General features: G+C 49.0%; 2 protein-coding genes across 17 annotated transcripts in view; one reads left to right on the plus strand and one right to left on the minus strand.

Moving 5' to 3' along the window:
• Positions 1 to 19,651: 19,651 nt before the first annotated feature.
• SH3TC2 (SH3 domain and tetratricopeptide repeats 2) lies at positions 19,652 to 47,993 on the minus strand. Of its 5 annotated transcripts, none has more exons than XM_034779057.1 (18): positions 47,542 to 47,993; positions 42,695 to 42,814; positions 41,096 to 41,200; positions 40,141 to 40,286; positions 38,972 to 39,077; positions 38,195 to 38,338; positions 37,858 to 38,059; positions 37,002 to 37,075; positions 35,860 to 36,055; positions 32,241 to 32,377; positions 30,699 to 30,740; positions 28,887 to 30,596; positions 28,576 to 28,756; positions 25,859 to 26,009; positions 23,579 to 23,701; positions 22,610 to 22,760; positions 21,699 to 21,895; positions 19,652 to 21,469 (listed from the first exon to the last, which is right to left on the minus strand). In XM_034779057.1, exons 2-18 carry the CDS (start codon positions 42,702 to 42,704, stop codon positions 21,278 to 21,280), a joined length of 3,867 nt encoding a protein of 1,288 aa, XP_034634948.1. In that variant the 5' UTR covers positions 42,705 to 42,814; positions 47,542 to 47,993; the 3' UTR covers positions 19,652 to 21,277. The 5 variants fall into 5 exon arrangements, with proteins under 5 accessions (XP_034634948.1, XP_034634946.1, XP_034634945.1 ...); XM_034779055.1 differs by lacking the exon at positions 47,542 to 47,993 and adding an exon at positions 44,016 to 44,822 and having other exon boundaries at positions 40,141 to 40,268; XM_034779054.1 differs by lacking the exon at positions 47,542 to 47,993 and adding an exon at positions 44,016 to 44,822 and having other exon boundaries at positions 21,699 to 21,892.
• A 16,881-nt stretch (positions 47,994 to 64,874) lies between these two features.
• The window catches only part of ABLIM3 (actin binding LIM protein family member 3), a 110,479-nt gene continuing 104,451 nt past the window's right edge, over positions 64,875 to 70,902 (plus strand). For 2 of the 12 annotated variants that reach the window (XR_004646790.1, XR_004646793.1), the window contains exon 1: positions 65,076 to 65,592. Coding sequence is in view for 5 of the 12 variants with exons in the window: in XM_034778709.1 (XP_034634600.1) it covers positions 65,580 to 65,592 (13 nt within the window). In the remaining 7 variants the exon portion in view is untranslated. Of the gene's footprint in view, positions 65,029 to 65,075; positions 65,593 to 70,902 lie in introns of those variants that run through there. The other 10 variants (XR_004646789.1, XM_034778709.1, XR_004646791.1 and 7 more) reach the window with 8 other exon arrangements.

Here is a 70,902-nt window from a genome sequence, read left to right on the forward strand (position 1 = left end):
AAAATGTTCACCAAAAAACATGAATCATAGAATATCAGGGTTGGAAGGGACCTCAGGAGGTCATCTAGTCCAACCCCCTGCTCAAAACAGGACCAATCCCCAACTAAATCATCCCAGCCAGGGGATGAGCGCAAGAGCTATCCAAGAATAGATGATAGCCTGATTCAGAGCAGGGACTTAAACCTGCATCTTGGCATTTTCAGACCAAAAAAAAAAAAGTTTCACTGAAAAATTCCCAACCAGCTGTAATCCTCAATTCAATCCCCAGTGGCCGCTGTTGCAATAATAACTGTCAGATCCATAACGAATGCAACATCAGGCCTATACCAACATTAGCTGAAGTATATACAGTCCGTGGAAATGCTTTCACTGCACATCACAAAATCCTTGACTGATACTGAGGCCCCTCGGCTCCCTTTAAAATCAATGGGAATTGGCCCTCTGTCTCTCACAGGATCAGGCCCTGGAGAGGCAGGTTTCTGCAGCACTGGGAAGTATTTTACTCTTACATTTTGTGGTTGGTTCATTTTGATTCAGGATTGGCCTCTACTGAGGCTGCCAATCAGTGCCGGCTATGGTGATGCTTATTGTGAGGCTGGCGCCTGTCATCTTGTGGCATCTAAAGACTGCCTATTGGCAGCATGGCTAATGACGAGCAATTCTTCAAGGGGAATAAAGAACCCAAATGGATGGTTTATTGGCTCTATGGAAACTTAAGAGATTTCCAAACAGTTCCTGACTAGTCTCTTGAAACCGAGGAGGATGATTTAAGTGTTTACACAAGCTCTGAGTCCTTCAGAATCTGATAACAATTATCACCCTCTAACTAAATGAGAAGAAATATTTACTATGTGTAAACATTTACCCATAACATGTCTTCACTTGAGATGTCCCCAGGCCTGCTGCAGCTAAATCTAGCTTAATTAAAGCTTCTAAAAAAAAAAAAAAAAAAGAGAGAGAGATGAATGCATAGACTCTGTGTGCCAAGTTCCCAAATGAGTTAAATATTAGCTCATCTCTCTATTTATAGGCTAATCTGCAGAGAACTGTGTGTGTTGCTTTTATACATATATATATAAATAAATAAATGGAGATATCCCATCTCCTAGAACTGGAAGGGACCTTGAAAGGTCATTGAGTCCAGCCCCCTGCCTTCACTAGCAGGGCCAAGTACTGATTTTGCCCCAGATCCCTAAGTGACCCCCTCAAGGATTGAACTCACAACCCTGGGTTTAGCAGGCCAATGCTCAAACCACTGAGCTATCCCTCCCCCCAAATTCAGAACAATTTAATGAGCCAACTGCTGGTGAGGTGGTCAAAGACCCATGACGAAAGCATTTCATCACATGGCCCTGCACTTTGTCACACAACTATCACAACAGCAGCCTGGGGACATATGTCTGCGTGCACATCTCTCATCCTGAATACAGGAACATATACACAGGCAATTTAAGGCGCTCATGTAAGGCATTTTGGAAATAGCTTGTAATGTATCGCCCACCTAGAATCCAGATCTAGAACCAACACACACGGTTAGCGGGGACCCTGGGAGGTGAAAGTGTGTCCAGTGACCAGATTGTTACAGTTAAGGGCTACTGCACCTGTATTCCCCCTCTGTGGTGCAGCGTGGGCACTCACTTTTAAACTCCGGGCTCCTCAATCGTCACCTCTCTTGGGCAGAGAGACCCATATCTTTCTCCCTCCCGATCAGGGTATTTCCTGGATGCACAGTTCTCTGCCTGCACCATGAATTCTCCCACAAGTCAGACTGTTTAACCAGGCCTGCTTAACCACAGGCTGTAAGCAGCATAATTGCCCCCAGTTATAAGGTGCCACACAGCTTTTCCAAGGCAAGCACATTTATTCTTAAGGTGAAAGCATTACAGAAAAAACATTTAAAAAATAAAGGAACCTACACATATGCTAATAAGGTTACCAGCTAAAGGGCTGTAGTAGGAGTCAGTTCTTCAAATCCCACCTCGGGCATTTTCTGTGGTTACAGGTTCACAGCACCTTTTGCTCAGAACAAGAGCACAAATGCATAGGTTAGCCTTTCCCTTGTACAGCCTGGATCTTTGCGCTGCAGAGACCATGAACAGGTAAACAGCCCATCAACTGGTTCTCTTCTCAGGGCGCAACTTCAAAAGATTGGGTCTGGAGGTGGGAATTTGCATTCCCCTCCCCTCCAGATGTTTCCTATGAAATCCACTTAACTTTGTTCATCCAAAAAGTGTTTTCTAATCTGGCACATTGTTTAAAATAGTCCTTTGAAGTTCCCAACACTTCCCAGGGTTTTCATTGGCCATGACTCCCCTCGAGAGAAGTTACACACAATCCCACAATGATACATAAATTTTGCATTCATAATACAATGGACTCCCAAGTTATTTAAACTTAAGTCACTAAGATCTCCCAGAGGTACTGCAGGAAATTGCCACCTCTGTCACACAGTTGAGGGACCCCTCACTGTCTCACTCACTCCAGAGAAGGGCTCCAATCAAGCCTTCCAGCTGTCCTCTGAAGATTTCTCCACTCCAGATACCTTCAGCCTTTTCCTTCGGGACCTGCTTCTTCCGCCCCCTCAGTTAAAAGCTGTCATATCTTTTAATTAACTTGGTTCTCAGTCCCAGGAGAACCCTGGAGCATGGGTGTCTTGGCAAGAACAGGAAGAGCCGACATGCCCAGTCAAAAAAATTGTTAAAACAGGAGATTAACCCTTTCCTTTGTGGGGGACTCTCCCGAGTCTCAGCTATAGTGCTGTAGCCCTCAAGGTGTTATTGGCTCTGAGCATCTTGGGCCTGAGATGCTCACAGGTGAATTGGTATTATGCTTCCCCTTTTACAGAGAATGTAAGTGGACCTGGTTGCAGTCACTCAGTGTGTTTTCTTAATCATTGAGCTTGGTCTTGGTCACTGAGACTTCACCTTCCTCTGAGGTGGGAACACTGGCCTGCATGGAGTTAGCCCAGAGTGGAGAAGCTACCACAGGGCTGCAGGTAATCAATAGTGACCGAGACCCGTGTTGTCTTTTGTCCAACTGTTTGTGTGCCCACACAGATTGCTGTGTAATGGTGTGTGTGAGTGAGAGAGAGAGAGAGAGAAATATCGCCCCAATGGCTAGTCCACAGAAATGATAAAAGAACTTCTACTAGTGCCAATTAAAGGTGTCCTCCCTCCGCGCTAGGGTCTAATACAGTCCTGAGTTTATGGAACTGATGGGCCACGCATCTAGTCTCCAGTTCTACACCCTAGCTCCCTCCACTCAAGGGAACTCAAGGTAGCACACCTTTACTTGATTTTCACACCAGCACCTCCATCTTGTTCACTAGAGGCTATTTCGTCCTGCCCTAAACACCCTGCTGCTTAGAAAGTGAAGGAAGGAGGAGGAGAGAGATCTGCTCCATTTCCATTGCAAACTAACTATAGCCCCTCTGTTATGTCTCCAGGGGAGCTCACGTCCACCTGGGAGGGTCATCATCCCATTGATAGGGATACACATGTACTGACTTTCCAAGGAAGAGAGGGAGCTGGGGTAAATTCCTTTTCCTTGCTGATTTGGAATGGCAGTAGGTGAATGAAATGAAGCACCACCACCCTTGCTCTGAACCACCAGAACATTAGAAGTGAAACAAGTAGCCAGTTCCTCCACCATCCCCCCGATACTTCCTCCCCCGCTCTCCTCCCCAAACCCACCCTCTTCCACTTCCTTTGAGGTGCTTGCATAGTTTACTAGGGAGGATTTGCACATCTCTCTGGTCCAGGGCACATGTTTCTCTGAAAAGTGTACCAAAAACAACCAAGTCCTCATGCTAAGCCAAACCCTAAGACAGCAGCCTTGCTGTCAGGGGCAGAAGGGGAACCACCAGGAATGTTCAAGGCCTGGGGGAGGGGAAGGAAAGACACTGTTTGTAATAGTATCTGGCTCTGGGACTCGCTTTTGTCCTGACCGTGGTTCACATTTATTTTCATATCACCCAAGGCCTCTCACCCCTGTTGAAGGCGGGGAAGGAAAGGGCTCGTTTCCCCCAATCACACAGAAACGGCAGCTGCGGTTTGGCAGAGGGAGCGTTTCAGGATGCTTGCGAGAGCCAGAGCTGTGTCTGTGTGACCGCCCAACATGAGAGACGCTAGCCTGTGTGTCAGGAAATACTAACGAGCTGCTAATCATTTCTGAGATTCTCACGCATGCACTGGGGGGCTGCTGTCAGGAACTGGGACATCAGAAATGGCACCTTTCTCTTTGTCTGTCTGACCACAGGGGCCTTTGGGGAATGGAGACAATGGCAAACAGACACCCTCCATCTAGAGACTCACACCTCATTGTCATAAAGGCGATAGCAGGATCCCTCTGAATGACAGGCTCTAGCGGCAGGGAGGAGAAAGGCGGGTGGGTTTTTTAAAATAATTTTATTATCCGTTTTGAACACTGGATGTCAACAAAGGAAACACTGAGGGGGGAACAGCACTGATCATGCAGCGTCAGGGAACCAGAACAGCGGGCGTTGAGTAACTTGCATAGGAGACTTTTGTCTTCTTAGAAAGAGACGGGGAAGTCAATCTAAAATTGAATAATAAGATGAAATTGTGATTGCCTGCAAATGTGTGCTAATCCCTGAGGAGGCTAGGGGCCAAAGATGCAGCATGGACATGGTTACTTCAAAATGGTGCAGCCTTTGTATCAAAAAGTTGGTGACCAACTATCCCATCCTGAAATACAACAGTGTGAAAGAAGAGGCAACCATCCAATGTGATACCAGGGAAACACGGCTTTGGTCATCACTCCTGCGAAAGGGACAGCCAGAAGCTTTTGTAACCAAGGCACTATCAACAACAGAACAAAAATATACCCACACTGAAGAGGGGTGTATTGCAATAATGTCAACATGTGAGAAGTTGGACGAGTATGTTCAAGGATGGGAATCCATTTGAGTTAAAAAGCCTGTGCTCATGGCCCCCAAATGCCTTTAGTGCATGCTACTGAAACTCCAATGCCAGAACTGAGATGTACATTACAGGAAAGGGACTGAGATGTACTTCTTATCGAAAGCAGCATTGCAGCGGGAAAATATGGCAACTGAAGAAGAATACGAGATCTTCAACCTGATTGAAATACAAGAAAGACATAGAATGCATCAACCAGGTCAACTCTATGCCAGTTTCAAGATAGGGGTTGGAAAGAGTCTGAGAACAAACTATGCAATCGAAGATTTACAAGTGCTCATGTTGGTCATTCTGTCAGGACCGGGGGAGAAGCCCACCTGCCTCTCTCTGGAACTAATGAGATGAGATGAACATCCAAGATAGCATCATATATACAAGCTGTGATCATTGAGAACAGAAACTTACCCAAGAAAATGTAATAGCCATTCTGGAATAGAAAGCTTGGAAAGCCACAGCATCCTCAACAGACCTTGGAGTACAGAGAGAACGGACCTTTTCACCACCCAAACGACCTCATTGTACATCATTAGTCAGGTTTCTAGGAGCTAGATGAGCTGTCAGATACTACTGCAGCAACCATCATAGACAAAGCTAGGAAGCATTTCAGTAGGCATGGTATCTCATACGATGTAGTTTCAGACAAGTGATCCCAGTTTATCTGCAGTGATTTTGTGCAATTTACTTGGGAATGGGAATCCAATCACACACTACAAGGGGGGGAGGGATAGCTCAGTGGTTTGAGCATTGGCCTGCTAAACCTAGGGTTGTGAGCTCAGTCCTTGAGGGGGCCACTTAGGGATCTGGGGCAAAATCAGTACTTGGTCCTCCTAGTGAAGGCAGGGGGCTGAACGTGATGACCTTTTGGGGGGAGGGATAGCTCAATGGTTTGAGCATTGGCCTGCTAAACCCAGGGTTGTGAGTTCAATCCTTGGGGGTGCGACTTAGGGATCTGGGGCAAAAATCTGTCTGGGAATTGGTCCTGCTTTGAGCAAGGGGTTGGACTAGATGACCTCCTGAGGTCCCTTCCAACCCTGGGATTCTATGATTCTATACATCATCATCATGCCACAGCCAGTCAAATGGCAAAGCTGATTGGCAGTTAAAATTGCTAAGTCTCCGTTAAAAAAAGCTGCAAAAAGCAAAGAAAATATATGGCAAGCCATTCTTGAATGGAGAAACACTTACCAAAGACACTAATAGCAGTCCAGTACCACACTTGATGTCAAGATGAGCACATAACTTGGATGTCAAAATGAGCACATACCTCACAAGCAGTGGTGAAAGGAGTAACAGACAAAAAGGGAGAGAGAGATATGCAAAGACTATGATTGACAAGCTAAAAACCTCCTAGAACTACAGCCCAAAGATCCTGTCAGGATCATATTGTCTCCTTTGGAAGCAAGCTAGGTATGGTGAAAAAATAAATCCTTGTTCATATAGCAGTGGGTAAGCATATATTTCAACAAAGCTGCACTGTGAACACAAGACAAAAGCCACAGACAGTAAACTGTGCACTCTGTTGAGATCTGATCAGCCGGAACAGGCCAGTGAGTGACTGTAATAGTCTCTGCCGAGGTTTGGCCCTCAGCGGGGCTGTGGGGTATCCCACCGCCTCGCTCTGGTCCGCCGTCAGTCCTGGCCCAGCGGCAGTCTGGGACAGCAAACACACGGTTAGGGGCTCAGGCCCCTAAGCAGGGGCTGAGCCAATAGGTTAGAAAAAGCCCTGGGCCCTCAATCAGGGCGGGCAGCAACCACGCAGTCTGGAGCTCAGGCCCTTAAGCAGGGGCTGAGCCAATGTTTATAGCAGCCCAGGTCAGAGCGGGGCAGCAATCAGGCAGTCAGGAACCCAGGCCCTTAAGCAGGGGCTGAGTCAAGGAGCAAGAGGTCCCAGCCTCTCTAGGCCAGGAGAAAGGGGGAGTCTGCCACCCAAGGAGTGGGTGGCAGGGGGGGACGCAGGCCCTCCCACTCCACTGCATCCCAGCCCGGGGCCCTAGCAGCAGCAGAAACTCGCTGCTATCGGTGGGGATCCTGACCGCAACACACTGACGTAAGCTCTGGCAGTGCTGCAGCCAGACTGGGGTCGGCTGCCCCCGGGCTACTTCCACACTCCCCCTCGTAGGGTACCTGGGCCGTACTCGTGTCCTCGGTGCTCTCCACCAGCAACGGTTCTTCCGGGTAGGTAGCAAAGGGTATGCTCGGCTCCTCATCGAGGTAGCTGGAAAGGGGCAGGCTCGGCTCCTCCTTGGGGTAGCTGGAAAGGGGCAGGCTTGGCCAGTCCTCCTCAGGGTACTGGGAGGGGGTACTCTCAGCTGGCCTGGTGAGTCAGCAGGCCAGTCGCAGCCTGCTGCTGTCTCCCAAGTGGGAGCTCAGCCACAGACATCTGCTCTCTCCACCAGCTTGTTCTCCACTGAGCTCTGCAGGCGGGCTTTTATACTTCCGGGTCAGCACCGTGACCTCTGAGGGGCAGGCGCCAGACCCAGTGGCTCCGCCCACGTTGGTGTTAGGGGAGGTTTGGCCCTCAGCGGGACTGTGGGGTATTCCACTGCCTCGCTACAGTGACCAATACATACCAGAATAGCCTCTCAATACACCACATCACCAGAAGACCTATGTGCAAGGCTGTCTCCTGTTATCGTAAGAAAAACTTGCATTCACTCCAACATCAAACTGCCTGCAAGGTATACACAAGCAAACATCCTTGTGCATTCCTTCAGCTCACTGTCCTGCACACAGTCAGCAGCACAATGACCCAGTTTGCTCTAATGGAGAGGGCACAGGGCTGGACATCAGGAGGGCTGCATTCTACTCCCCACTTGACCATTTACCATGGTTAAGTTACTGCATCACTCCGTGACTCAGGAAACAAGGATCAGTCTTTAAGACACTTTCTGGCCCTCTGGAATTCTTGCAGAGAGTTGGTTTCACTGCAGCCTTCCACACTCCAGACATTCAGTATCTAGAAAACAGAGACAGGGCCCATGTGCATCTAGAACCGAATCCAGATTCCACACACATGTGCGAGTGCTCAGATGGGAGGTTTTGGCTTAGACCATTATAGAAATGAGAGGCCAGGATGTGCAGAGCTAGGGCTAGGGTTGGGACCATCTCTTTCATAAAGCAGTCAGGCTCTATGGACAAATACAGGAGACATTTTGCTCTTACCAATAGCTCACTAACAACCTGAGACATTTGAGCCCCTACCAGGATCCTGTCTAGTGCTCTTCCATTGACCTCATCAAGTGTTGGAACAGGCCACCAAGCAAGGAACGTTGCCCAGGACAATGAAGCTATTCTTAAACTCCTCTTGAAATGCACCTTGAGGTCTTTGCTTTCCACCAGCACAGCTCCTTGGAGATAGGCTGAGCTGAGGTTTACAGATCACATGAAGGATGATACCTCTAACACTGCACAGCTACTAGCAACTGCCCTGTAGCTTAGGTGTGTGGGTGGAATCCCCATGAACCTCTGGCCCATAGATAGATATGTATTCATCTTGGTGTAAATACTATGTGGTTTTGAACTAGAAGTTATGCTTTCTAATGAACTGCCATCAGTCCATTCAGTACAGAGGTCAGGAGCATGGAAACCTGGAAGAAGGAAGGGTCTGGTTGAGTCTGGGTGCTGGACCTGTTAATCTCTAACATAGAGCATCACACAGCCTGGAATCTGGTTTGTGGAAGAAGGTGATATACACATTGTACAGTTTGAGGCTCTTCCCACCCACCCAGCCTCACTCCTGGGAGATAACTGTAGAATCCGCCCTCTACCACTCAAAACCATCCTCCCAAAATTAAAGCAATTCCAGCCCTTTAAGAAGAGGTATGACTATGTAAAAATTCTGGGGCGTCTTGGAACACAAGGGATTCTAAGGCCACAGAAGGGCTTATAGGATGGGAATAAACTGAGAAAGTGCATGCTGGAATCTATGGCTCCTGAGCCCAGTGGACAAGGGTTTTTCTAGTACAACTGACACCTTTGAATAGTACAGTAGAACCTCAGAGTTACGAACTGACCGGTCAATCACACATCTCATTTGGAACTGGAAGTACACAATCAGGCAGCAGCAGGGCCAAAAAAAAGCAAATACAGTACAGAACTGTGTTAAACGTAAACTACTAAAAAAAATGAAGGTAGAAGTAAAAAAAAAAAAAAAGATTTGACAAGGCAAGGAAATTGTTTCTGTGCTTGTTTCATTTAAATTAAGCTAGTTAAAAAGCAGCATTTTTCTTCTGCGTAGTAAAGTTTCAAAGCTGTATTAAGTCAATTCAGTGTAAACATTTGAAAGAACACCCCTAACGTTTTGTTCAGAGTGCTGAACATTTCAGAGTTATGAACAACCTACATTCCTAAGGTGTTCGTAACTGAGGTCTGTTGTAGCATTATACTCTGCCCGAAGAGACTCATACACAGACACACGTGTTTCACAGCTGGAGACAGCCTTTGAGTGTTCCTTTATTCCTCCATTTTCATTAACATTGTGCTTTGGTTTCTTTCTTGGTTGGCTGTACTTTTGAAGGGCAGACTGGCTCTGGGGAAGAATCCCAGTGAGCGTTATCTAAGGGGGGCATGATAGCCTTCGATCAGCATCCCCCTTAGTTGGGATGGGAAGCTAATGAGGAGACTGGTAAACACCAGCTGTTCAGCCACACAGAGGTGCATGGAGTATATAAAGTGGGCAATTTAAATTAAAATTAACTTATTTTCCCAGCAGCACGGGTTTTGTTTCAACTATAATTGAGATCATAAATATTCATGGTCGGCAGCCTATAAGAGATGGATGGTAGGAGCCCCAGCAAGAGCCAAGAGGCACTAAACATAACATAACTTGCTTAAATTAAACCCGCCCTTCCCACACACTGCCTTGTATACAGTGCAGTGGGCCTCTTGACTACAACCTGTTAGTGTGCATTATTATAGTGGGGGAGAAATGCCTGGATGACTCAACACATTAAGAATGCAGTACCAACCTTTTGAATGGTAGAGCTCTGGTATGCAGTATGGCAGAGTGACTGAAGAGTTATTGTTATTTATTTGAACTGTGGTAGCACCCCTACAGGAAGGGATTGGGACCTCAGTGTGTTAGGTGCTGTGCACATGTGAAATTAAAAAGACAGCCCCTGCCTCAAAGAGTTTACAATCCAAGCATACAATGATACAACACGTGGACAAAAGCAATTCAGTGAGATGAAGGATGAGGAACATGGAAATGACAGAGCTGGGGATAGTGAATAGCTCTACCAGTGCACCTGATTTGAGTTTTAAAAAGGGACTTGAAGGAAGAAAAGGTAGTGGCTTTATGGAATTTTAGACAGAGACCCTCCCTTGCACAAGGAATGATGTAGGAGAAAATTCATCATCCCCTCAAACACTTTTGCACTAATGGGCAATGAAAGCTGGCAGTGCTGACAGAGCAGAGAAGGGAGCCAACAGCTCGATAACGTGTAAGAGCTGATAGGGAAGCTGAAGCAAAGATAAGATACAGGATAAGATAACCAGCTACCACTGAGACATGATGCTTAAAACGTTTATTTGATTAGATTAGTGGAATGAGATGTAAAGTATGAGTCAAATTGCAAAAAAGTAGTGGTGCTCTGGGGAACTCTGCCCACTTAGATGCCAAAATTAGATGCCATTCAGAATAGATTGTGCAGCTCTTCATGATACAATTGTCCTTCTCTTTTCTTCTGTGCTTTCATCACTATTGAAATAGGTAACAATGCTGACATTTAAATTATCCTGGCAAAGCTTCTGAGTTAACACCTCACTGAGATGAATGGGGCAAGTCACACTTCTCTTAGCTTTTGTTCCAGACTCTGTGCAGACTCAATCAGATGTTGCTACATCATTTACACTCATGCCATGTTTCAAAGGGTTTCTTCCCAACTGTAGGGGATAAAAACATTTTTAAAATGAGAGCTGGGATTCTGGAGCACAAGACGGCAGTTTGGTTACACTGTACCGCCAAGTATTCCTAAATTTGAGACCGGATTGATAGCAAGCACATTACCCATGCTGTAGGCACCTTTTCAAATTTGAACTACAAAGCTACAGCACACAACAATTTGTATCATAATATAATGGGTTGCCCATTCACCTTCCACAAATGGCCACCGGCAACTAATCACATCCCCCAGGCTAAAAGGTTAGGTTTCGAGTGTGCTATTTATGTCTGGCAGACCAAAGTAGGGAGTGTATGGTTTCTAGGTTACCTTTCATAGAGCCCACCGTGTGTCACACCCACAAGGGAGCCCTGGGGCATAGACAGCTCTGCCAGCATTTGAAAGCCAGACAGGGAAACAACTGGAGACGACAAATAGACACTCTCTTTCTGAAATCTATTTGGACTAGAAGAGGACAGAGTGGGGAACAGGGTAAATATTTGGTTTAAAATACAGTCCCCTCCAAATAGAGACGATTGGCAGGTAGTGTATGCCGTTGGGATGGAAACCTGCAGGAAGGTGGCAGCAACATTGTGCTATCAAATGATGACTGGATGGGAAGTATTTTAATTGCAGGCTGCTTTTCACTATCTGCCTTCCATCCTGCTACCCTGTTAATTCTTCCTCATCCTGCCTTGGCTCCAGGGAGGATGGGACGGATCATGGTGCCATGGTGGGCTGAGACTGAGATACAGGACACAGATGAAGTCCTGAGCAATCTGCCTGCCTAGTAGCTTTCCCAGCTCATGCACGACACCATGAGGTCCGGATGGCTCCTGAGCGTCCCTGAGAGGGAAGCCTGCACAGGAAAACTGGCAGCAGGCATCTCGCCTCACGTGAGCGTCTGCCACTAGCATAAGAAACAGTCCAAGTGCCATCGATTCCTGTCACGCTGCTTAATGATGTTAAACCGGACAAAAGAAAAGGCTCAAAGCTCAAATGCCATGAGGGCTGTCGTGACACAATCCAGGAATCAGAACGAAAACAAAGAAACTGGCCCCTGATCACCAGAGAGCCTTTGAAAGAGGAAGAACAAATTCTTACATAACAAGAGCACTAAGCGCCTTCCTATTAACCCCTGGCATATTGTTTTCATTTTACAATCAGCTGTAGTTATTTCTGGGATGATTTAGCTGGGAAATGGGATGATTTAGCTGGGAATTGGTCCTGCTTTGAGCAGGGGGTTGGACTAGATGACCTCTTGAGGTCCCTTCAACTCTGATATTCTATGATTCTATGATTCTATAATTAAACACAAGGCAGGTGCTCTGACACCATGGTCATGGGGCCGAATAAGAGCATATCTGCATGGTGAGTGTCCCCTGCAGTGTGTACTTCCTACCTAGCTCACCCTACCCAAACCAAATTCTGGTTGGGGCAGCTAGAACTCCTCAAATGGGCTTTCACAGCAGCACAGCCCTTCTGTACCCCTAAGCAGTGCAGGCTGAAGCGTCCAGCCACAGTGTAGTTCCAAATGTCAGCACGTTTATATGAGGAAAAAAAGGTCCCTTACACTGAGAGTGGGATTTTCTAAAGCTCCCCATTAACTTCAATGGGCATACAGTTAGGGGCCATTGAGCAGTTCTGAATATCTCACCCTTGGGAGACATCTATGCCGCAGGTTAGAACCTGAGTTCTTAACTCAGGTTATCTAATTTGGGCTAAAACAGCAGGGAAGACACGGTAAGTCGGCTTTTAACTCCGGTTAACTCAGCTTGAGTTTATCCCCACTCCCTTATAGGCTTGAAGTTGAGCTGATAACCTGAGTTAAAGCCGAGTTGCCGTGTCTTCATTGCTATTTTTAAGCCGTTAACAAACCCAAATGCAGAACACATTTGTTTGCTGTGAAGATACACCCTGAGTCTTATGATCCCTTATTACATGAAAGGGGTTTTTGTCTGGTTTTATTGTAATGGGGGGTTTCGTTGGACAATCCTGGATATTTGCATTATGTAAGTAACTTGTGTAACAATCTAGTTATAAAACAATTAAGAAATGTTGGTGCAGGGTGTTAGCAGGCCAGGGCATTCCTTTGGAAATTAGTGATTTGACACTAAAGCTTTGCTGTTCTACAGCATGTCTCATTTGGGGATCTCCAGGCACCTTCCCAAAGTGGGATAAGCTCCATTTTACAGATGAGCAAACTGAGGCCTTGGCTACACTCGGGACTTCCCAGCGCTGCCGCAGCAGTGCTGTGAAGTGCGAGTGTAGTCGCGCCACCAGCGCTGCGAGAGTATGTACTCCACCTCTCCGAGGGGAGTAGCTTGCAGCGCTACGAGCGAGCGTGCAGCGCAGCAGGCTCTGATTACACTGGCGCTGTACAGTGCTGTACTCGCTGCGCTCAGGGGGGTGTTTTTTCACACCCCTGAGCGCAGCAAGTTGCAGCGCTGTACAGCGCCAGTGTAGCCAAGGTCTGAGGGTGCCCAGTCATGCCCTGAGTCAAAGACAGAGGATAGAACAGCACTCAACACTTGCTCTCTCTCTTTCTTTCCTTCCTTTTTCATTTAGTGTGCAGACCTCGTGGCACCAGGCAGCACAATTTATATTGCAACATTTCAGAGTTATATTTTCATAATAAAACCCCGACAGTTAGTTTGTACCAACTTGATCCTTCTGTTTAATATTAAAGGATAAGACAAAAGAGCCAAGACCATGCAACATTCAGGTTTTAGGCTTTCCTCTACTAGGGTTGCCAATTTTGAGGTACAAAAAGCTGGGACATCCAGGATGATCCATAAGACTGGAAAACTGGCACTGTGTACTGAGGTACTGTGTACCTTCACAGAGCTCCCAGGACAGCTATTCAAAAAAGGGACAATCCTGGGAACACCTAGGCAGGTGGCAACCGTATCTTCCACATATCCTCTCTTATCATGCACTTCCTGAAAGTGGAGTTCTCTACATTTCCAGACAGTATCCTATCCAGAAGCATACTATCCGCTACTGGGAAGCTACCATCACAACATCCCTTCCGTCACATTTATTTGAGATAGCAAAATTAAACATGACTGCCATAACCTACTTAAATATTTAACATTCTGTTGTACTCCCTTATATTTCTATGTATGGTGATATAGACTTTAACAACACTTGACACCTTTTGGGTGGCTATCTCAACTTGCTGGGTAACTAAGCTATTTTCCTCTGAGGTTCGGAGGGCTGTTGTTTGACACCTTAGTATCGTACAAAATCTTGTAATTGTTATTATTGTTGGGCATCCATCTTCCTCAGGAAACAGGGGTAGCCATGTTAAATCAAATGAAACCAGCTAGCTTGATATTTCAGTCTTTATCTCGAGATACATTTTTCAGAGGGTTTTCTTGGCTTGGTTTTGTTGTTTTTTTGTGACTTGGGAAGCCATTTATGGGGCTCCGAAACACAAGAGCTGTTCTTTTCATGGTATTTCCACTGTCCGGGAACTGAAATCCGATCTCCCTTTCTTACAGGCCCATAAAAGGGCCCCTGAGGCATGAACAGAATATGAACACGGAGTGCCAGCTTGTGCTCTCACGCTGGTGTAAATCAGGAGTGACTGCTCAGTGGCATTAGACTGGTGCAAACTCTGCGTGAGTGAGGGCAGACTCAGACCCAACTGCGGGAAATGCATGGGCTAGAGCCCATGCTCATCTCTAGTCATTCCCATAGCAGGGAGATTTCTACCACACTCTTTGGCGGGCACAGTGACTGGGACTGTTGTTTTTAGTTGTCACAGGCAAGCACATTCCTATACACACCATTTCCCCTCTTGTGCCATTTTTAGCCTCCTTTGTTCAATTCACCTTTCAGCAATCTCCATGACCAGAGACCAAGTCCCAACTGGGTCCAGTGTATAGAATCAGACAGAGCCATGTGCTTCCCAGGGCGAGGGTCCCAGACTGGAGCAGCATAATTCGATGGCTACCTATTGTGAGAAGAGACTTGATCCAAACTTTCATTTCCTCTGCTTCTTTAACCCTTTGGGGTGAATTTAGTGTTCATGAGAAAGACGGGTGGATAGTGGTGGCTAACACCAGGTGCAGGATGGATAGATGCTTTAAATCATAGAGACTAATGTTGGAGAAAGAGCTATTAGACCTCTCAGTCTGTCCTCCTTGCCAAGGTAGGATTTTCCCTATGGTCCAGCCTTTTGTCCACGTCCTATGGGATGGGGCTTCCTCATCACAGCTCTGCCTATGCACCACAATCCTGACCTGCAGCTGCTTCTGCTATTCCAGGCCTGTGCACAAAGACACCAGCTCTGCCAATGCACCTAAGTCTTGGTTTGCAGCACGTCTTGCTTCTACATTCCTTGGTTCCCCTCCCTTGCCCAGTTCCCCCACGGACAGTAAGGGTAACAAACACACAGACGCCGCAGCATGGGAACAGACCCAGTGCACGTTCCAAAGGACAATTATTCCCAAGCACCTCTGTAGCGGGGTGGTCACCCCGCTCCTGCCCTGAGGGGGTTAAAGCAGCCCTAGAGAGGGCTGCGGTGGAGAAAAGCTAGGCTGATTGGGAAAGCAGCCACAGCTGTGGCTAGTGCAATCAGGGCCCAGCTGGCCCTTATAAGAGGGTGGTGGGCCAGAAGGACAGACTCTCTCTCTAGCTCTCTGAGAGAGAAGGACCTGGCTGTCTGGGAAGCTGAGAAGGGTACCTAAGGTGGAGCAGTGCTGGGGAAGGGCAGAGGGAGCAGGGGAGCTCCAGCCTAGCTAAGCCCCAGGCTGCAGGCCGAGTTAAGGGCCCACAAGGGTACTAGGGCTGCAGAAGGACGACCCAGGAATAGGCAGCGGCAGCTGGTCCAACCCTCCTTGCGAATGATGAGTGGTTTATAGACTGCAGTCTGCCCCAGGGAGCGGGGGCTAGATGATGACTGGCAGTAGCCACTGAGGCAAGATGGGGGTAGGGGTTGGGGGCTCCCCTGGGAGGGGAGACCCAGAGACGGAGGGATAACTACTGCTGGGGGCAGAACCCTGGTATACAAGGTCACTGGGGTCCGGGAGGGACACGGGGGCCAATGGCAAGCAAGGCATCAGCCGGCAGAGGGTGCTCCACAAGCTGAAAAAGAACTAATTCCCTGGACAACCAGCAGGAGGTGCCGTGCTGGTGAGTTGTCACCCTGCCACAACCTCGCATTAGGAGGGAGAACTTTGAGGACTCCTGGGAGGACAATAGATCTAGATTCTGTTCCTCACTCTTCCGCCAACTCGCTGTGTGGCATCGGGCATCTCACTTGTCCTATTCAAGTGGGATTTCCTGTCCTCTTCCTCGCAGTGTCTGCCTCTTCCAGGGATGTAACAGAGTCTCCTCTGAGCTGGAACATGGGCCATCTCCACCTTCCAATGCTGCGAAGTCACAAAGCATCTATTCACTTGCTCTTTGTCCATGATACAGTGTTAATGGCTGGAGGAACACCATGTCTTCACACTCCCAAATAAATCTGTTAGTCTTTAAGGTGCCACCAGACTCATTGTTTTTGTGGCTACAGACTAACACAGCTACCCTTCTGATATTTTATTTCCAAGCATTATTATTCAGTTGAATTATCCCTGGCTATCATGACCTCACATCCCACTAGGAAAGCAGCCCAGATTTGACAGGGTAGTGGGGAAGGGAACTGGTGCTACATGGGACATTCCCAAGAAGAGATTCTTTCTGTTATTTATTTTTCCCAGGCAGCACAGAATCATTTGCTGTGATTTAAAGGGGCCATGTCAGGTACAAATCATGGGCCAGATTGTCAGGTAGAGCAAATTGGCATGTCTCCATTGACTTCAGCGGAGCTACATTGATTCACACCAGCTGCTGATCTGGCCAATTTTCTCACCTATGTTAGAAATAAGACCTTAGATAATTAACACTGAAAGGAATTTTTTTTTAAAGGGGAATTTACTTTGCACCAATTATGAGGTTTATTTAATTTCTACAAGAATAAATGCAAACTAAGATAGTGAGACTGTAATCTCTGGAGCTGGAACGATGTCTGCCTGTGTTTGTGGCAGCACTTAGCAATACAGGGCCCAATGGCAGCGTCTGGGCACTACCACAATACAAATATTAATCAGTAATAATAAAAGATGCAAATAAAGACAAGCATGAGCTGATAAGTGAAAGTGCCTCAGACTAGATGACTCACGATCTGAAAGTAGCCATTGTGAACTCCGGCTGAAATCTACCATGGGCAGAGCTCTCTTGGGTCCCTCCTTTTGAGGGACATCACTCATCTTAGCCCCACCATTGTACCCACACCTGAGGCTCTCTCACTTCCATTGTTGAAAGTGGTTAAAAATCAGAAATGCAAAACTCTGACGCTGAGGCTGTAGGAAGAGTTATTGTCTCTAAAGAACGGAACCTGACAGCATTTGACGTTTCTGCATACGTGATTTTTCTATGTCCCTCATTTTGGGTCTTTATTGCACTCTGTGTCCTTTAGCCAGCTGAGAGGCATGACAGAAAGTGTCCTGGAAGAGAAGGCCCCTTTACAACTCTCTGGAAATACCAATGGGGTTTAAAGTGCTTGCAAGCTACACTACACTTACACTACCGGAGTGGTGTGAAGGGATGGCAGTTTAAATGAGAACCAGACTCTTTAATTGCATTCTTCAGGATGCTCTAACTTCCAGCCAGCCCCAAGGCTGGAATACTGGATCATCTTGAGCCCTGCATTTCCCTCCACTTTCAGCTAGAAGATCTATGAAGAACTCAACGAGGAACCAAAGCTAAAATCCAGATACCATTGTACAGATCCTCAAGTCCTATATTTTCTGTGTAACATCATGGGAAAGTTCTGGATCATTCTCTGTCATCCAAGTGATGTCGACTGCTTGAATTGTCTTACCATGAACAGAATAAAAAACCATTTTCCTCGCTCACTAGTCACATTAACCTTTGTAGTGCACCTAAGGTCACTTTTAGACATTGCCAGACTGAAGCAATACTAGTGCTTGGCCTCCCATCCCAGGGCACAGCATTCCCTTACCCTTACCGTATCCATACTCTGCGTCCCTCAGAGCCAACAAACTAAGGCAAGGTCCATGCCCCACTCAGCTGCTCTGAGCTCATGAATGAAAAAGAGAGACATCTTTAATCCCTATATTTCGGACAGCAAAAGAGGCTGGAACTCAACCTCAAATATCTCAGGAGGTTGCTGGCTCAGGCTGGGCAAACTCCACTGAAATTTGAGACAAGAGACTAAAAAGTAGCGAGAGGAGGAGAGAGGGCTGCTAATGGCTCTTCTAAGAGCCTGCAGTACTTTGGATGGGATTAGGATTTACTGTCCCCAAGCTATCCCCAGGGCAGGGTTGACAGGCTGATGGCGTTGTTGACTGGTCACACTCAGATAAACAAGCAGCAAACAATCCATTGCCATGTCGACAGATGCTCCATACAGCTCAGAGCGAGGAATGAAGTCAGTGTTTGCAAAAAGCATTAGGGCAATAAATGTCATTTGTTTAGGCATGAAAATGCTCTGACCGTGTCCTTTGATGAAGACAGGGCTGGACGTATAAGCCTCTAGTTGTCCAAACATGGAGCCCTCCACAGGTATTCCTGAAGCACTGGGCCTCAGCATCTTAAACCCCCTAAACCCTCACCCCCACCCCACACACACACACCAGTTCCTAAATCCATATCAATTAAAAATGAAAATCTTCCTTGTTTGTTTTCAATCAGGACTCAGAAGTGTCAAGCTGGAAGAACTGTGATTTATTGCCCTCTAGTGGTGAGACATGGTAAGAAGACAGCCAAGTCATCTACAGTAACTCCTCACTTAAAGTCGTCCCGGTTAACGTTGTTTCGTTGTTAGGTTGCTGATCAATTAGAGAACATGCTCGTTTAAAGTTGTGCAATGCTCCCTTATAACGTTGTTTGGCAGCTGCCTGCTTTGTCCACTGCTTGCAGAAAGAGCAGTCCATTGGAGCTAGCCGGTGGGGTCTTGGAACCAGGGTGGACCTGCAGCCCCCCATCAGCTCCTCGCTCCCCTAAGTTTCCTGTGCAGCAGCCACCCAGCAGGCTATCAGTTGCCGGCAGTTCAGCTGTCCCTCCCCCCTTCCCCCGCCATGTGCTGCTCCTGCCCTCTGCCTTGGAGCTGCTCCCGGGAGCCTCCTGCTTGCTGTGCGCGAGGGGGGAAGGGGGCGGGAAAGAGGGGGGCTAATGTCAGGATGTCCCCCTCCCCTGCTCCTGCACCCTGCTTACCCCATCTCCATAGAGCAGGGTGGGGGGAGAGGGGAACACATGGCAGGGCTCAGGACGGAGGGAGCTTGCTGACAGCAGCTGCTGTCTCAACTTGCTGATCTACTTAAAAAGGCAATATACTTAGAGTGGGGTCAGCGTACTTAAAGAGGCAATGTGCATCTCTCTCTTTCTCACACACAGGGTGTGTGTCTCTGTCTCTGTCTGCCATGCTGTCTCCCCTCCCTCCATTTGTGCTGCCTTGTAGAGTGTGAGGCTACATTAACAACAATGGGTTAACCCTTGAGGGCTCAGCCGAGTGCTAGTTCATCATTTAGCAGTAAGGCATTCCCTGGGAAATATCCCACCCTCTTCTACCCTCTGACTTCACCACCTCAACCAAGCTTCACAATTTTCATTGCTGTGTATAGTATTAAATTGTTCATTTAAAACTTATACTGTGTGTGTGTATATATATATATAAAATATAGTCTTTTGTCTGATGAAAAAAATTTCCCTGGAACCTAACCCCTTCCTCCCCCCTTTACATTAATTCTTATGGGGAAATTGGATTCACTTAAGATTGTTTCACTTAAAGTCGCATTTTTCAGGAACATAACTACAACGTTAAGCGAAGAGTTACTATATTGCCAGGTGCTAGGTGTTCAGTAGCACTGTGTGTACTTGGCACTTGCCTACCTGCTTGTTCCATTGCCGCTCTCTAAAGTGTCTTTCTACATCTCCAGCACCCAGTGCAGCTCAAAGCGTCACAGTGTGCCCTGTCCTACTGACCTAACAAAATACCGAGGGGCTAACTGTTACTGCAGGCAACAGTTACTGCTGCTGCTCCTTGTGCAATGCGACGTTGGTTACTTTTCTGCAACATCCAGGCCAAAATCTGACTGTCCCTGTGCACAGGGGCTGAGGACAGGGAGAAAGAGCTGGGCAGAGAGAAGAGCCTCTTCCACCCCCTCTTCCCAGTAGGCACCAATATTAAGACAGACGTAGTGTAGTCTCTTGGGAACTAGTCTGGGTTCCCATCTTACATATCGGTGCAGCACAGCCCCTAGGAGGCAAGGCCAATGTGGCTAAGGGGGGGGGGCCCTGGCTCATCATCCCTGTGCACCTGCTGTGGTCTGACTGGGGATGCATGTTGCAGCTTTGCACAAAGTGACAGCAAAGCTGCAGCTTAGCAATCTCCTCACCTGTGCAGGGAGAAGGCCGACGCATGGGCTCCTCCCTCTTCCCATTCATGCTGCAAAGCCAGAATCCTGTCCTACCCTTTGCCTGTGGCTTTCGGGAGGACAGTTCCTCCCTCATGCATGGGAAAATGCCACCTATTTACTGTCCCCAGATAGGGGCTGGACTAGCTGTTGGAACATACATCTTGCCTTCCTCTCACTAGAAGGAGTTGGTGGCTCTTTGTAGGAGGGATGCCTTATAATGGATCCTGTGTGCTTGTGACATCTATGTAGCTCATCTGTCCCCTCACAGGAGACAGATTGAACAGAAAATACAGAAATAAATAATACAATTGCTATCAGACACGTTAAAATACCCCTGGAATTAGAGCCAAAGTTCCCACCGATGGCCCCAAAGGCCATTTGCTCAACCCAAGTCTGTAGGGCTGCAGGTGGGAAGGGCGTATTCTCTGAGATGAATGAGCATCAGACTGATGACCATACACAACATTTTCGCACCACTGGGATCAGTTTCAGCACTCGTCCCTTCAGATCAGCTGCGTTCTTGGAGTGCCATCTAGTGGCCACTTCCATAACCTCCATCATGTGCATTCCCAAACACTGGCCTTTGGTTCCATCCTAGCTCAGGCTGATAACTGAGTTGCCACTTATACCCACGTATACTGCATGTGCTCTACCCAGGCAGTGAGTCTGGTTTGGAAGCAGGTATAAATGGTACGGTGATGGTGGTGTCTCTTACTTATGTGCTTTGTTGTTAATGCCAACTGACCAGGCTGGGATGATGATTTCGTCCGGTTTCCAGGTGACCCAAGAGCAAAGCCTGCAAGTAAGCTCAGCGGAAGGTGTCTCGTCCCAAACAGCTGGTCTTTCCATCTGACTGTTTGATGTGCGAGGATAACCTGGTTCGGGAACAGGCCAGGGCGCAGGACTATATGTGTGCCGTTTGCTGTTGCTCTGAAGGCACATGGCCGCCCTTCAGCAATGAGGTAAGAAGATAACTTGGTTTGGCTGTTTCCTGTGTTGGAGCATGTGGGTCCCATGAGGTGGCTTCTCAGACAACATGCCCTCCTTCGCTCAGCCACCTGGTCCGATATGTAGCACACCAGTCCGGGCCCTTGTGCCACAGGGGAGCATTGTATAGGAGAGCCAGCTTGGCATGAATGGTGCCTTGGAGCTTCTGGTCTCCTAGTTCAGTGGCAGCAGCCAGGGCCAACAGGAAATAGGCAGCAGCATCGTGTTCATCCTAACCACAAAGGACAAGGGAAAACATGAGGGACTGGTTTGAACTGAAGTGCCCAGTCCTGGAACTGGACCAGGGCCCAGTCCCTGGATCTCTGACTACACTGACGTGGGACCCCCCGCCCACCCCGTTCTAGCAGCTGAATTCCAGGATAGGCATAGGGATACTCTAGCAGATACTCCAGCAAGACGATTATATTCAGCACTGCACACCATGGAAAGACGCGTCTCACCTTCAGTTTGTGCAGGGTCAGGTTGCCAAGGCGGCAGTAAACCTTGGAATAGTACATGGCCTCTTCCGCACACTGCAGCACTGGAGAGCACAGGGCAAGTGTCTTCAGATAGCAGTCCTCTGCCATCTCATACATCTGCAGGAAATAGTACACCGTAGCCAGGCGGTGAAATGCAACCAGCTCTTGCAACGGATCTCCTGGAAAAAGATATAATGATACTGCAGCCAGCTATATATCATTGCCATTCCTGGACAACTGAGCATGGAGCCCACAGACCCTGAGGAATTCTGGAATGGGTGTGCTTCACAGTCAGCGGAGGCGTGGACATCTGTGAATGAGGGGATGGGTGAGAATGGACATGAAGATGGTCCAGTGGAGACATGGCCATCAACAGGATCATTGTCACCATCGGCACAGGTTAACAGGGGATTACTGCCTCTGTGTATATAATTCAATATATAATTCTCTGGGTATGCACGGGCTCTTTCAACACAGGCTGCAGCTAAGAGCTGTATATTGGCATTGGCAGAAGCAATTCTTGCCCAGGTAAGCTACTTCCATGCAGGGTGGTGAGGAGTCCCATTGGGGAAAGAAGAACCAGGGCAGTGAGGTATCATCCCATTACAACCACCCTGAATATCCCAAGCTCTGGGAAAACAACGGTCTCCCCCACGATAGCGCGGGAGAGCCGGGCATTCCATGAGACTATCAGCTGGGGCCCCAGCCATGTGCTTAAAGAAGACTTTACCCGAGACAGTAAAAGACCATCCAGAGCCTTCATTAAACTAGGAGCTTACCTTCCTGGCCAATACATTCAGACAGACTTTTCTCTCTTCCCCCCCACCCACTCACTCTGGAAAAGACATGGGGACAGGCAATTCCGTCTGATGCCTGGGGACCAAACCACTCACCTATGCTGCTGCTGAGCCTGGCTGCCAGCGTGGCAAATTCTAGGGCCTTCTCGTAGCCCTGCAGGCCAATGTGCAGCTCTGCTAGCTTATTCAACAGCCGCAGCTCTGTCCTGGTGGCCTTCAGTTTCCTGGCCAAAGGCACAGCACCTCCCTGGGGAGAGAGGGGACAATAGCCCATAGACATCTTGGACAGTTCCAGTTCAAACCCTGCACTGCACAGAGTAGCCCCAAGGTGCCAGCTAGAGAAGAAGGATGGTGCAGGGATCAGGGCATGAGCCTGGGACTATAGAAAGCCAGGTTCATTTCCCTGCTCTGCCACAGAGACCCGGTGTGACTTGGGCAAGTTGCTAAGTCTCTCTGCCTCAGCCCTTACGCACAGGAGTTAATAACACTTGCCTACCTCTCAGGGGAAAGCCCTTGCAGACGCTATAGTAGCAGGAGCTGTGTAATAACCATAAATGGCTTCTGCCCTCAGCCCAACATACTTGGCACGTTCTGTCCTTGGCTGTTTGCCCTGCCATGAAGCATCCCTACAGCCCACGCACTTTCCACCACCCAGTGCCCTGCAAGCCTCAGAACTCAGTTCTCCTGGGTACATTGTAATTCTGTGTAAAGACAACCACGGTTTCTCGGTATATCCTGTGAGTTTCCAGGGAAGCAGCAGCTCAGGCTTCCTAGGAAACCCTGTCCCGTCTTGCAGCTGAGCTCTTACTGAGGCAGAGATGTCTGGGCTTCAGAGCCAGGTTACTTGATGCATTGTGCCTCTGGCCATGCCCAACAGGGTGCAATGGCCGTCTTTGCTCTCTCATGCTCGGACACATCCCACCTCCCCACCAACACCTTCCCCTTTCAGCTTCTCTGTTGCCCTGTCTGAATGACTTCATCAAACATGCCGCTCCGTTGGAGATCTCGCTGTGGCCATTTGCACAGCAGGGTCACACTGATGCCAATGCTTTGTGGGGTAGGTACCCTGTAATATTCCACTGCTTGGTGCCTGTTTCGGTTGCCATTGAAAAAGATATCCCCAGCCTCTTCATACAGGTCCATGGCCAAGAACAACTCTCCTGGTTTCAGAGCAGTCTGTATGGCTGCCTGGAAGGAGAAGGACTCAGGGTGAGAGCCTGAAAGAGACAGCCTGTGAGAGCACCACATTCACACTCTGCGTGATTTTTTCACTATAACAATAAGAAGTCTTCAGAGCTGAGTATATGCATAATTTGCAGCAGCTATGCATGCAATTAGGAGACCAACCGGTCATTTGCATTTGGATGCACAGTTACTGCTATGCATGCACAGCTAGCCTACGTAAGTGACATGCGTGCAGTTTTGACATTAGAACCGGAATATAAATTGCCATGCAGCGGTGATGTGCCAGACAGACATCCCTGGAAACCAAAGACCTCTGAGTATTATTCCTCGGAAGTGGAACAGTGCAGCCAGTGACTGGGCAAGCTTTCCCCAGATGCTGCCCTGCCGCTGGGCTTCAGCCATGACTTGGTGGAAATACCTTGAAGGGTGCTGAGGGAATCAAAATCTAGAGGGGAAAGACCAGCTAAGCCAAATGTATGGCTGGAGAGAGCGCGTGGAGGTGTCTGGGCTACATTGACATCAGTGGGGCAGCACCCACTTGCTTCAATGATGAATTTGGCTACAAGATCCTATTTAGGTCATCTCCCAGCCAGTGCAGGATTGCTCCTTATTGTACGTTTAATATTATAAAGAAGCTTCTCTCAGACTGGGAGAGCTGCACAGTTGGGAATTGCTGCCTGATATTCAGCCTATACTTCCCCTTCCTTAATGAGAGGTCACTCTCCACTGCTCATTAAACCCGTGGCCTCCCTGCTGAAACCACCCACCAGGGCATGAATTATTACCATTGATGATGGTGCCATTGATCTGCCTGCTGTGAACACTTGACCATCAGGAAGTAGGCTGAGGCCACCCATTCGTTACACACAGGTCAATGAGCAGCCATCTGATCCTGACAACTTCCAGTCACTACTGTCTAGGTTTAGATTCATGCTGGTGACATAAAGGTGAATGTCTCTCTCCTCTGTTACCAGCACTAAGCCCCGTGCCAGCCAGTCCCACCAGTTTAAAGGGTTTCTGATGCTGTGCATCCAGGCTGTTGCTTTACTGCACATCCTAGCAGCAGATCACACCATTAGCAACCCTCTGCTCTGCTTAGTCTGGGGCTGGTGGGAGGAGCACCATCTTTAAAGGAGATTGCTTCCCACAATCAATGTTTCCACCAGAGATTATGGGCTGTTTTTCCCCTTTACTATTCAAATGCTGGAATCATAGAAATTAGAGATGGACAGAACCTACTAGATCATGCTGTCCAGTCCACCCCGTTGGCAAGATAGAGTTATTCCCTATTCCACGTGGTCTAACGCTTTGTCCTGCCTATTCTTAATCCTAAACAATGGGGCTTCCACCACTTCCCTTCGGATATTGCTCTTTAGTCTATATGGCTTTCAATGGGATTTGGGCACCTAACCCGACAATCCCTCTGAAAATCCCAGTTTCTATTCTCACATGCTGAATCCAATGCCTTTCACTCAGGAGGTCACCAAACCCCAGTGGTTGGAGGGAGAGGCTGTGCATGCAATAACTGCTATTCCATACACACCAGTGTGGTCACTTCTCCTTCAGTTGGTGGTTTGCCAGTTAACAGTGAGGTAGGGGGACCAGACAGCAAGTGTGAAAAATCGGGACAGGGGGTGGGTGGTAATAGGTTCCTATAGAACAGGGGTTGGCAACCTTTCAGAAGAGGTGTGCTGAGTCTTCATTTATTCACTCTAATTTAAGGTTTCGCGTGCCAGGAATACATTTTAACGTTTTTAGAAGGTCTCTTTCTATAAGTCTATAATATAGAACTAAACTATTGTTGTATGTAAAGTAAATAAGGTTTTTAAAATGTTTAAGAAGCTTCATTTAAAATTAAATTAAAATGCAGAGCCCCCCAGGACCCGGGCAGTGTGAGTGCCACTGAAAATCAGTGCCGAAGGCGGCACGCGTGCCATTGGTTGCCTACCCCGCTATAGAAGAAAATGCCTCCAATATCGGGACTGTCCCTATAAAATAGGGACATCTGGTCACCCTACAGTGAGGGGACCCTCTGCATGGTTGTGATCTTCTTGCCGAAGACACTCCTAGCAAATGGATGGCTGGATGACAGGTAGCCATGCCTATAGATTAATAGCAAAGAGCTGCCATGGCAAACGCTTCCAGCCACCCACACCCTACCTGGAAGTACATTTCCACCAGCTCATCCTCTTGCAGGAGATAATAGAGCCTCCCAGCCTGCAGCCAGGCCTGAGCCGCTTTGGCCGTCTCCCCCAGGTCAATGAAGATCCTTAAGCTCTGTTTGGTGCAGTCCAGAGACCATCTCAGGGACCTGTAGGGTTAACAAGTGATCAGTCATTACAGAGGGACTTGCATTCAGACTTGCATCTGAAGAAGTGAGGTTCTTACCCACGAAAGCTTATGCTCCCAATACTTCTGTTAGTCTCAAAGGTGCCACAGGACCCTCTGTTGCTTTTTACAGTCATTACAGAGAAACCGTAAAACCGCAGCTTGGCAAAACATCCTGCATTCCTTCCCCCTTTGTCACAGCCCCATGTGGACCACCTTCCTTTCGGCCCCCTTGCACTAATCCCAAAGGTTACTCCTGTGCAGAGCAAATCACTGCATGCATAGTCCAACTACACGAGCCATGAGCACTTACACACATCAGCCCTGCAGTCAGCAACATTTGGTTCCCCAAACACGTCTCTCTCCCATTCACTCCAGCTAAAGGGGAACTTCCACTAGCACCATACCAGGGCCTAGCTCCTCTTTCCAGGCCACTAGGGGGCAAACTGACAAGCACTTGAGCGTGTCATTTTTCATCCAGCAGGGGGCAGTGGTATGCAGGCATACCAGCACAGTATGGCAGCTCTGCCTCTTTGTTTATTGTCCTTGGGGCTCCAAGACTTCAGCTGTCCTTTTAGTTCAGGGAGGGAACGGTTCACAGGACAGGTGTCTGCTTCCTACATTCCTTCCCCCACAGCTCACTGTGACCTCGCATGGGCAAGTTAATATCCAAATTATTGCATGACCACATGCCTGGCCAATTAAATGTTCCACAGAGATTGGTGCTAACTCAGTGATACATGTTTGCCTTTAAAAAGCGAAATACTACAGTTGTCTGTCAAACTCTACACACCTCTCTGTCCCCTCTGGCCTCATCTGTTCAAGAGATAAAGAGGTGACTTGATTACAGAGTATAATACCTTCCTGGAGAGAAAACAGTGGGTATTAAAGGGCTCTTTAATCTAATGGATTAAACAACAAGAACCAATGTCTGGAAGCTGAAATCAGACCAATTCAAATTAGAAATAAGGTGCTAATTTTGAACAGGGAGAGTAATTCATCATTGGAACAAACTACCAAGAGAAGTGGTGGATTCTCCATTGCTTGATGTCTTCAAACGAAGACTGGATGTCTTTCTGGAAACTCTGTTTTAATCAACACCAAGTTATTGGGCTCAATCGAGGGGTAACGGTGAAATTCTCTGGCCTGTGATACACAGGAGATCAGACGGGCCCTGATCTAATGGTCCTTGACAGCCTTCAAATCTATGCCTCAAGAAATAGAACCCCTGCAGAGTCACCCAAGGAACAAGTATTTGATAATGGGCTCTTTGATCTAGCAGACTAAGTTTTAGCGCAATCTTGACAGATTCTTACTGGAAATAAGGTGTACATTTTTAACCGCTAGGGTCATTAACCACTGGAACAACTTACCAAGGGTTGTGGTGGGTTCTCCATCAATGGCAATTTTTTAAATCAACATTGGATGTTTCTCCTAAGAAATATGCTGTTGTTCATCAGGAACGATTTGGGGGAAGTTCTCTGGCCTGTGTTATACAGGAGGTCAGACTAACTGATCACAATAGGCTCTTCTGGCCTAGGAATCTATTAATCTGTCTGTGCATCGAGGGGCACTGGAAGCAAGGTATTTCCCCTAGGAGGTGTTTCCCCCTAGAATTTGGACCTTCAGTTGATCTGATAGAGCTCTGAGCCTATTGATCTCTGTGGTACCATGCAAGACCCATCATATTTTTGCTGATTTAGAGTGTCAGAGGCTGAATTCCTACTGTGGTTAGGGACAGCGACTAAGTCCTAAAAAAATAAGTGCTGGAACATACTCCCAGTACTTCTGGTACTATCACTCAGTAATGGAAGTACTGGAGCACCAAAAGAAAAAAAACAAACAAACAGTGCCAGAACAGCGTTCTGGAGTGTCCAGCACAACTCGAGCCCCTGGTTAGGGAACCCCTTTCGGCTGACATTAAGCCAAATTCCTCTCTAGCATGAGTCCACTGGAGTCAGCAGAGTTACAGAAGGGGTGGATCTGACCCAGAGCCAGTTCAGTTGGTTATAACTCACCTGTTTGTACTAAGCTCTCTTTATTGCATAAGATGCTCCTATCACAGCCTCTTAAGGAGATGCTTATTAAAATTTTCACTCTGTATCCTGTGTGCCAGGTCAGAGCAAGGCTGCCAGCTCTTACAACCTCAGGCAGTATGCAAGAGATAAGGCACTGTGTGCATTTCCATGTGCTTCAAATATCAGGAACCACTACCTGTTTTAAATCCTATTGCATAATGGTCACCATTAAAATTTCAACATTTGCCAAGTTACCATATAGTTGTATCTGTAATTAAATCATTTCCCCCTTTACTTACAATATGAGATATCGGCAGAGATGGTGTAGTAAAAGCTGGCAAATGTTTCCTTTTCCATTACTTTTGCTGATAGAGTGTGAGGCACAGTAAATGCTATGACACACATATAATTGCTCCTTCTTCTGGCCCACTGGAGACCCTGCCCTGTACATCTGAGAGGAAGCTGTTGGTCTTAAGCAGAGACTCCCAACCAGCAACCTCTGAAATGGGTATGGCCATGGGACTGACTTACTTGGGTATGTCTAGAGTCTGGTAGAGCCGGCTGAGGGTCTGCAGGACTTTCCCTTCTATCTCTCTGTCCCGAAGCTGCTGTGCCAGGGATACCCAGTGCTCATGGTAGGTAATGCAGGCCCCAAGATTTGGGGATACTTTGCTGTAGAAATGGCAGAGGGACTCAGTGATATGAAGCTGACCTGTATGGTATGGGGAGGGGGTACGATTAAATGGGGTACATTAGAGACCTAAGAAGATGCAGCAGAAAGGCATGTACCTTCTCTGTATACCCTCCTCCTCCCCCAACAAAACCCTAATTAATACACTCACTCTTCACATTGTGTGACTTCAGGGCAAACACCAGTGCCAGCTCATAACAGAGTTTGCTGTCTTCTATCCTGTGCCTGCTCACCATGGCCTGTGCCAGCCACAGCAGGACCTGCACCAGCTCTATCTCTGCATCTTCCCCACCCTGGAGTTCAATGTACAGTCGAACAGACTGGAGGAAGTAGCTCTCTGCCAGCTGGGTCGCCCTGCACGAGAGAGTCAGGTGTCCAAGGTTGGCCAGGGCAATCGCCTGGTTCCGCCTGTTGCCAGTCTCCTTAGCTTTGTTTAAGGCCCATAGGTAATTCTCTGCTGCCTTCTTCACCTGTCCTTCTTCTTTGAGGGCGATGGCCAGGAGGTTGTGAACTGCCCCATCCTGAGTAACACTGTCTGTCTCGCGCAGAGAATGCAGGAGCCGCAACATGATCTCCCTAGACTTAGCTGGCTGGCTGGCCAGAACATACATCCACCCCAAGCAGAGGGAAGATTCGAAGGCCTCTTCCTCACTCATCAGTCTGCCAAGGGCTACAGCTCTGGCCGAGTAATAAAGTGCTCCATCTAACATGCCATGCTGGAGGTACATTTTGGACAAGACAGAACACAAGGTCTTCTGCATGGACACAGCTCCACTCTCGTGGGAGAAGTTCAATGCATGCCTGAGATATAGGCAAGCAATTGCTGGGATGCTGCTCCTGCCCAACTGGCTTCCCAAGAGCTTGGAGATATTTTGGAGGACTAAGCCAGTTCTCCATATGGGTGTCGGTGCCCCCTTTATGCCACTGGGAACAAACAGCCTGGTAGAAGCCAACGTGATGTACGGCAAGTACTTCTTGTCATAGAGGTAGCTCAGGATAGGGGTGGTGTCCAAGCATGTGGCACTGGAGTCCTGGCTGGAGAAGCAGGTAGAGAGGAACTGAAGGCGCTCCACAAAGGGCAGGACCTCGTCATATTTGCCCAACTGCAGGAAAAGCTTGACAACAAGAAAGCAGGCCCGGGCCTCCAAGGGGGCATTGCCCACGACGATGGCTTCCCTCAGGACGTACTTCACAACCTCCAACTCGTTCTCGGAGCTGAAGAGGTGTCCAGGCAAGCAGGTCAGCAGGGCCACCGCTTTCCCCAGCATGGAGGAGAACTTGTGCCTCATCTTCTGCTTCAGGTAGATGGCGGCAAGGTTCACATACAGTGCAGCCAGTAGGGGCAGATCATCAAACCCCTTGTCCATGACACTCATGGCTTCTTCAAAATAAACCCGGGCCTGGGAGAACTTTACCCTCTTGATGCACATTCTGCCCAGAAGGAAACAGAGCCTGGTATGAGCCCAGCCTTGGTGAGTCCTCTTGGCACAGTTTCTGGAGGTTTCAAGGTACAAGACCAGTTTGTCCTCATCGGAGAAGCCATAAAAAGTGGAGCGGAGGAAGGAAAAGGAGAGGTCATAGAAGCTTTGGAAAGCGGCCACATAGCACCCTTGGTTAAGGAAGGTCAGTATGGGGTCAGAGACTTCAGAGTCCTCCATGTGCCCAGCGTTCAGGTCAATAAAGAACTTGGGGTCATCGAGGTCATCTGGCTCCCGCAGAAGAAATTCTTCCAGGGCAGTAGGGGGTGCTTCGCCCTCCGAGCTAGACTGCTCTGAGTCACTAGGTGTGGACAGGCCGTTTGCAGCAGCTTCCCCAAAGGTCTTGAACAGCTGGACATCCTTACACCCCTGGAGAGCAGCCTCTGAAAGGGACATATAGACCACAGAGAAATGTTTCCCCACGTGGAGATTCCTCCTCCAAATCCCGCGGAACAGAGTACATCTCCCCATTCACATGTACTCACCAGATGGCCCTCCTGGGCATGTGGCTGTGGGTTCGAAACCAGCTACACGGCCAACAGAAATAAAACATGGTCAGTGCTAGCAGCCAGAGGCAAGTGCTGTAACTGCAAAACCTGTCCTGGCAGGGTTCCGCTGCCCTCTCTCCAGGATGCTGAATCTCGGCTAAACTATGGTGTTCTGACTCAATGGAGTGGATTTATTTCTATATTCATACTCCATATTCAGCTAGAATTTCAATTCCCTGCCCCACGTCCTGAAGGGCTGGGATCAAAGCAAGAACATGGAGAACAGTTCCCAAGACCGTAGCAGGGTTTTTTTGATTGGGTATTGGCAACATCACACCCACACAGGAAACGAGAGGGTCTCATCTTTTGTGGCTCAAGATCTTATCAATGCCATCTCTCCCTGATACTGAGGCACTCCAGGGAGCAAATTGCTAGTGGAGGGGGCAGGGGCTAATGTACTTTCTGGGGATCAAGCCTGTCTTCACTCTCATTATGTGTGCAACACCCTCACCCCTAGAGGCTTGCTATTAGGGGACACACATGCTCTGCCTTTCACACTCCTTTTCGCATACTCTGGATATGGCAGGTGATGCATTTAAGGGTAATTGCCTTGTGTGTGCAGAAAAGTGTCCTTTAAAGCACAAAGCTAGAAGGCAAGAGAGTTTATAATGCTGCAGCTCTCTTGCCTCCCATCTGAAGTGCTTTACAGACATTAATGGATTAAACCTCCCAAACCGTGGTAGAGCTAAATATTCTTATCCCCATTTTTTAGATGGGGGAATTGAGGCTGCAAGGTTAGGTATCTTGCCAAAAGATCACCCAACAAGCATTGGGAATAGAACCTGGGAATCCTGGCTCCCAGCCCCCTGCTCTAGCAAGATGTCACTTCTGTTCACTTTAACCATTTAACAATCTCAGAATCCCACCGCAAGCCCAGACATGCTGTGCTAGAGAGCAGAAGTGGGGACATCTCTGCTCACATACGTTGTGTTTCCCACTTGACAAGAAAATCCTTTGAATTCTTTTTGCCTCTCAACATTAAGTCCTTTTGAAAGGGCTTCACTAATTCGTCCAATCCTGGCAAGCTAGGCCCATCTCCCGAAGGAGCTGCCTCAAACCACAAGAAGGTCATTTACTATGGGCTACGGTGCAGCATTAGCACCTACACACAGGTTACCCAAGGCCGGGACCAGTTAAGTGCAGCAACCTCTACTGGTGAGTTACAGTTTAGGGCTAGGATGACCCTGCCTGAACCAGTCCTGGAATCAGATGAGGGAAGCACTCTCCCAAGTTACAGGTTGTGTTAGCAAGGCCCAGCTCTCATAGGTCCTGAAGCAGGTAGGTCTGGATGGAGACCTCCCTATAACTTCTAGGATTTGACCAAGACACGGCCCCTCCTGCACGCACTTAGCACCTTATTTCCCCCTTGAAAGTCTGAATGTGGGTATAAGACAGGGAGCTTGCCAGAGACTGCCAGATTGGCCCCCGTGTAAGGAGAGACAGGGCTGCAGCACCAAGGAGGCATCTGGGGGCACTCACCAAGCCTGTACACAGAGGTGATGTCTGTGCGGGCCAGGTCCTCGAGAAGGCCGGCGTAGTGCTGCTCGCTGCCATTGCCCAGGAGAAGGAGAAGGGAGGATTTCTCTTCTTCACTTAGAAACACTGAACACTTTCCCCTGTGTTTGGGGCACAAAGCAGTGGGAATTAGGCAGTGCAGGTCTCCTATGCCACTCGCTTCTAATCCCCCTACCCCTCGCCACAGCTCTACCACGGGGCAGAGACAGGGCTCCCAACCCTTCCACCACCATCAGAGCTCTGTCATGGCTGGATACAGGAGCCCAGCTCCCCTCCCCCATCAGAGCGCTGCCATGGGAACACAATGGGGTTCTCAGCCTTGCTTGCCTCCCATCCCTAGGCAAATCCTGCCGGTGGAGCTTGTCCTGGAGCTGAGGCAGGGCTGCCAAGCCCACCTCCAGCAGTGCTCCACCACAAACTGGTGGCAGGGAGCCCTAGTCCTGAGCAGCATCTAGGAGAGGAGGCCAGGCTCTGAATAACCCCACCTTACTGCACCACGTCCCAGGTGAAGGCCAAGCAGCTGGAGTGGAGGTAGGGAATGCCAGTCTGGCTACTCAGCAGGACTGGGCTCACGGAAGGAGATGGGCTCCCTCTGCCCTGCCCACATCCAGGAGTGCTGTGCTGGGGTGCACAGGCAGACTCCTCCCAACCCCCAACACATACCCAAGGTGAGGGGCAAAAAGCCTTATAGAGGAAAGGAAGCTCCACTGTAAGAATGCTTTCACCAGCCAGAAGCGAGAACAGAAGCAAAGGGAAGGATCTGATTTTTAACAGGCGCGTGGCCCTTTACAGAGGAAGGAAAATCTGCCCTAAGTGAGACGAGAACCTCTGCAGAATATAAGCGATCAGCAGGCCTGGAGCGTACACCTACACTGGAGGTGTAATTTCCAGCTCAGGTGGAGGTCCGTGCGCTTGTTTGCCTGAGCTAGCATGCTAGAAACGGTAGTGGAGGTGTGGCAGGAGGGGCTAGCCACCCGCAAAGGTACCTGGGATCTCAGACAGGACAACAATGGCACCCCCTTGGCTGCACGACTGAACACAGCTGCAGAAGCCCAAGGCTATGTTTGTGCAATCTCCCTCTCTCATGTACGGGGCAACTAGGGGTATTAGGCACAGGTGTCAGACCCAGTCAGGCCAAGGGGGCTGCATGTGGAGGACAAATTCTCTGCCCGAGGCTTGCAGTTTGGAGGGGGGGGACAACACCTCCACCTGCCCTCTCCCCAATCTACACCCATGGTATGAGGCACTCCATTTAGCACTTTTATGTGTGTTTTTAATAGGGCTTTTATTATTTGCCTCCGGGAGCCACTTCTAGAGTAGAAAAAAACATGCGGTCTGGCTTCCTCACAGGACTTCCACCAACTAGGCAAAGAAAGCCACAAGGAGACAAGATCTTGAGTTATCCCACCCCCAGAAATGGCTGTCTGAGGCATCGGAAACCCTGTGAAAAACAGACCCAAATGCTAATTCTATGAACCTGCAGTCCCTGTAGCGGTATCTCTAGTTGGGGCCTACATCCGAGAGAGCCCACTGCCAAGGGCTGTACGGGGTAAGGGCGTTGCTGCCTGCCTCATCTGGTGGCTCTTGCCTTTTCCTTTTGATGGTGTTGGAGCGGGTGTTTACTGTCCTCAGCATGGAGCTGTGACAAAGTGGCTGCATTCTCCTGGAGAAAAGAACTCTCTTGAGTGCTCTCTTCTGCCTCCTTCGGGGCTCATTATGTATTGCCATAAGAGGAACCTGCAGCCTCTTTGACAACGCTACCTGGCCAATAAACATTTACAACTGATACTGAAAGGGTGGAAAGGAGCCAATTGTTGTGTGACACTAAAATGAGGAGGAGGAGCAGCACACAAGTGTAACTAGGGTTACCATTCGTCCGGATTTACCCGGACATGTCCTCCTTTTTGTACTAAAAATAGCGTCCGGGAGGAATTTGTAAAGCACTCACAATGTCCGGGATTTCCCCCCTCCCCGGCAGAGCAGAGCGAGCGGCTGGGAGGGCTGCAGGAAAGTCCCGGGCTGGACTCCGGAGCAGCTGGAGAGGACCTCCGCCTCCCCCCTTCCCTGCATTCTGAGCAAGTGTCTCAGCACAAAGTGCAGCCCTCCCCTTTTGCAACTGGGAGCGGTTTCTGCCATGCAGCGTAGCAAAACGGGAGCGAGAGCACTTTGTGCTGATACAAGGGCAGCTCTCCCCTGCAGCCCGGTCCTGACCAGGGACCGGGTTTTGTTGTGCAGGGCCAGGGACCGGGTTTTGTTGTGCTGGGGAGCTCAGCCATGTGTCCGGCTGGCACAGAGCCCAACACCCTGTTCTGAGCAGCAGGGTAAGGGGGCAGGAGAAGGGGCAGAGAGGTTCTGGAGGGGGCAGTCAAGAAACGGGGGGGGCTTTTTGGGGGGAGTGGAGAAAGTTTTGGGCAGTCAGGGTACAGGTAGGGGGTGGGGTTCTGGAGGGCAGTTAGGAGCAGGGATCCCAGGAGGGGGCAGTCGGGGGACAAGGAGCGGGGGGGGGGGGGGGGGGGGCGGGGGGGGGCGGGCAGGGGGCAGGAGTGGGGAGAGGGATCGGAGCAGTCAGGGGACAGGGAGCAGAGGGGTTTAGATGGGTTGGGAGTTCTGGGGGGGGGCTGTCAGGGGGTGGGGAGTGGTTGGATGGGGCGTGGGAGTCCCAGGGGTCTGTCTGGGGGTGGGGGTGTGGATAAGGGTTGGGGCAGTCAGGGGACAAGAGGCAGGGAGGCTTAGATAGGGAGTGGAGTCCTGGGGGGCAGTTAGGGGCAGGGGTCCCAGGAGGGGGCAGTCAGGGGACAAGGAACGGGGGGAGGGTTGGGGGTTCTGGGGGGGGCGGGAAGCGGGAGGGGCAGGGGCGGGGCGAGGGCGGGGCTCCTCCCCCCCCTGTCCCCCGCCCGCCCCCCCCTGCGCCCCCCCNGGGGCTAGGGCGGGGCTCCTCCCGTCCTCTTTTTTGCTTGCTGAAATATGGTAACCCTAGTGTAACTATAAAACAAACCAGAGCCTAGAATAGTACCTGTTCTTAGCAGGCACGAACAGCCAGTCTGAGAGCTACCTGAGACAAGGGAAAAGTAACAGCTGACATACCTTGCCACATTTCAAGTGGCTAATGTGGAATGCAGCACCACTCAGGTTTGGCTTGTCTGCCCCTCGGGAGGTGGAAGGGCAGCTGGGCGGCGCTGTGACCCCGTGCACCAGGCTGCAATACCACTCGGTTTGGAGTCCTCTCAAACAGGGTTACCGGGTCCCTTTCCCCCTCTCCCCCCCCCCCACAGGGTGGTCCTGAATGTGGGAAATGTTCCCTTCAACTGGGACCAGGGCCTTGAGGGGGCTCAAAGCAGGACAGTCCCGTGACACCCAGGACTGTGAGGAGGTCCGAGCTAAGTCTGTTCTAAGTAGAGACTCCTTCAGGCTGTTTATTGTTTGGAGGGAGAACCTGGTTTCTGAGCACACCTGGGATGGAATCTAGACGTGGCCCCTGCAAGAAAACCGGGATTTCTGCACATACCTGGAATGGCTCTAAGTCAGCCCTTCCCTCCCTCCCTCCTTCCCCAGGAGTTTGTCTGGAATGTAGCAACATACTTACAGAGGTTCACAAGTCTCTGCCGCTATGTGTTTGCTCTGGACAAAGCCAATGGTCCCACTGCTTGTGGATTTCCCCACAAACCACTGCAGTCCTGGTATAAGAAAACCAACAACCTCTATGCTGTCTCCCTTGGAGAAACTCAGTTCATCCCATCCTCTCCCTCTGTGATCCTCTGTGGCCGTGCACCGCCCCTTGCCTGAGAAACAAAGGGAAACAATCTGATTTCAGTGGGTTGGCCCAATTGCTAAGCATATTTGGACCTTCCCTCGTTGGAAGTGGGGTGGCCAATAAGAGATCAGGCTTATGCAGTGGATGAAAACAGGATCCCGTTGTCCCTGATTGATTTGCTCCTCTTTGTGGTTTCTGCGAAGGTGCCTGTGATATCAGGGAGAGGGAGGATTAAGCAATAAAAGCAGATCAGACGCCTGATGGACAAAGACCAAAATCCTTGCAAATAACCCCAATAATGAAGATTGGCGGGGGAAATTAAATGCATGGTGCTCTGCATCATACTGCTCACAGCAGAACTGACTCTGCATTGAACAGAGTTTGCCAGAGATGTGTGGGAATGTTTCATGGTCTGACTTGCAGGTAGGCATGTACTTGCACCCAGTTATGTGTCTAATTTGTATATGCAGTTACCAGAGGAAGCAAATGCCCAGAACTGACTGTGTGCAAACGCACTCACTCAGTTGCTGTATGGTGTTGCAGGGATTGTAGGCACAAGTTTGGTGTGCTCTGGCGTATGTACTTCTGTGTTTCTAATTGTTTAAAATTCAGGCCCTACAGGACCAAGGGAAACAGAGGCACTAGAGAGAAAAGAGAATAAAAGAAAGGTGGAAAAGGGGGGAAAGAATATAAGAGGATGTTGCAGGCTGTTGGCAGCTCTTTCTGCCCTAGGCTGTTAAGGTCAGCCTTTCAAAGCACATACTGTCTCAAGGTCCCATGCAGAATACTGGAGAACCTGAAGATGCTGTTTTTCTCTCCTCCGTTGCTTCTTGTAACTCAAGTGTCACTCTTGGAGCAAGAGAGATGTGCCTTGTGCATCTGTGGGAGAGGCCCTTCCATAGCTGAACCCAGCGTTGTAAGGGCCATGGTGGCCTCATGTTGGAAAGATTGCGTTATTAAAAAGGTGTACACACCAATTGGCTGAGAGGTTGACCCGCTGATCTCCTTGGAGATGCCGCAGTTCATTGGATTGTTCTTCAGAAACCACCTAAACAGCGGAAACCCTGGGTAAACACATCAGTTCTCTCTGAGAATGGTTCACTTGATAAATGTTAGTGTTCTCAGGCCACCAGCCACATTATCAAGGAGAAGGTCAGATGGGTACCAAAAGTGCTCTGGGACCCTTAGGTAGCAGGAGCTCACATGGCACATGTCCAGTGCTGCCAATCCACTAACCCTGGGCATGCCATATTGCTAGGGGGTAGTATGTAAGAAGCGCAGGTACAGGCATCTGAGTGACCCTTGTGTAGCACATAAAATGCCACCCACTTAAAAGCATGATGAATTTCACAGGCTGTGGAGGGGAGTTTCATTGAGCAAGTAAAATGGTTGCTGAGAGTGATGCCCATGTCACGACAGCTTAGCCAGGTATCTGTCATGAGGGACCATAATATTAACAGTAATTCCTCAACAGCCAGCCACTGGGGCAGCCTTCAACTTCAGCCAACTTAACGTAAACCTTGGGCTGTGCTTTTCCTCCCAGTTACACCAGCATAAATCAAGAGTAAGTCCACTGATGTCAAAGGACCAACATCATAAAAGCAGAGTGAGACCAGAATTAAACCCTTGATCTTACAAATATGTTGAAATTCTAGACCACTACTGTTCAGGCACAAAGGGCTGCCCGTCACTCTCAGTGATAAGAGTATTCCCGTACCCTGGATTTGGTGCTGCCCTGGCAATAGGGACCCTGAATGTGCCATGATCAGGAACAAACATTGGGTGGGCAGCACGGCCCCTTGGGTAGAACATCACGGCCAGTGTACTTACTGGTAAAATGGGTGGGACAGTGGCTCTACGGCTGTCACAGCCACCAGACCTCGCTGACCTGTCGATAAGGACATCCCTTCCCATTTCGATTCTTTCCCAATGTCCTTCATGTGGACTAGCTCGTTCTCGTGGAGCTTTAAGCTTTCCTCTCCCCCCTCCATGGGATGAAGCACATTGAGCACTGCTCTGGAAAAGAAGTGACCTGCAAACAGAAGTAGGGAAGCAATTAGCAGTGTTCCTTATATACCCATGCGATCTGGAACCCAGAATGGCTCTGCACCCTCTAAACCACAATCCTGCTGGGATGCATGTCCCCAGATGGGCAGTTGCTTCTCACCTTCCTGGAGTAGCAGACCCAGGTACATGGTGGCCAAGTGATCTTCATCTACAGTAATTCTGATCTCAGTATCCTCCACCAAAGAACAGTTCAGCCAGTATCCATGGTCGAAGAGAAGATGCTCCAAACAGCAAGCCACATAGCCTTATAAACCGAAGAAAGAACACAGTCTAAACACACTCCTTTTCCATATACTCCTAGTCTGTAAAAGGACAAAGTCCCGTTTCTGCCATCCATCAGAGCAGCTGTTTGCAATCAGTGCAGCAACAGCCGCTTTGGTGATGATATTGTCCATCCTTATCAGTGATTCCCAGTTCCATTGTATGCAATGAAGGGGTTAGCCGATATGGACTCAGTGTCTCTTGCACTTAGGGTGACCAGATGAGAGGAAGAAAATATCGGGACACCAGGGGAGGAGGAGGCAAAAAAAAAAAAAAAAAATGCCGGCGGAGCAAAATATTGGGACAAATTGCATCCTGACCAGAGATCGGTCGGGACGCAGGACAAACAGCTAAAAATCGGGACGGTCCCGATTTTATCGGGACATCTGGTCACCCTAGCTGGGTACCATGCTACATACTTCTCCTACACCATCCTTGTTCATTAAGCTTTCCACCCTGTTAGCCAATGGCATCCCTGGCATGGCTTAATGCCTACTCACAGGCTTTCTGTGGCATGGGGCAGTTGAGGATCTGATTCAACCTCCGCGCTTACTGACTATCCCCTCTCCCTAGCTTGGTGTGATGAGTGCCAAAGCCTAAATACCTAAATACCTACCTAAAGCCAAATATGTGGAAAACTTCCAGATTTCTTCTATGGTCTTGAAGGTGAGGAGGAATTGATCCTTCTGGGCCCGGATACAGACCAGCCTGGCTGACAGCTCCTACAGAGAGAAGATAGAACAAGGATGTGAAAGGCCCTGGGGTTCAGCTGGAACTTCTGCCCTGGCAGCCATGCTATGAGGGAAGGACAAAAGGGATGACCATGGTACATTTCATGTTTGCTAATAACAGAAGGGCCTAGAACTGTGATTCAGAACCAGGATTCTGATGTGCTCCAATCTGGAGCTCTGGGACTCTGAGTTCATGGCCAGGGTTACAGGCAGGGCTTTGCTGCCTACTGGAGGCTGTGCCAGTTGGGTCCTTCCAAAAGGAAGGACTGAATCTCTTCAGTTTTTCCCTCCTTATCATCGCTGATGGTCTTTGATGCAGCAGACTGAGTGGGAGGGAATTAACTCTCTCCCCACAAAATCCTTTCCTAACCTTATTGCACATACCAGTGCACTTCTCCTTAGGAAATGCAGATATCTGTATTGTTCAATGGGGGTGGGAGGGCAGTGTTTAATCAAGACAGAGGTACCTCCCAAACTACTGCTCAGCTGGATTTAAGGGGTGTAAGAAATCCTTCCCTCTTGTGACTTGATCCAAGGGACCCTCTGATTCTGAGAGCTGTAGATCTGCCTCTTGAGGTAAAGAGACTTTCCCTTGTCACCAGCAGTTGTATTCATTTCTTCTTCCAGACCGCCAGCCTCTGAGCAGCTGAGACCACCAAAGAGATATCAGCAAAGAGCATGGTGGTACTACTATGAGACTTGAAGAACTGAGGCAGAAGGATAGACCAGGCCAATGAACATTAATACATAGCATCTTTTTAAATTTAGTCTTATAACATCCCGACATCTTCCGTGAACCTTGGCTGACACAAAATGAAAGGGAATTGCACTATCTCTAAAGTGGTTACCATCCATCTATCTGCATAGGCTAATGTTCAGTGGGGTTTTGGCCCCCAATTCCCTCAGACAACTTTGAAAACCTCACAACTCTTTGGCTGCCTCTAGCACCAACCACTCTCCTATCACCATGTGGTTCCCATCCAGTCAAGGTGTATGTGAGCAGTTCCCCTTCCACCATCTCTTGCTCTTGCATGCATACACCTGGGACTCTCACCTTGAAAAGATCACAGACATCCTTGTCATCATTTTCCAGGGCCCACAGCTTCTTCCTTGCTGCCTCCTGCAGCTGGGAGTTGACACACTGAGAAGCGCGACTCTCAACAGAGAACACGAGGGCAATCTCTTTAAAATGAAACACGGCTGATTAAAGAAGAGCAACTGTTACATAAAGAAGAATAAAAAACAATAACCCAAGCACCAGCACCCCACCTGGCCATGTTGGGCACTGACCTCACCCTTAGACCGAACATTAGTCTAGTGGGGTTGGGTTAGAGGACAAGCCAGATGAGTTTGGAAGGCTCATCCTCATGGACTGTCATCCACATGCAAAACCATCACATGACTGTGTGTTACAGTCTGACTGGCTGACTCTGCAGAGGACAGGCTCCAGGACTGGAACATCAGAGCACTGCAGCTCAGGACTGAGATGCATTGGCTTAGCTGTGTGGAATAGCAAAAGGTGCAGTTGCAGAGCTGCAGACCCTACAGTGAGGCTTGCTGTGTGGGAGAAGCTTGCACAATGCCTGCCTGCACTGGCTTTGCTCCATCTGCTGCTCTTAGTCTTTCACTTTTATGAACTTCCCTTAACCCTAATGGGGATTACTTACAGCCTGTAAGGGTGATTAGGCACTGTAAAGAAGGAGGAAGGTATTAAGGTATGGGACATGGCGACATCTGACCAGCCTAGCTGTGTCCTGCTATGACACCTGGCATTAAAGCCGCCTGGCACAGAGTTTGCTCCCCCATGCCCCACCCATGCCTCTGACCCTCAATTAGCTACATTGCTTAAATAACACAGGTCAGACCAGTGCTCACCCCAAGTAGTTTCTCTGGATGCTAATATTAAAGAGTAAAAACTGGTGGGCTGGGAAGATCCATTTGGTCAGTGGGTCAGTCTTTGCTACATACTATCATTAGAAACACTCACCATGGACAAGACAATATCTTACCAGTTGGAAATCCTTCCCCTACAGCCAATGACACGGACTCGGTCTCCAGAGGGCTCTCTGCTACCTGTGCAGGCTGATCGCCTGGACCCAGCTGCCTGGGGTTACCTAACAAGACATCACGGAGACAGAAGGGCGGTTGCCAGTTTTCACACAGGAGATACAGTAAATTCTACCCTACAAAACGCTCTTAAAACAAATGTAGGGGGTTACACACTGTCTCTTATACACCACTACCTCGATATAACGCTGTCCTCAGGAGCCAAAAAATTTTAACCGCGTTATAGGTGAAACCACGTTATATCGAACTTGCTTTGATCCACCGGAGTACGCAGCCCCGCCCCCCTGGAGCACTGCTTTACCGCGTTATATCAGAATTCGTGTGATATCGGGTCGCGGTATATCGGGGTAGAGGTGTATCACCCTGACTCACGAATGAAAGAGAGAGAGAGAAAGATTAGTGGGATTATTGTGTTCTTAATGACCCTCACCATGGAACACCCCTTAATGACTGTCTGGTTTTGCCCCAGTACAGGAGTAGTACTGAGCTGTGGTGCTTGCTTTCAAGTCAGACCCTGATCTGGGCAGTAACATGACCCTGTAAAAGCCACATCTTGGGAGATCCTGTAGTTCTTACTTTTCTTCAATGCAGGAGGTTCAGTAATTTGCATAATTCCTTTCTCATCATCTTGCCAGTCAAAAGGAGATTTTCCTAACTGCTGGCTCAGGCCAGCATCTGAAAATCAAGCCTCATTCTTTCTGCTTCACACATCATCAACCATGGCCATAAAGATTCTGGAATTGGAACCTTAGCCGGCAATTACATTAATGATGCCTGAAGTGCATTAAAATCCAGCTTGCTCTTCCACAGCTGCATTGGCTCTGCAGGGATAACAGGATTAAAACCCAGTTTTTGTCAGGAAGCCGATATGACTTGTAAGAGGCACCAAGAGATGAGAGACTGTAACAATGCAGCTGCTTTTGTAAGTCACTTTTCTGACCATAACTGTTCTCTAGTGTTCTTTTTATTTAGTCAGCTTTGCCAGTTTGTAAAATAAACTGCCATTTGCACATGGAATTATAAACCATATTTATAGTTAGCAGTAGAAAAGACAGCCCCAGGCGGCTCATTTAGTGAGCTTTGCTTACACGCAGAGGCCCCTATCTAAATGTCTATATTTCACTTTACATCTGAGGAACTCAAAGCACTTTACAAAGGAGTGTAAGTAGCACTATCCCTATTCCCCAGTTGGGGAAACTGAGGCACAGGTGAAGTGACTTGCCCAATGCCTGGAAATAAGTCAGTGGCAGAGCCTGAAATAGACTCTAAGTCTCCTGACTCCTCTGTAATGCCCTATCTGCTAGACCACACTGCCTCAAAGACTAGGGCTTGACTAGTGTTCATTTCACAAGTCCCTCCCCCATGTCACTTTTTCTTTCCTTTCTCCACACTTAATGCTCTTATTGCTGTTATAACAAGGACAGCCTTATCTCCGACCCAGTGTGGCCAGTAGCCCTGGAGGAGGCTGATTGACACCAACATTGCAGTGTCCATCTCATTGTGACCCAGTGGGATGTTCCCCTTTTCCAGTTTTCAGGTACCTGATGCCATGGTCTCCTCCGGGAAACATTTTTCTTGAGGCTCAGCTGTGTAGTTCTGCAGACTTGACCAAGTGGGCAGAAGTATGGCTGGGGTGGGAGAACAGGAATCCGGCTCTTCACCTGAAGAACACATGGTGCAGACAGAGCAGATCAGACACATAGTAGGGTATTCTTGGCCATGGGACCCCGCTGGAATGGTACATCAACAAAAATGAAGGGCAGTGCTTCCAGAGTGTTGCATCTACTCACACTGCTGCTGCCGCGGGTTTCCCAAACAGCCCTGGCGGGACATTTGTCTCAGACGGGCTCAGCAGCGGAGCATGGACGACTGGGGGACAGGCTTGCCTCACCAGTGTTTATTTTTATTCCTGCTGCCTCGGAAAGGGAACTAGGAGCGCTTTGGTTACATGAATTGAAACTGGTTGTCGGGTTTCGTGGCAATTCCCGACAGTGACTCATTCACCCCCCTCCTCTGAGATGATATTTTGTAACGTCTAACAGCAGGTCTCCTGAGCGAATCCCAACCCCGGGCTGAATGCCTCCTCCAGCAACGGGTGCAAGAGAACAATGGGCCAGGTTTGTAACTCAGCTACCGCAGTGCAAATTCACAGGGATTCTGCTGCTGTGGACTCACTCCAGATTTACGCCAGAGTAGCTGACATCAGGATCTGGCCCTCCTCTCCTTCCAGGAGAGAGAGAACCTAGCGATTCAGAGAAGTTAGCCTGGGCGGAAACCATCCCTATTAGATCATCCAGCCAGTCTTCATGCCACCTCAGGACTCCTCCCTACAGTACATTCTCCAGCATGCTAGCTCTGCCAGATCAGGTCACCAGGCCTGACAGCACCAAGACAAAGGGGCCTGCCATGTGCATTCAGAGCTAAAAAGGCAAACACCATGAGATGATGCTGTCTGCAAGCCCTACAATTGTCCCAAGGAGCCGTCAGTCAAGAGGCAGAAGTGGAGGCAAAGGATTGCTGAAGGTTTCTCAGGGAAACCTGGAAGAAAGTTCCGCACAAGCAAACTGAATGACTCCTTCCTTCCCCTCCCTGATGACACAGCTGGTTTCTGCAGAATGCTCTCACTGCATGTCAAAGGCAGAAGCACCGGCAAGCCAGTGGTAAGGGAAAGGGAGGGAAAGAGAGAGAACAGCAGCTATCCCTGTGCATGGGTGAGCAGTCTGACAGAGCCAGACCTGAACACGAGGACCTTTCCCGGCAAGTCTGGCAGAGCTGTGAGATATAAGGCTAAAAGACTCACAGCTCAGCATTGTACAGTAGCTAGGAGAATGCAGGGGGCTGATATCCTTACAGACAGCTTACCTGTGCACCATAATGAAAGATCCCTTTGCAAAGGGGCACCAAAGCAGCAGCCCATGTGTCCACCATCCCACCCAGACCCCGAGGCCGGCAGGTCGTCCCTTCTCACGGCCTTGGGGTGAGTCCGGTGCTACCCAGCCCTGCAATGGCGCTCCGTCCCCACTGGCACTGGGACTCAGACTCTCAATGCACAATGCATCTTTTGATGGCTGCTGGGCATCTGCGAGGCGGGGGGGTGGGGCTGGGCCCGTCTCCCAGGCCGGTGCGGCTTCAGCTGCCCACTGTCAGCTCTGTGATTCCAGTGGGTTCGTTTCTCTCTCTGTCTTTTCAGATCATATCTTGAATGCCATGCAGTACATTCCTGGCATTCCAGGCTTCAGCGATTGGTGGAAGAAATCCACATGTAGGCTTTGGTTGGGGTTCTCCTGGAAGCCATCTGGACCCCCCTCTTCTGCTGTCTTGCCTCATCTTAGACATACACCCTCTCTGCACTGACACTGAATTCCCCTCCATCCCTGCCTGCAAAAGCCAACCCTGCATCTGACTTTTTCACAAGCACCTCTCACCTGCAGTAATAATATTGCTGTGGCTTCTCTAGCATCCTCCATCCGGGGATCACTTTGCAACCTTTGATGAATTAAGCCTCACAACCGCCGTGTGGATTAGGAAAGTATTATTCTCCCCATTTCACAGATGGGGAAACTGAGGCCCAAAGAGGAAAATGACTTGCCCAAGGTCACACAGAGTTCATGGCAGAGCCAGGCATTAAACTCTTATTGCCCAGTCCTTAATTCTTGTCACAGGCCTATCTTTGAGGCTGTATTTGCATTTATAATGCATCTAATTGCACAGGGAGAGGTCTTAAACTCATGGCTTAGGTCACTGAAGAGCAACACATTGGCCTGAAAGGTCCTTTCCCACCCCCAGACTCAGAGTGCCAGGTGTCACTGCAAGCTCCATGGCGTTCCCCCCAGTAGGTAGGCACATTCAGAGTGGCAGATGCCAGCAGAATCTCTATAGCCAGGGTGCAATTTAGCCTCAGCCTATCGGACAACCTCCAAAAGTGCCCAGGGGATGGAAAGATGGCATGGACAGTGCTCTTGGTAGGAATAGGGGGGTTAAACCAGGAACTGAATGGTCATAAACCTACCCAGGATAACTTGCTTTGGTTTTCATCTGTAGCATCATCGGCTGAGGACATGACTAGTCTAAATTAGCAGTGCTGTGCCTACCCAAAGTAACTGTGTATATCACACCCTTCCTGCTGTGTTGCAGGGCACGGCCAAAGGGAACAATAGGCCAAAGAGAGAATTAAAGGAACAAGTGCTGATTTAGAAAGTGTTTCCTCAACTTAGAACACTACTAAGCCAGGCCAGACAGTGGCTTGTACTTCTCCCCAAGAAGCAGCAGCATGACAGAGTGATGGACAGCACCTAGCACGGTGTAGTCCTCCCGGGCCATGACTGCGCCTCCTAGGGACGACAGTAATATAAATAATACTAATGACTGGGACAGAAGGAGGCAGTGTGGCTCAGCCTAGTCCATTTAAGCATGCATGGCAGTGTCTGTATCCTACAGGGAATTGCTCCTTGGCCAAGTTGGTACTGCCGCCTTGGGTATCAGTGCATTTAGCCCGGTAAGCCCCCAGCGCCGAGTACTCCTAACTCGAGCTGGTCCAACCAATTCCAGTGTAACATTGTAGCCATCAGAATTTGCTGATTCAGCAAAACTGAATCGTCTTTGCGGAGACAGTTTGATTTTGACAAAGTTCGGATGGGACCCCAAGCATCCTGCCAGCTCACCCACCCAGCTCCATGTCAGCCCACCTGGAGAGCTGCTGGGGACTCCAGGCTTTCAGGGACAGCCCACCAGGCAATCTGTCTGAGAGTCAGAGACTCCAGGGCACCAGGGCAGGCCACTATCAAGATCTATTCAAAGCCAGGGACCCCAGGGCTTCCAAGGTCTGTGGCCTCGAGGGGAGCCAGGGTTCCAGTACCTTTTGGGGAGAATTTCAATGTTTTCGTTCCTATTCAGAACAAAACCCACATTTTGAACTATCAAAATCCTCTGCCACATGCAATTCTCTTTCTCTGCCCAGTTCTACTCCTATCCTCCATTACTGCCTAGCTTCGGTTTAGCCATCCCTGCCCCGGGACCCAGACTCTCACCAACATCTTGTTGTGACTCGCCTTCTTTGCCACCTTCCAGACATGCTGCAACTTCCTCTTCCTGGCTTTGTTTGTACAGGACAAACAAGCCCTGTTTTCCTAGTCTCTCTGCAAAGCTGTGCAGCTGAGGGGAACAGACAGAAAGTGGGCTGGAAAGCAACCACGCTGGATTCCCTAGTATTGCCCCATTGGTCCCTCCAGACCAAAGGAGCATGTTCCTGGCTGTAACATAAGAGACACTGGAAATGGGCTTAACTCACAAAGTTTAGCTCCAGATTTTGAAAACCCCTAAGTTAGGGGGTACTTGGCCTCCCAGTATAAAGATCCAGGAGCCAGTAGGGAAATTCAGATTCAGGTGTGGATTTCAACTGTCCCTGCGAAAGCAGGGGGTTGGGGGTGCGGGGAGAGGGGTAATCCCTCCCAGACAGGTGCTGCTGTGCTGGGAACAAATTTTCCAAAGAACTTGGCACCCAGCAAAGCACTTCCCTCATTTCCTACCTCTCCAGCCCCCGCCCACCGAGCACTTGGAAATCTGGCCCCAAGCTCAGTGAAAAAGCCTCATCCTAGTGACTAAGCAAATAGTTTCACATGCAGCCCCTGGTTTTGGGCGCCACTGGTTTGAGGAGGAGCCTCACCTGGTTTAGGTGAACAGCCAGCCCTGTGAAAGGCATGAGCGGTCTCCATTCCCAACTCCTCATGGGAGAGGGGTCCCTACCCGAACCCTCCAGCACAACTGGCACTAGCTGCCCCCTGCTTGGCAGTCTCTGGAAGGAAGCCATGTTCTGAGTGAACCACAGAGACTCACTTCCCAGCCCTCCCTTAAGGCTATCCTCCAGGTCAGCGTCAGTGGGGCGCACTAAGCCATGGGGTGGGGACCTTGCCCTGCGATTGCCTATTGCCCAGGCTTTGCCTGTACTGGTAATAACACAGCAGGCTTCGGTCTCCAAGGCTGTCACAATAGCACCTTTCACCAACACTACATTCACTTCAGTAAAACCTGAAAGGTTGCCAGCTCTGTTCTGCGTTTCCCTGCTCATTAGACCTGTGAACTCTGAGTCCCCTTAGAAACCAAACTAGTCTGTTCTGCTCCGGCTCTTAGGCCATGCCCATCACCAAGGTATCTGAGCGCCTAACTCAGTTGGGACTGAAAATCCCAGCTCCATTTCCCCAGCGCCTCCACTGGGCTGCATGTGGCTGTGTACCATTCACAGGGCTGTTTGAAATGCCTGCAAACCCTGCCTCCCAGCTATGTTTACTCAGCTGAGAAATCTCACAGGTAGGCAAAAGGCATTGCAGCGGGACAGGCAGATTGCCACAGAAGGCAAATGCAACTGCCCAGCACAGTGAGCGGCTGTACTGACCTGATTCTTCATCGGCACAAGGTCGCACTGCTCCCCAGCATTCTCCCTAGGTGTCTGTGCAGGTCAGACCCTTCAGGAAGTGCCCCAGAGGGACTGCGTGGGCACCCTTGTGCCTGAGGATAGCAGCACTGCTGTGTGTGTGTTTATGAGCCAGGCAAGCAGGCACAGCACAGCCACTCCCTCGCACAAGGAAAAGAATTTCTTGTGAGAGCAGCTTATCATCCAGGGGACCTCTGTTTCCCAGCAGTGCTGCTGAATGCTGAGGTCAATGAGTTACCCAGGAGCTGTGCTGTAAACAGCTCAGCGCTTTCGGATTCCTGGCTCACAGAAGGGAAGCACCAAAGCTACCTCGGAGCTGGGTTTCCAGCAAGTAAATCCACAAGGGGCTGGGGAAACAGGTTGGGGTTGTTTTGAGCCAGATTAGCATCAGTCCAGGCTGGACCAGCAGCCTGTCCGTCTTGTTCTTGAGCTGTTGTTTTGACTAAACAAGCTATTCCGGCCTGGCTACCTGCCCTGCTCTCCTGCTTCTGACTCCCCTCTGTGTCCTTGAAATTGAGACGTTTTAATGCTGGTTAAATATCAACTCTGAGTGGAAAAGCTCTGCTCTGTCATCAGGCCCTACAGCAGGTGGCAACAGAGACAACCCCAGGCAAGATGGCTTGGACTGGAAGGGGATGAGGAGAGACTCGGGCCCCAGTCTGAAAGCTGCCAAGAGGGTAGGGGAGAGGACTGTTATGCTGGGACAGCACACTGGAGGTTTCTCATAGTCTAGAGGTTTTATGCACAGCACTACGGTCAGGCGATCTGACTGCAGTTCTGGTTCTGCCATTGACTTGCTGTGTAGGGTGACCCCCCATCCCATAGTTCATTGATTTGTCCCTTAGGGTGACCACCCGTCCCATAGTTCATTGATTTGTCCCTTAGGGTGACCACCCATCCCTTATTTTAAGGGTCGTCCCTTGACCATTTTAAATGTTAAACTGAAGCTCACAATTGCATCACATACTTGCAGGCAATAGAAATGTACAGGAGAGAAAAATACATGCAGTGGAAAGGGGAATGGAGTTTCTCTAAAACGTCCCTTCAAAAAAACGGGTTGTCCCTTATCTTTCCTGCAGTTTTCTCTTATTTTCATCCCACAAGGGTGGTTGCCCTATTGCGATGTGACCCTGGGCAAAATGGGGGTGTGGGGAGTCTGTCAGTGTTAGCAAGGCACTGAGCTCCTCCGGCGGAAGGACTAGGTACTACTTTTATATGTGGGCTGACCCAGCCATTTCCTCTATGGCCTAGCATTCTAAGTCACTGGGACACAGCGCCAAAGGGAAGAAAAAACCCGGCTGCCCAGAGCTCACATCCATCCTGCAACTTCTGATGCACTGCAAGCTGCCAACAAGTTCTGGCACATCAGGCAGCTTGGGGGTGGGGGGACCTGCTTCTTGATTGCACCAGGCATTAAGGGGGCGAGGAGTGGGTCTTGTCTCCTGGGTGCACCTAGAAGGCCAGGAAGGCCCTGGGACGTTGGGCAGCAAAGGGGAAAACCTGTTTCTTGTCTGGAGGGAAGGTGGGAGGAACCCATTTGCTGGGGCATGTGTTTGGCTAGGCCAATAGCGTAGCTAGTGGGGTGCAAGGGAAGCAGCCGCTTCCCCTCACCCCTTTGCCTAAAAGCGGCGCCTTTCCAAAGGTGGCCGCCGGCCGGAGAACAAGGGGGGAGCGCAGGCTGGCCACCTGCAGCATAGCCGAAGGAGGGGGGGGGGGGCGCAGGCTGGCCACCTACAGCACAGCCGGCAGCCATGGGGGGGCAGTGGGCACCGCAGCATGGTGGCTGGAGGAGCGGGGGGAGGGGCGGTCAGCGGTGCAGCCGGAGGAGGAGCCGGGGGGGCGTGTCAGGAGGAGGAGCCAAGGGGGGTGCCTTTTTTAGGTTTGCTCCCCCTCCTCTTAAAAGCTGGCTATGCCACTGGGCTAGGCAGGATGGGTTCTTCTGGCATGACCAGGGCTTCCACTGCCTGCCCAGTTGCCTTCACCGCTGCTGGTACCATCCTGAGCTCGCCTAGGAGCCCTGCGGCCCACCCGGATGATTTAAAAGGGCCAGGGGCCCCTGGGTCCTTCTAAATCACCCGGGCCCAGCCTCCTTTCTCCCCACCCAACCCACCCCCGTCGGTGGGCCTGACTGAAACAGTAGGTAGCAATGCTGTATCTGGAGATCACTGAGCCCTGGTCTACACTTAACATTTAGATTGACCTAGCTACGTGGCCCGGGGGGGTTGAAAAATTCACACCCTTGAGAGATGTAGTTAAGCCAACCTAACCTCCGGTGTAGCTGCAGCTGGGTTGATGAAAGAATTTTTCCTTTGACATAGTCACTGCCGCTCAGGCAGGCGGATTACCTGCGCCGATGGAAAAACCCCTTCCGTCAAGGTAAGGAGCATCTACATCATGGTGCTACAGCCGCATAGCTGCAGCTGTGCCTTGGCCACGCCTTGAAATGGAGCCAGCTGGCCCTGCCTTTACGGACTCCTCTTTTCATTCGTACCTTAGACATGTAGCTCAGCATCAAGAACATTTCACTGATCCACTTCTTCCTTATGCATGCTTCTTAACCTCCTTTTATATGCATGAACTGCAGTCAACTGAAGCTGCTTGTTGTACAGTGCTACTCAATTAGTCCAGCAACTCAAAGTTATGCAACTGGGCTAAGCTGCACTCCATGTGTCTAATTTTCCCACATGCTGAACGTAGCCTCCCCCCGTGCAGCTCTCATTGTTTTCAGTCGGAGCTAGAGATGCTCAGCCCTTTGAAAATTAGGCCACGTGGGTCTACTGTGTTTCTATTGGCCAGAAGCTGCTTAGCGCACACAAAAAGATACATTGTTGCAACAAATGGTGTAGCTGCAGCTGTGTTTAAATTGATTAGTCGGGAGACAAAGCCATGCAGGAGAGTGGCTGACAGCATTGGTGGCTTAGGAACTAAGAGTGGTGTAGGCTGCGGCTTAGATCTCTGTTGCTCCGTGGGAAAACATGCATTTGGTTATTAATTAATTCATATTATTGTGGTCGCTTGTATTTAACACTGTGAGTGTCCCTGGTGATTCAAACACAAAGACACAGTCACTGCCCAGAAGAGTTTCCGGACTAATCAGGGACAAAAGTGAAGGCCACAGATAAGCAGTAGGAAGAAGGAAGTGAGAGCGTTTCCCATTGCCCCGTGATAACGTGGTTGTGAGGATTAGTTCTACATGTTGTTTCGAAGCAAATGTGTCATTTATTCTTTGGACTGTGGTAGAGCCCAGAGGCTCACAGTGGTGAAGGTCTAGGGTAACCAGACAGCAAGTGTGAAAAATCAGGACAGAGGGTGGTGGGTAATAGGAGCCTCTATAAGAAAAAGACCCAAAAATCAGGACTGGCCCTATAAAATCGGGACATCTGGTCACCCTCAGAGTGCTCCATTGTGCTGGGTATTGTACCAGAACCACAGCAAAAGACAGTCCCTGCTCCGAGAGTTTACAGACAAGGCACAAGAGATGGGTGAAATGCCCAAAAAGGTGGGAGGAAGAGTGAAGTAAGAGTGATAACAACGTGTTTTCACAGAGGTTGGTTAGCTATCCAGGGTACTTCTGAGGTGAGGATCACTATGGTTCCTAAGCGTCATTACTCACTTGGTTGTTTTATACCCCAGGATAACTCAGTTCCGAATCAGGCCCATAATTCCATGTGGCTAACCATGGAGGGGAAATAACATGGACATCTTCCCTATGCTATAAGTCACTATCATTTATCATGTGCCCTCTCTTGGATATATAGGGCTCCTGGATATATAGGGGACCAATCCTCAGCCCCCATTCTAGCAGCTTGGCTTTGCTCATGAAAGCTGATGTAGGGGAATCCCCAGGTGGCATAAAATAGGTGTAGCCCACTCTATGCCAGCTCTGCCCTGCCCCTTTCCTCTACCCCTGTGACTTGCAAGAACATCTTGCGCTCCAGCAGTTCTCAGATTATGGAATGGTCCCTAGGAGACTTTACTGCTGCTAGTGCAGAGGAAAACAGACACCAGCTCCAGGTGATGTATGGTTTCCATCAGCCCTAAGCACAGCTAACCAGAGCCAAGAAGCTGGCTCACAAAGTCCTGGTACCATCATCCTCAGTACAATACGCTACCTTCTGCCTCTCTACATGCTTCTCCCCTGACCGTCCCCAGACACTATTATAATAAAGAGTGTGAAGGGGCTGCTAGCAACTCTGTGGCAGAAAGAGGCAAATTTCAAAGACTTCCCTAAGGTTCCTGAATGAGAACCAAATCCAAGCCACACAGATAACAGTGACCAGAGATGAAAGTAAGCCGGTACATCCCGGTAGGCGTACTGGCAAGAGCCAGTACGGGGTGACCCGGCTTCCCCAGGCGGCAATTTAAAGGGCCTGGGGCTCTCAGCAGCGGCCAGAGCCCAGCTGCTGGAGCCCTGGGGTAGCAGCAGTGGGCAGGGCCAGCTTTAGGAAGTGTGGGGCCCGATTCGAACAGTTTTGACGGGGCCCCGTCTAAACTAAAAAAAAAAAACACACGTAAAAAAAAAAAACATGTGGGGGTTGTACTCACAGGGTGGCGCTCCTAGTCTTCAGCAGTGGTCCTTCACTTGCTCTGGGTCTTCAACGGCACTGAAGGACCTGCCGCCGAAGACCCGGAGTGAGTGAAGGACCCGCCGCCGAAGTGCCGCCGAAGACCCGGAGCGCCGCCAGGTGAGTAAAAATTAAAAAGGAGCCTCTAGCCAGGAAAGGGATTCTTGGCCACTTTCCCCCACCCCGGCGGCCCTGCCACTGGGCGTGGGGCCCTCTTAGGCGCGGGGCCCGATTCAGGGGAATTGGTGGAATTGGCCTAAAGCCGGCCCTGGCAGTGGGGCTCTGGGAGTTATTTAAAGGGCCGGGGCTCTTGCTGCCTCTACTGCCCTGGGCCCTTTAAATGGCTGCCAGAGCCCCACCGCCGCTACCCCAGGGCTCCGGGGGCTATTTAAAGGGCCGGGATAGTAGAAGCAGGGGGGTCCTGAGGTAGCAGCGGCAGCCGGGGGCTCTGGCAGCGGTTTAAAGGGCCCGGGGAGGTAGCGGCTGAGCCCTGGGCCCTTTAAACTGCTGCCGGAGCCCCCGGCTGCCACTGCTACCCCGGCGGGGGAGGGGCAGGGCACTTACCAGTACAGGGTGACCGGGGCTGGCTCTGACCCCCATCCCCGCCCCTTCCGCCTGAGGCCCCGCCCCTTCCGGGGGCCAGAGCTGGCCCCAATCCAGCCCTGTACTGGTAAGTCCCTGTTTCTACTTTCACCCCTGATCGTGACACACAGGAACTGGGTGACAGCATGCAAGTGTACACTGCGCTCTTCAGAGATTTCTACCCAGCCTTGGGGTCCATGCAGAGGTTAGTCCCAGACACTATGCTGGTTGTCACTGACTCTTCTGCAATGGAAGAGAGACTCCTCATGTGACACCTCTGCACCCCCCAAGGACAGAACAAGTGAGAGGTCCAGAGTCTTCCCATCACCTCCATTCATTCTTACCAGTCTACTTCAGATGGTGTGAAATGAGTTGGGAGGCTCAGTTCAGGCCCTGGTAGGCAGGCATTCTTGTCACAAAAGCCATCACCACAAAAAGCCCCCAGCTGTCAGTCTATGCAAAAAAGGTCAAAGAGTGAATGGATCAGGAAGAGTGATCTGCCTTCTCTCCCTTAAAGGCGAACTTTCAAGACCAAAGTGGAGGCTGCAGAAGATGCTTTTGTCCATGTTGCCCATGATACTCTGCAGAGAGGCGACTGTGGTTTCCAGACCTGGCGATACAGAACCTTTCATGAGTGTTAGATTCACTGTAAAATGGAAACAAGAAGCCACCTGAGGTAAAGGCTCAAAAAGTCACCCCTCGGAGCACATTTGGGCTACAGACCTAAGAAAGTGGCAACTCCCAGCTGGTTTCCTGTGGGACACAGATTCCCAAACTACTCTGTGGGTCTGATGGTTTGCCGAGAGCAGGCTGGGAACATATGCTGGCTCTCCTTGTTTAAAGAGAAAAGATGGAAAGTGTGTGTGTGTGGGGGGGGGGGGGTCAAAAGAAAAAAAAAAGGAAAAGAGAGAATTCCGGGATGCTTTTTTCAAAAACGACAAAACACTCCCCACTTTAAAGGCAGCCAAAATACCCAGGTACTTTGCCAACATCACTTTCCCATGTGAGTAACTGCTGCGCTAACCATAGGGCTGCATGATGAGAGACTAGAGGTGTGATCTGAGTGATGCTGAATGGCTGGGGAGATGGGTCACAGATGGGAGTTGGGGCTGGGTTAGGGTGAATGGCAGGGGAGATGGGTCCAAGTGGTCACAATGCGGGGGAGGGGCCTGATGACACTCAGTGTCAGAGTTCACTCACCGGCCACACCCTGCATTTAGATCTCTGTATTCCCTAGCCTCGATGGATTCCTAGCAGACAAGCCGTGCATCCCAAATGTTATGGCTCCATCCGGATTTTGTTTCCTTGTTCTCCAATCCCAGCCAAAGGCTTCTGTGCACCATGTTGATCGCTGCCTGGAAGCACAGCGTGCCCCAAATAGAGACGTAGAGGAACATCCTAGACCATAACAGTCAAGCATGCACGGTAGTGAGGAGGCGCTCCTGCTACATGTGGGGGAGGGGCTGGCCAGCTGACTACAATGAACCAGGCGGAAGGGTAACTGGAATCTTCTTGCTGCTTGTTGCACCTGGCAGGAGGCAGCTCCCGGCAGAAACCTTGACAGGAACTCTGATAAGGGACATGGACAAACCTCATTAAACTAGTCTGCTAAACCTTCAGCTCAGCCCCACTGCCCAGATCCACTGGCAGGCAATCAAAAACACCATTGTTACAGTCTGTCAGACAAAAAAAAAAAAAAAAGCCAGTTCCCCTTCCTCCTCTACCTCTGGAATGTCAGAGGAGCCTGTACTCTGCAGTATCACAGCTCCACAGCCGGCACTTGGCCACTGTTATCTGCAAAACTAATAAACAACCTCAGAAGAACCTTTGATTGCAGTTTCCAGTTCTGCTATGCACAATAAAGGACATTAATGAGTTTTGGAGCACAGCCCTTTTTTGCATAACTTCTCATTGATTCGGGGAACTAAGCAAAGGGTCTTTGCTAGAGATCCTTTAAATTTCCCCTTAAATTATCCAGGTGAATTTAGCATTGTCTGGCATTCCCAGATTGACCGTGCAAGAGCCTGAAGCCCCATGTTTAGATCCCCAAAGAAGGTACGGCTTGGGCAGAGGCAGGTAGTGCTGATGTGTCTGAACCCTGACGTGGATGGACTGCCTCCACAGCTGAGAGGGGAGGAGTCCCCACCGCTCGCCTCTACTGAGGCTGCCAACAGTAACACAGGAGCAATTGAGGGGATGGATTCCTTGAGATGACTCTTTGTTCCCTATAAACTGGACTGGGACCCAGCACAAGTCACGTGGCCACAGCCCATCAAACAGCCCTTAGAGGCAGGGGACACTGCGAGGGACACCGTGAAGGTTCTTGCTGGTAGTCCAGTCAGCTGTTAGATGTAATTTCACACACGGAGACCTGAACCTGGAGAGCAGCACTAGCTAGGCAGGCAGCCTTCCAGGTGATTGACTTGTCTGAACATCAGGCTAGGCACTGGGAGCTCCTGAGTTCTGGGCTGTGACTTCCACTCTGGCCTTGTGCAATTCACTTTGCCCCCTCCCACAGTTTCCCCATCTGCAGAACACAGATAACAATAGTCCCCGGCCACCCAGGGGTGTGTGAAGCTTCTTTTGTTAGTATTTGTAAAGCTGTTCCGAAGATGAAAAATGTCAAGTGCAAATGGTATTCTGTTCTATGAGGCGTTAACTGTTACAGCCAGTAGGTGGCAGCAGCTACTGTGCCAGAAACATCTCAGGTCTCAGCAGAGACCAAGTCAGGATAGCACTTGGCTACATGCCTCTTAGGCGGCATCCCCAGAGACCATAGAAATTAGCATGTTAGAGCTGGGCTGGGGGCTGGCCTGGACCACAAGAGGGAAAAGCAGAGTGCAGCACAATACAGAACAAGGCCTGCCCCCAGGATGAGCCAGGGCTCTGACTATGAGCTGACAGTGTGCAGCTACCGCAGAGACACACAGCTACCCACAGGGAGAGATTGGCGTTTCTGGAATGGAGAGGGGACCACATACTTTCAAACTAGGGTTGCCAACTAGAGTTGGATGTATTCCTGGACATTTCATCAGATGACAATGTTTTAATCTTTAATTCCTGGAGACTCCAGGACAATCCTGGAGGGTTGGCAACCCTATTTCAAATTTCTGCTCATAGTGAGATTCCAGATAGCAATCTAACCCACTGCCCTTCTCTATTGCCTTCCTACCAAGGATCTTGCCATGCTTCACACACAGGAATTCAGCTAGATCTAGGGGAACAGCCACTGAGAGACAGAGGGACTTGCCCAAGATCACACACCCAGTCAGTGAGAGTCAGGACCAGAACCCAGGAGCCCCAGCTCACATTCCTTTCCTTTAATAACGAAGACCCGTTCCCTCACTGTGATCATTCCAAGTCCAAACAAGAGTAGTAATAATACACTAAGTCCAGTTAACCAGTTAACCAGCCAGCCACAGGCCTCCCAGTAAACAGCTTTGTACTTCGTGATATACGTGTCAGAGGGGGAAATACTGTGAGATTAGGGTCAGGACGTTCAGATCCTTGCAGCTGTAAGAAAAAATGAAAACAAAACAAAAAAAAAAGAGTCAAATTCAGGGAAAGGCTTGTGACATAGTGAAGTAGCATTCTCAGCTTTCATCTCAGGGCACCTGGCCGTGGCCCAAGTGAAATGATTTTGGTCTCTGATTAACGCCTAGAGCAGTGGTTCTCAACTAGGGGTATGTGTATGGATCTTCCATGGGATACATCAACTCAGCTAGATATTTACGTAGTTTTACAACAGGCTACATAAAACACATTAGCAAACTCAGTACAAACTAACATTTCATACAGAGAATGACTTGTTTATACTGCTCTATAGACTATACACTGAAATGTAAGTACAATATTTATATTCCAATTGATTTATTTTATAATTATATGGCAAAAATGAGAAAGTAAACCATTGTTCAGTAACAGTGTGCTGTGACACTTTTGTAAGTTTAGGTCTAATTTTGTAAGCAAGTAGTTTAGGTGAGGTGAAACTTGGGGTGTGCAAGACAAATCAGACTCCTGAAAGGGAGACAATAGTCTGGAAAAGTTGAGAGGCACTGGTCTAGACTCAGAGAACATTTGTCCTTAGTGGATGTCCCAGTTCAACTAGGTGATGCCTGCCGTAAACACGTACTAGAAAGCGTTTGCTGGTAACTCCCAAAAATCATTTTCCGTGCCATGATGTAAGAGTGACCAGTAAAAATCCAACTCCTTTCCCCAGGGTCTGTTGTTTTTATGTCTCTGCTTTAAAGGCACTGCAGGCTGGTAACACAATAGGCAAACACTGCACCAGATTTTTCTGCAAAGATTTGTTCAAATTTTGTCAAAAAATTGGAAGAAATATTGCCAGAAATGTCATTCATTTTCATCCTGTGGGTTTCAAACAGGAACAATTTTTATAGGAATTTTTTTATGAAATTATCAAAAATGTTCATTTTCAAAATGCCTAATTTTTCTTTTTTTTTTCTCCCTTCCCCCCTCCATTTACCTTTCCCCCATGCCTGCCTCCCCTTTTTACCCCTTTTTTTAAATTTTTTTGCTATTGCACTATGGGTGGAAGGAGTGGCAGGGGAGAAAAATGCTAAACTTAAAATCAAAACAAACAAAAAATCTCATTTTTCAGTCTAATCCAAAAAAATGGACATTTTTGACAAAAACCTGTTTTTACAAAAATTTCCAATTTTGTCCATCTTCGGACTAAAATTTTCCCCAAAAAATTGCAACTTAATGTAGTTGAAGTTTAATAGTGTTAAGTGAATTTTAAATCTCATGCTCAAATAATAACAAGAATGAAATATTAAGTTTGATTTCTCTGTGCGCATTAACACCAAAAAATGTGATGTTAAGAGTTAAGCTCAGTCAATCAGAGAGCATAAACAATACCACATGACTTATACGACCAATCACATCTAAGAGACACAGCTCAGATTTCAAATTTAGAATATCATACCACCTGGAAAAGGAAATTTATGAAAACAAATCATTGAATGATTTTGACTAACCAATCATTTTGACAAAATCTCCATACATTTGTGGTCATTCCTCTGGCAGAAAAAGAGGCAACTTTAGCTGAATAAAGTATTCTTTGTACATGAATCACTCAGGTCAAGTTACTGGAATTCTAGAAGGAAATTTGATTTTGCTGACTACATAATTCTGTCCAGCAACTGAAATGCAATGATCTTAATTCTCCTGCACTGGCCATTCAGCTCGGGAGGCCTGAGTTCAACTCCTGCCTTAAAACAAAAGAGTAAATGAGTTTAGTCCTGCTGCCTACATATGATTATGCCCATAACCCAGAACTATCAAACAGTGTCACAAGGTGCCTAAATTGGGAATAAGAGAGGATATTGTGAGTCATGACTGAGGGTTATTGACAGATCTGTGGGAGTACCTGAACTAGATCAACAGGAGCAGCGGAGGCTGCAGATCAGGACTGAGGTGCCCTGGCTGGGAGTATAAGAGGTGAGGAGGGAAAGGAAGGACTAGAATAGCAGGGGGCATGGGCAGGCCACTACTGAGGTTGGCAGAGCTGGTGGGAGGGGAGGAAAGCGCATGCAGTGCCTGCCAGTCCCACACTTGGCTAGTGCTGGTTGTTCCTCACATTCAGAACTGATTTTCACCCCCAGAATTGCAGGAACCACTTTGAGTTTGAGTTTCCCAGTGAAACAATGTGAGGAACAGAAGGAAAAACACCGACCTGTGATAAAGCCATTCCAGCAACAAGACAGAAAAAATGTTTGCCCAGGCTAAATTGCTCTTACTGTGTTATCCCCTAGGGGGGGTCTGGGAAAGTTGAGGGAGAAGAGCCAACAAGCCTCCATGAAGGGAGGAAGCTCTGAGGTTGTTTTACAAGAAACTCTCATGGTTGGTAGGACCATCCATTGATCACGTATTAGGATCCTGACCTCATGGGTGTTGGGAGGGTGCTTGCTCTTTCAATCAATCCTCATTGCTGCAGGGAAAGTTGACAGGGAAAATGAAAAACCAAAGTCAACTTCTGTGACCTTAATGGCCTGGTACACAGCAGGACTCTTGAAAGCAGGTCAGATACTTCAGCGGGCAGAACCTCCGTTGCTATAAATCAGCAGACCCCCACTGACTTCAGTTCCCTGATGCTGCTTTACATCAGACAGTCGATCCGACCCCAGAACTGTTATGCTTCAGAGCCTGGCTTTCACAAGGCAGTGTGGGTAACTTTGCACATGCACATTTTTTTGCACAGTAAATTGTCCACTTAGACTGTGGTGTGGTGTAGGTGTCATGAACCTACAGGTACATGCATGTGTAAGTTGCACACACACAAGTAGTGAAAACTCAAGCCCAGAGTGTCTGACCTATGGTATCAAGCCCTATGGAACTACTAGGGAATCCTAGCCTCAAAGCAGGTCCTGGCATTCTGCTGCTCCTGGGAGCGACACTGCTCCCAGAAGCCTGTGCTGTCAGAGCGTTTGGAGCAAGACTCCAGAAATGTCTTGGTTCAACAGCTGTAGGGCCTCCTGTGAATCCGCGGTGCCTCTCCATTGGGTTCAGTGCAGTTACCCCAGGAGTGACTTAGCCCCGAGTCTTTAGCATGGTTAATTGTCTGTACCATTCTCCCTATTCACCACAAGTGGCTATTTGTCCCTGTAACGGGTTTATTCCTTTCTCAGGGACTTATCTGAGCTCTCAGCCTGGCCCTTCTGAAATGCTGATCATACAGTGGGCAACCTTAGGGATTGGTCCAGGGCAAGGCTATTAACTCTACCAGAAAGGTTGATGAAAACTAGACACTGAGAGGTGAATTATTTGCAGCTTTGTGCTCTCAGTTTCCCCCCAGGCAATCCTATTAAAGTCACCCATCTAATTAAGCCTCCCAATTCCCCTGTTGGGTGGGTCTGTATTATTATCCACAGCTTAGATAGGGAGAAGTGGAGGGACAGAAATTCTCACATGGCAAGGCAGGTCTCCCCGGCTGTCCTGGTGGGATGTTGGCATGTTTATTGAGTGGTAAGGCAGCTAGTCAATTTCAAAAGCCCTCTAGCTCCTTCTGTGATTTGAATTCCATGCATGGAGGCAAATCGCTTCAGAAGCGCTGTCCCTTTAGTCACATATGTATCATCTGTGTTGCAGGATGCTCATAAAGAGCTGAGCAAAACTGCACTCCAGCGTTGCTTGGAGCAGGGCCAGCCCACAACCATTCCAGACAGTTTGAGTCGTTTTTTCCCCCCCCAAACAGTTGGACAGTGCTAAAATTAATGTCTGAAAATGTGAGTTTGCTTGAAAAGAACCTATCATTTGATTATCATTGTAATGCACTCAGCCCAGGGAACATCTGCCCCTGTCTCTCTGTGTCTCCTCCTCTTGGCACTGGGAAATGTCGGGAAGGGCTGTCATGTGGCCGCGTAGACTGGAACAGAGCCCGACCACTGGCAAATGACTTGTGGGTGCTGCAGTTGGAAGTAGGGATTTATGCTGGCTGAAGCAGTGAATGTTCTGTCCACTTCTACCCTAGCTGCCTATGCTCCTGGCCTCTCCACTAAACCAGAGCATCTCAGACATTTACCCCCCTTTGTCCTGATTGCCAGCTTATCTATGGACTCCAAGGGCCAGTTTCTGATCTCAGTTACATCTTGAATTCTTCACAGGCAGTGACTCTGGACATACACTAGAGAGCAACATCAGGACATCACTCGTTTTCCAACTGACTTACAACCAGAGTTTCTGCATTAAATTCTAACAGGTCAGGACTTTTCTCCTTAGCAATTTAGTTCACTCCTGCACTGAAGGCAATGGGGCTGCACAGATGTCACCAAGGACCTCAGATTGATGGTGTTTAGACTTGCACACACTTCTATTAAGGAGGTCCTGTCCCTGACAACTCCTGGCACCCTTGCCCCTTCCCAACAACCTATGACAACGCAGCAGCAAAACATGTATCTCCCACAAAAAGCCTTCCCACTCCCACACCACTAGGGAACGCAAACGGCCCGGGCCTTGCAGTGTATCCTGAAAGGCAATAGACATGGGCTAGTATGGAAGGGGTGAGGGACAGTTTCAAAGCTATGGGGCCCTTGTGGAAAACACTCTAGCAGCTGCCCCCTTTCTCTCACCACAGCTATATACAAAACAAAGCTATGTGAAAAGGGACGTTAAGGTTGCCAAGTCAAGCATTCAGATGTTAGGAAATGCCAGAATTAAAGCTACCTGTGCAGCCTTCATTCAGCCCTCGTGATCAAATACAATTTGTTCCAAAGGACCCCTGCCTCATTTAGTGCACCAGGTGGATGGTGCTCACTGAATGGGTAGTTATTCAATATTTCTTTTTATTCCCATCATTCAACGTGTGGCCCAATGTCATGTTTACTGCATACCATCAAATACTGCACTGAATACTTGGTTATTAATTTCCTCCCTGGCTTTCCTATAGCAATTAGCATTGTAGGATCTGGGTGCTTTACAGACATGAATGGATTTATCTTCATAGCAACCCTGTAAGATGAGGGGGTGCTATTATCCCCATTTCACAGGTAGGGAATTGAGGCACAGAAAGATTAAGGCCAAAATTTATTAAGTGTCTAGTAGTTTTGGGAGTCCAACCTGAGACAGCTAGAGCCTCAGAGTATGTAGTATTTTCATAGCACATTGCATGTTCAGAGCACAGCTCACATTTATTTCACTTACAGCTGATTGCTCAGGACTTCTGTAAATCAGACCACAGGGTCTCAAATCAGGCACCAAAAAAAAAAAAATGAGGAACACAAGCAGTGGCCACTTGTGAGAAGTTGGGTTTAAAAGATTGCCCAGCGTCACGCCGGAACTCTGTGGCAGAGGCAGGGGTAGAATTCAGTTCTCCGGGGCGCATGCAACAGCCTAAACCACAAGACCGCCCTGTCCTTTCCTGCGGTCCTCTGCCTCATTCACTACACACGTCCCAACTTCTGCCCCAAATGAAGCCAGGACAGCCAGCTTCATTGACTACACAACCCCGATTCATCTCTTAGCACCATCCATGCTGTGCACTGAGTGCGGCAGGAGTCTTGTGGAGGAAAAAAATGTGTTTGATCGTGTATTTAAACATTGTACCATAATGCTTAGGCACAAGGGAGCCATATTAAGGTGGCACAGGCAATCTAATTCCTGGCATTTCCTAATGTTTCAGTGCTTGGCTTAGCAACCGTAAAGTTCCTTTAATGTAGGAAATTACAGATAAAAAAAACTCAGTATTTAAAAAAAAAAGCAAACTGAAAAAACAGCAATTCCATTATGTGGAATTATATTGATGCTCCTCTTAGGTCAGCAGCAGCAGGACCTTTAGCTCCAGAGCACAGACATCTACCACTTGAGAGCAAAGGGAGTCAGTGGTAGCAATTATCTTCTATATGGACCGGTCACTAGAGGGAGACAAGACACCCCTTTTGCTAATGGGTTTCCCAAATATTTGCTGTTAGCAGAGGAAAGTTGGGACTCAGGAAACCTGGACTCTATTCCAGTTTGTGGAAAGCAGTGCTTTCGAGTGGTTATGGACTATTGTGCCCCGTTCCTATCCTGACTGCTCCTATTCCACCCACCCTTGCCCCTCCCTCCCTCCTTCTACATTTGATTCAGGCTGCCAGCTTCCTCTGTCATGTACACCTTGCAGGACTGCTACTAGCAGGGCAGGCTTCTGTACTTAATATGCACTGGCTACCGAGCTGCCTTCCCAGAGAGACACACCAGATATGCTCACTATCATTGCGTTGCCAGGAATGGCTGTTGCAAGGTCCAGGTATGTTACATAGGGTACCACCTACTGGCTAAACCTATAACACCATAATATATTCAATTATATCCTCCTTTTCCTGGTTCCACTGAGAGCACAAGAGAGACAATCTCCCCTACCTGACACAACAGCCTCCAGTTGGTGGGAGAAGCAATTGCAGGAAAAGTCCTACTCAGCCCCTCTGCCCTGGTGGAGCATGCTCAGTACAAATGGAACATTTGGAGAATTTAGTTGCCAGCCTCTAACAAACCTCTAAATATGCATGTGCAAGTAGTGATTTTGAGAGGCATGTCACTCAGACATATCATGGTGGATTTTCATAAGGACAGCAATACACACTTCTCTGGCCCAAGGGTGACTCGCTTGCCAAGTTTCAAGCAACGTATGTTTCCCTAACTTCATTCTCATAAACAGGTGTGCCATTTTTGCTGAAACTCCTCCCTCCCATCGCCTCCAAAAATCAGCCCAAGCCAGACACCTGACATTGAAAATTTCAACCTCGTTTGGCAAAGTTATAAGCAACTGAAAACAGACTCTTATAAAGGAAATGTTAACTATAGGCATTACTATAAGTTCAAAGACTGACAAAGGACAGGGATACAACATACAGGGAAAGTGAGCAGAGTGGTGATAGACTCCTGGCTTACTAACTAGATTGCTTTCTTGTTTTAAATTAATCCCCTCTCTCCTACATCAATTTCCAACCTCAGTTCGAGTGTCCTGAACCCCCCTCCCTCTATGGAAATGAGCAGACTGCTCCTATGATACACAAATGAAATAGACACATAGAGGATTTCATCAGTTGGTTTACAGTACAACCAAAGGTGCACGTGTAATTCACACAACCTGCTACACATCACCAGAAACATCTGCTTCCTCAAATCAAACAGAAAAATGGCCCTGCCTGCGTGGCAGGCAGTGCAGCCAAAGGAGCTGGGAGAGATGCAAAGCTTGTCATGCTGCATAAAGAAATCCCTTTCATTAGAGAAGAGATCATTGCTTGCTGCTTTGAACCCTGTCTGAGCTACTCAGAGTCTCCTCAGGTGGGACTGCCACCGAGCAGGTCTCAGTTCATAAACTGTAGCTGACTGAACCCCATCAGCAGCTCCGGTGGGTGATGCTTTACTCCAGTAGGTACAGAGTTACTAACAAAACAAAGAGGGAATGACTTTGAAGTCCTTTCTGGAATCCTGATCTGATGCCTGAAAAGACAGCTCCTCACTGATTCCCAGGGAAGAGCATTCTTTCCATCTGGACAGCCAGGTGTGATATACACATTCCTCCAGTTCCCATAGAGCCCTCTTCCAAATCATTCCCTGATGTACTGATGTCAGCAGAGCTCCTGATTTCCAAATGTGGGACACGGTGTTGGGAAAAGACCTGCAACCAAAGGTCAAATCCCGAGGTCCTTAATCCAGCAAACCTTCCACTGAAGCCAGAGGGACCAGGACACCAGAAGACTCTTAGTGAGAATCTTAACACAAGAGAGGCTTTTTTTTAGCATAAAATAGTATTTTCTATAGCCTCAGTTCACTAGGCAGCATTTCTGGGATGGATCACTTACTATGGGGCAAGGGAGATAATACCAGGTGTTTTTATAGGTGCCAAAATGGAGAAGCCGCCTTCCTACGGAATGATAGGTGTGAGGTACAGGCACTAAAGGTCAGATGCTCACATACTGATGGAGAGGGCCAATAGTGACTCCTTTGGCCACTTACGATTAGGCTTGGTAGGATTCAATTTTTATCAGTAAATGTCGGTAAAGATGGATTTCACCCTACACACACAAACCCAGGAACAAATATTTCCAGCAATTATAACTGAAATTGGCAAAGTAAGAAAAATGCTGCTTAAAAATGTAGAGTCTGATTTAAGGACACTTACATTGTATAGCTTGACATGCGGTGTTGACAATTTGTGTTTTAACAATTATAAAGCTCGAACATTTTGAAATCGTCTCCTGTTATTAAATAATCCATGTCTGACTCCCCATAATTTCCCACACTGTAAAAAATTAAATTGAGCAAAATAAAAAAATGCCTAAAAGCCATCAGTTTGCACAACGGTGACAATTTAAATCAATCAAAATGGGAAAAATGCTTAAAAATAAACACTGATATTCTCCAGAGAAATTATAAACAAATACAAATCCTATTCTGCCAAGCCTACTGAAGAAGAAACTTTGAGGGTCTCCCAGTCAGCCCCCCCGGCTGTAAATATGGTGGGACAGTGATGATAGGGAAAGGTGGAAGTTGGAGAACCCATCGGATGAGTGAGGGGGAGGGATTTGCAAAATTGCAAATGGATACACCTGCCTGCTTGCCTGCTTCGTTCACTTTGCAAAGTCGATGCATTGCATGCAACAAGCACCGGCGCATTTCAGCCAGCAGAGGGCAGCCCGAACAGCCCCTTCGCCACCAGCAGGATCAAGCCAAGCAAACCCTGCCCAATGTGGCTAATTTCCTCTCTCTCTTCATCACAATTTTCAGTCTCAACCCCAGCCCTGCCCTCCTCCAGCTGCACTTGAAAGAGGCTTCTGCTGACAAACTTGCCTGAGAGGAGGTGAGCGCTAGGTGGGGTTCCCCTCGGAGAGATTCAATAGCTCTATGCTAACTGGGGTGGGGGGCGAGCAGCTTCTTCTGATGAGCAAGCTCTGTGCAGGTCCCCCTCCCCTTTCTGTGGTCCACGTCCCCCTGAGCTATAAGAAGCGCTTTAGCTGGAATTGGTCTGCATTGCATGACAGCACCCTCCATAGAAGTCAGCCCTGAGCAGGAGTCAGTCAGCTGCCTCTGTGTGCCGCTTCACACGGCGGATCTGTTGCTGGGAGGAGAGAGAGACGGAGGAACACCCTGCCCTGGTTTATTCTCAGGCTCCCTGCTTCTTTTTATCCCCACCCCTGACTTTATTATCTGCCTGCTCAAAATTAAGAGCAAAGGCAGGAGCCTGGGGGGGGGAAAATAGCGTGGGACGCGGGAGACACCTGGGCATGAATTAGATGGCAATCACACGGAAATATTTTTCCTAGGAAGAAAAGGAAAAACCCAGTCCTAGAAAAAAGGAAGGATTGAAAGAGCAGCTTTGTTGAATGAGAAGGACAGAGCAGGACCAGCACCATGAGTACTAGCAGTAAGTACAGCTCTTCCTTTGCTATGGGAACAGGGGCTTATTTTGCATGGGGTCAGGCTGAGAGGAATAGGAAGGAAAATGTCACATCAGGGTGGACTATCCTAGTGGGGCGGGGGGGTTCTTCCTTTTTGATGGCCTGCAAGACAAGGAGGCTTTCTTTGTTATGACTAATGTGCTCAAGCCCCATGTCCACCTCCTTTAAAGACTTTTTGGACAGCAGTGCATGGAATATATTGTCTACATGCAACATGGTTTGAAAGATCTGTGCAGTCACACGCACACTGATGTGCAATAGACTTGTTTGTACCACCACCTCTGTATAAATAGACATGGATCTGATAGGTGGGCAGAGTTTGATCAGAATGAAGAGAGATCTAGGAATGATGTCCCCTCCCTTATCTAGGTTAGTGGGTATCTATTGTATGTGCGTGAGACACCGGCACACGCTACGTATGAATTGCTAAATAAGCAGAGCACAGCTAGCTAATGTGCTGCATGAGATCACTACAGGCACATACTGCCAGTCTGGATGGCTCCCTATTTTGCGACTTAGATTTCAGAGTCTTGAGGGATTAATGGGTGCTTGCAAGTTATCTATTTCTCTTCTCTTTTATTGTTGTTGTTATTATCTAGCTTGTTAGCAGAACTTTGGCCAATACCCTTAATAAATGCACCCAAGCCAGCCAGTACCCAAATCAATCAATGCAAAATACCATCTGAGGGTTGGTCTGCTGGTCTCCCCCTGGTTGATTTTTAGTTCTAAAGGTTATGTGCATGAAGAACTGAACTCCCACTGACAGAGAACGGCAGCTCAGTGACTTGTATGCTCCATCACAGTCCTGGGCCTGCCTGTCCTGGGTTTCTCAATACCAGGGGGTGGAGTAGCTCCAAGGCAAAGTGCGAGGGAAAAATTCCTTGGCAAGCTCCAGCCGACAGAACAGGTGATCCCAGATTTGTTGGACTGTGTCATAGACAAGTAAACTTTCCAGGTGCCCTCTGCGGGAGCCACACCTCACCTGGAACATGGGCTGCCTACATGTTATGGGGGGGGGGGATTGGAATGCTCACAGAGTAGACAATAGGGATCAAATCCTTCCTCAGACACTGGGTAGATGTACCCACCCTTCTGTGTCTTGCTAGTTGATAAACTCCAGGGCTGGTGAATAAATGGCCTGGAGAGATGGGGATTGTACTTCTTTGCTTGCTGGATTTCAGAGATTATGGTGATCAGCTGAGAACACAAAGGGGCTGGATTCAGGCAGGAGAGACTGGGAAGGGATTTTTGCCCTGAAAAGATTGTTGACAAATGCATAATAATTCCTCCTGATTATTTACTTCCAGCTTTTAGCCACCAGCTTGGGTGCTGATAATCACTGTTTGTGGAACCAGCATTTCTTAAAGATCCAATTGCGCCACTAAGCTCCCACATGGGCAGAGGGGCCAGTCAAACCCAAATAGCAGAATTAGTCCGTTGGCGACTGGTGAGAGAAATGTGCCATATGAGAGGCAGCATGATCAATGACTAGAGCAGGGGACCAGGAGTCAGGAGCCTGGGAGTATTCCTGATTCTGCCACTGACCTTCTGTGTGACCTTGGGCACATCACCTTGCTGTGCCTCGGTTTCCCCATTTGCAGGATGAAGCTGGGATAGTGATGCTCTTTGTAAAGTGCTTTGTGATCATTGGATGAAAGGGGCTTATGTGGTGGTGGTGGTATTATCTGGCTGTTAATGTGATATAATTATTATGGTTAATGAAAGTTTGGAAATGTAATTCTTTTCTATCCTCACCAAAGGATTCTGAGCCCCTGAACTGGGCACAAAAGAGAGCTCTACAAGCCTATCTACTTAGTGCATCCATTGCCACAGTGCTGCTGTTTCTTATGGTAGCACTGAGAGGCCCCCACCAGAATCAGGCCCCTGCTGTGCTGTGCCAGGCGCTGCACACATAGGAAGAGACCATCTCTTCCCCAAAGAGCCTACAGTCTGCTATGACCCTCACAACTAGTTTATGGCCTGAAAGGCCTGTGTGCACACGAGTCCATTATTGGGGTGTGTATGGGCTGGAAGTGACAGGGATGTGTGGGGAAGAAGACAACTTGTGTACCACTAAATCTATTAGTTTAAGAGGTGTGAGGAGAGGACAGAAAAAAAGGGACATTCCCCTCAGTAAATGCTTCCTGTCTAAGCTCTGGGGGTGTCGAATACTGCATGTCTGGGAGGGGAGTAATACAGCAAACAATACCACTCCGTAGGCTACTGCATAACCCAGCCATGTGGATACTGACCATTGCCTGAGCTTCCATCAACTTCCACAGTCCCGCAGGGGAGAAACAGGAACCTGGCCCTGGTGTCTTCCCTCCCTTCTCAGCTTAGCCCTTAAGACGGGGTGGGCAAACTTTTTTTGGCCTGAGGGCCGCATCGGGTTTCCAAAATTGTACGGAGGGCCAGTTAGCGGAAGCGACCTCCCCAAACAGCCAGGCATGGCCCGGCTCCGCCCCCTATCCGATCCCTCCTGCTTCTCAGTCCCTGATGGAGGGGAGCAGGGGCGGGACTCCTGCCCCATCCAACCCCCCTCTCCCTCTCCCCTGACCCCCCCCAGAACCCCCGCCCCCCCCCGCCCCATCCACCCCCCCCTTCCTTCCTGACTGCCCGCATGGGGACCCCTGCCCCTAACGTCCCCCCGCTGCCCCCATCCAACCCCTCCTCTCATTCCTGACTGCCCCCTCCTGAGACACCTGCCCCATCCAACTACCCCTTCTCCCTGTCCCCTGACCACCTTCAGAACCCTCCACTGCCCGATCCAACCCCCCCTCTCCTTCCTGACTGACCATGTAGAAGTACTCCCAAAGTGTTTCCAGTGCCTGTTGGCCTGAAGGGAAGAGCCAGGATTTGGAGTCAGAGCTGGGTCACTCCCAGAGCAGTGCATGGGAATGGAATCTAAGTCTTGCACAGGGCAGTGCAGTGCACCCTTAGCCTAGGGAATCAGAGCAGGATCAGGAGCCAAATGGGGTCTCTCTGATGAGGCAGGACACTGCGATATCTCTAACTCATTGTCCTCCTTCAAAAGCGTCCTCATAACTCTCCTTTGCCATGAGGCCAACAAAAAACTTGACAATGGTCACGCTGCGGGTGTGCTGAGACCACTGCCTACCATGCTGACCAATATTGTCTCACATTTCTTTGTACTCCCCTGTCTGTCGGTATCTATCTATTGTCTTGTACTTAGATTGGAAGCTGTTTGGGGAGGGACTGTCTTTGTTCTGTGTTTGTACAGCGCCTAGCACGGTGTGGCCTGGTCCATGATGGGCTCCTGGGTGCTACAAAGAATACAAATAATAATAGGTCACTCATGCAGCCCAAACATGGGGCCAGCCCAGAACCTCAGCTGGTGAAAATCAGCATAGCTCCATTGACTTCAGTGAAACTACAGCAATTTACACCCACTCAGAAGTGACCCATGATTTCCTACGACTCCCTCTCCCTCATTTCTAAACCGTGCATTCTAATAACATTAAGATCCTGCCTGAAACCAACAAGAGGCAGGAAATTCAGAGCTAAAGCCAGCTGCTCTCTCCCTAACTCATCCTGTTGTGCATGGTCGTTGTGGGGGGGGGTCTCCAGCGAGTTCAGCGCAGGATAGTCCATGCTCCGTCCATACATCTGCATTGGCCACAAGGGTACATGTCCACACTAACCGCATGGAATTGTACACAGCCTTCTCGAAATGCCAGTCAGTGACAGGGGTGGAGGAGTTTCGCCTTGAAATAGAACCTGATTTTAGAGGCACTGTACACCCCTCTCTGCCTCCCCCGTCCCACCTCCAAGGGGAAACAGCCCAGCATGGAAAAGCTGCCCTGATATGAAGGACCTAGAGCTCCGTTACAAATGTGTCCTGATGCTGGAGGACAGAGAGAGACACTGGAGTCGGAGATTGCTGTAAGGTGGGGAAAGGGTCTTTGTTCTTTCCTAAGTGGGCTGGGTTCATGGAGGACACGCTGAAAGTTCAGAGGGCCGGATCAAAGACTGCAGTGTTAATATTTACATTTGTTAAGCTATTTATACCTCTTACTCTAGCCAGCACCACTAATTGGTTACAAATGGTTTCATAGGGTTATAAATAGGAACATCAATGCCTCTGAGCACTTCTATTGAAGCTGGATCGCTTGATGCAAACTGTTGCCAAAAAGGGCTCACTCGGTGTAGCTTCTAAAATCTCTACAGGTTACTGGCCATAAATGCGTTCCTAGCTTACAGACAGTCTATGCTTGCTCCCAGGACTATGTGGGTGGAGGGGAGTCCGCAGGAGACAACTGTGGACAGCCATGCTGGAAAGGCCTCGTCTTTCTGCTGACTGAAGGCCCAAGGTCTAATATTGCCCAACTCTCCAAGGAATTTAGACACACATTTCCCATTGAAATTAATGGCAGCTGTGTGTCTAAATCCCTTAGGCAGTTTTGAAAAATCTCAGACCGCTTTAAGTTTGTGCTGTGGGCTTGGTCTCCAAAGCCAGTAGCACCTTGGCCATTCCAGGCAGAATACACTTGAGCTGAAATTCTTACAGCTTGTCTTTCAGGCGAGCTCTCTGGGGCCAATTGACCAGATCCTGGTCCCAGGGAGATCACTGGGAGTTCTGTTACTGACTTCAGTGGAACCAGGGTTTGACCCTTGCAGTTGAATGCAGTAGCACCAGCGGGAAACACACCTTCAGTCTTTTCTGGGGTTCCCAACTAAACAGCGGTGAAGGTGTCTACAGTTCAGTCCCCAACCATCTCTGTACCCTGGTTACTGAGCCTCAACTGTATTTCAGCCCGGTGAAGTTGTGGCACTGTGGTGGTGAGAGGACGCAGCCTCATATGACATGGAGATGAAAATGTTGCAATGTCATGCCACAGCTTCCTAGTATGAATGTTTGTTCCACTTGTGGCAGCTCTGACTTGAGCAGTTAATTCATGCCAAAGCACCATTGTCTCTATTTTGAACAAAGACCCAAGTGAAAATCCTCCTAGAAGAGATTAAACCCAAGCTAACATCCATTAGTGCGTATTGAACCCAGCTTGTGCTCTGAACCTGGATCGCATCAAATACGGGACTCTGTGTGGTTTAGGGGTCAGAGCAAAGATCTAGGAGGGGCTACGCTGGCTGGGCCACTGACTCACAGCATGACCTTGAGCAAATCCTTCAACTTCCTTTTGCCTCAGCCAGCCACGCTGAGAAGGAGCAGTTAAGAGTCGGGGACCTCACTGACACCCAGGTTCTGCCTCTGAGCCAAGCTAATCCAGAGGAACCAAATTGCTGCCCCTTCTTCCCCA

Source organism: Trachemys scripta, chromosome 8 (assembly GCF_013100865.1).
Source record: "Trachemys scripta elegans isolate TJP31775 chromosome 8, CAS_Tse_1.0, whole genome shotgun sequence".
NCBI lineage: Eukaryota > Metazoa > Chordata > Testudines > Emydidae > Trachemys > Trachemys scripta.

Coding starts and splice junctions, on each gene's coding strand:
- SH3TC2 (XM_034779053.1), bottom strand. CDS start 44,070: ATGGGCTGCTGCTTTGGTGCCCCTTTGCAAAGGGATCTTTCATTATGG. Junction 39,078..40,140: donor ATGTCTGTGATCTTTTCAAG/GTGAGAGTCCCA, acceptor TTCTCTCTGTAG/GAGCTGTCAGCCAGGCTGGT. Junction 38,060..38,194: donor GGGTCTGCTACTCCAGGAAG/GTGAGAAGCAAC, acceptor TTCTGTTTGCAG/GTCACTTCTTTTCCAGAGCA.